Below are 71,979 nucleotides of genomic sequence, written 5' to 3'. Positions count from 1 at the left end.
TTTCTCTCCTTGACATCTCTCCTCTAAGAATCTGTGTTTGATTTTACCACTTTTTGCCAAGGGAGTGTTTATGGAGATGCTGAAAGTAGTTGGAACAGTATCATTAAGCAGTGATAGTCTTTTGGGTTTTCTGATATGCTAATTTATTCTGTATTCTGTACTCTTTTGTTTGTGTTTCATTCGGGGCTCTGTAAATAAATTCCATTTTGTTAAAAACTGATAGGTTTTGACCAGCTGCATCACTTCTGCAATATCCAACGTACCCCTGCTCAAAACGACTTGAAAAGTTAAAGTTAGGGTCTGGGCTACCTTCTTGAAACGTTTTGACGGTATCTAACCTGGCCCATAACGATGTTCTTTCCACATCTATCTGGTCTGGGCACTCGGTTTCAATTAAGTCACCTGTGATTGTTCTAAACTCCAGGTTATAGGTTTTGTCTGTCTCACCTTTCCTCTGAGGTAATTCAAACATTTAAGATACTGTTCTTGGAATACCTCTGTGAAATGCTTCCAACACAATAACATATTTCTGTAAGTACAGTGACCAGTACTATGCATTGTACTCCAGATGTGGTCTTACTCATTCCTACTATAAATGAAAAATAACCTCAATACTCTGGCACTCAATCTCTCTCACACTAAAATAAGACATTGCTTTGGATTTCATAATTACTTACTGCACCCGCTGACCGACATTCTGCAGTTGCTACACTAGGACACCAAGGTCACTCTGCATCTCGAAACTCAACAACTTTCTATAATTTTCATAATGTGTCTCTTCTTTATTCTTTCTGCCTGAATTTGAGTGAATATTGTTATTGTTGGAATAAGGCACCATGAAATTTAATTATTTAATTACGTTGATCCAAATTTCCTAGGCTGTGGAATATTGCCAATTTTTTTTGTTATGAGCATATTCCAGCACTAACAGAAACTAAGGCATGTTGCAGCCTGTTGGTTACAATTAAAAACACCTTACTCCAACAAAGTTGCAATTTCTGACTCTCTGGGGACTTAGCATGGGTACATATTAAATGCACCATTAATGTATCACCTCACAGGTTAATTTTGAGAGATTGTCTCCACTAGGCAAGGACAAATCATTCGAAGTATAAAATGCGTGAATTAATCTACAGATGTAAGAGAATATTCTACATGATCCTTGCTATCATTGGTGTCCCTGGTAAGTGACAGTGCTGGATCAATTTGTGGCCATCTTGCTATTCTACCTCCTTTGTGTTTGATATGAGGATTTTTTTGTCAGTAGTTTCAAGTTAATTTTCCCTTCTTCCTCTTACAGTGAACTTAGTTGCAATTGTGATCCTAGCACGGTGGAAGTGTGGTCTATCTACCTGCACCATCCGCTACATGATAGCCATGTCCATAGCAGACCTAATGTTTATTATCATTGATGTTGTCCTGTATCGGATCAGTTATTATTACTTCCCGGGATCTTTTCTGGATATTACACCTGTGTGTAGCCTCCTCTATGCCTTTACTCATTCAGCAATGGACTGTTCCGTTTGGTTCACCATCACTTTCTCCTTTGATCGATATGTCGCAATTTGCTGCCAGACACTGAAAGCAAAATATTGCAACGAGAGAACAGCAGCTGCAGTTTTAACAACAACTTCCATTCTGCTGTCTTTGAAAAATGTTCCATTCTATTTCACAAAGGAACCTGGGGAGATAATTAATAACGTGCCGTGGCTCTGTTATAAAAAGCCAAGCTATTACATTGTTCCGGCTTGGGTGGGGTTTGACTGGTTTGATAAGATTTTAACGCCATTGCTACCGTTTACTTTAATTCTCTTATTCAATGCCCTGACAGTCCGACATATTCTCGTGGCTAGCCAAATCCGTAAGAGGCTGAAGGGTCAGACTGAGAGAGAAAAGCATAGTGACACAGAGATGGAAAGCAGAAGGAAGTCTGTGATATTACTCTTCACCATATCAGGGAGCTTCATTCTTCTGTGGTTCACATATGTTATAGATTTCTTATATTACAGCATTGCAGGAATAAATCCCCGATATTACAATGACTCTTTGTACACCTTCGGACAAGTTGGATTCATGCTACGGAACTCATGTTGCTGCATAAACACATTTATTTATGGGGTGACTCAGGCCAAGTTCAGGGAGAACTTAAAGAATGTTATGCAATTGCCTGTTCAGTTAGCTATTCAGCTAATCAATAAACTTAACAAAAATATGCAACAGGAACCTAGTGTGTTACACTAGGTTTCTGAGCTCACAAATAGATCCATTCTGTAAATAGATCAATAAAATTAGATGCCATTGAATTGACACAGTGCCCCTGCAGATCTCAATAAACCCACAAGTCCAGAGTAACTACCCATTTCATTGCATGTTATGCTATTTTATTGACAGCTCCATTTTCCCCTTAATGTGGAGATTATATGTCTACTGAATTATGCCGAAGCTATTCTGCAGTAAGTCATTTACCCGTGAATCCGAGAGACTGCAGACGTTCGAGAGCACAGCTCAGGAAGCCATTGTAAACATCTGGCCTTAGACATGAATCATATTCATGGAAAACTGAGAGGAAAAGCTGTTGTCTGCTCCTAAATGGTTAATGCTGATTTGAAAGCAGAATACAAAGTACAAATAGGGACATCAAAGCAAATCTGTAACTTTGTCTGTTCTTAATAAGTGGGTTTTGGGATTGTCCAGACTTTGCCGTAAAATATAAAATAATATTATTATAAAAGTTGGGTAGAACTGTGAAACATGAAGATTAAGCAGAAATCTGAACCAAATGATATCTTAATCCAACGCAGAGAGATGTTTACAAATGAGAAATAAATTCAAGCCGTGGCCGCACAGCTCAGTCAATTGTAAAAATGTGTGACCGGTAACATAGGAAATTTCATACATGCTGCCAGTGTCCTAGATGATCACATGTGCAAGAAGTGCCTCTCGGAAGTGACGACATGAGCTCCCAGGTTCCCAGCTCAAGCGGCAGCTGTACTCGTGCACATCCACAAGATTGAATGTTACACGGATACCTTGTTCAGAAAATCTGCGACCACATCACAATCTATTTGTTGGAAAGGGAATTGTTGACAGCCAGGGAGTTCATACAGGTAGTGCAGGGGTGTTTGAGCGTCCTGGTCACAAATCTGTGTTGTGAAATCTGGTGAGAGCACTGTTAACTGGAGGGAGTTCTGATGTGGTACCTCAAATGGGCTAGGATGTACCAAAGGAAAGGTGGAAGTATTTTGCAAATCAGCAACCAGTCTCTCTATCTTTTTGTTGCATTCAATATCATGAAGGAAACAGCAAACCCCTTCAACCCCATTATCAGCTAAGCCTTTATATGCACAACGCTGTGGAAGAGAACAGTTTACCAAATGGTAAACCGACATACGTACATGGAAATTCATTTGTGTTAATAATAAATAATGGATGGTTCATGCTGTTTAATTCTAGTTTGTTCATACACCTGACAAGTATATCCTGAATTAACACCTTGCCATCAACTACGTTAAATATTTGCTGGCATAAGTCGGGGGTGTTATGGAATACTCCCAAAATGCCCTGGATGGGTGCAGCTCCAACATAACTCAAGAAGTTGACACCATCCAGGGCAAAGCAGCCCACTTGATTGACATTACATCCACAACTATTCACCCCCTCCACCATCAGTACTTAGTAGCAGCTGTGTGTACTGTCTGCAAGACGCAATGCAGAAATTCACCAAAGATTCTCAGCTAGCACCTGCCAAACCCACGGCCACTTTCATCTAGAAGGACAATGGGAACACCACCACCTTCAGGTTCCCCTCCAAGCCACTCACTATCCTGACTTGGACGTTTATCGCCGTTGCTTCACTGTCACTGGGCAAAATTCCTGGAATTCCCTCCCTAATGGCATTGTGGATCAACCTGCAGCAAGTGGACAACAACTGTTCTATAAGGCAGCTGAACACCACCTTTTCAAAGGCAACCATTGGGCAGGCAATAAATGCTGGCCAGCCAGCGATGCCTATATCCCACAAACGAATTTTTTAAAAAGCAATGAAGCATCAGGTTCCATCATTATCACACCTAGTTAATAATCATCTCCACAGAGTTTTCTATACCAAAAAGGGTAGTTAAGTTGGGGCAAAATGTGCACAGGATGAGGGGATTGGTGGTGTGATAACCGAAGGAGTGCAAATATCCATTTCCTGACACTCGCTGCGTTTTCAATGATGTTTCACTGTGGCCCTCAACTGTTTCCAGCCGAATTAAAGAAAGAATTAAGAAACAGGTGGTCCTGTTGATAAAGTGACCAAAAGCTGTTTGGACCTTAACGTTAGAGCATTTTAGTTGATGCAGTAACGATGGTGTAAACATGTTTGACAGAAGGATAATATACACATTTTTGTTTCAAAATTCATTGCATTTGGGTGACCCTGGCATTTATGACCTGTCACTACTTGCTCAGAATGTTGCTGAGTCAGCAATATTAAGGCATGTTTGAAATCACGTGTCGACCAGGCCATGCAAAGATTTCTTTTACCTGAAGACTATATCTAAAGCATTTGTATTTTTATAGTGAAGAACAATGGGCACGCGGTTGTTATCAGACCAGCTTCTTTTTTATTGTTGGTCAACGCAAATTACATCATCTGACTAAGTGAGATTAAAATAAATTACTCAAGAACATTTGTTTGGGCTTCTAGAATATTTATCCATTAGTATTTAGCCCAACCCAGGATATATAATGGCACGGAGTTGCATCCCTCTGTTAATTAAATCAAATTACCAGAAAAATTCACCTTGCCTCATAACCTGTTAAAATATGAGTAACAGCAAAATCCCAGATACCACTATTTAAAGAAAATAACATCAATATTTTTAAGTCTAAAGGTGGGAATTAAACAACAACTATTCGCAACTCTCAGCCCCACTTTCTCTTAACTGCTTATTATCTGCCTCCAATTCTTTAACAATATGCTGTTCCAATAAGAATTATTAAAAGTATATCAACTTAATTTCAAAACTACACCATCACTGTCTTATTTTGTGCCTTTGCACATCTGGCTGCGGATCTCCCTATGTCATCTTTTTTCTTTTTACTGCTAGTATGAAAAGGTATCTTTGGTAGAGAGTGTTTCCTAATTTCTTAGGGCACTCCACCGCATCTCCTCCACCGCATCTCCTCCACTTCCCGCTCCTCCACCACATCTCCTCCACTTCCTGGTCCTCCACCGCATCTCCTCCACTTCCCGCTACTCCACCGCATATCCTCCACTTCCCGCTCCTCCACCACATCTCCTCCTCTTCCTGCTCCTCCACCGCATCTCCTCCACTTCCCGCTCCTCCGCCCTTGAGCCCCGCCCCTTCAACTGCCACCAGGACGGAACCCCACTGGTTCTCACCCACCACCCCACCAACCTCCATATATAGCGTATCATCCGCCGTCATTTCTGCCACCACCAGGGATATATTTCCCTCCCCTCCCCTATCAGCGTTCCGAAAAGACCACTCCCTCCCTCGTCAGGTCCACACCCACCGCCAACCCAACCTCCATTCCCGGCACCTTCCCCTGCAACCGCAAGAAATGCAAAACTTGCGCCCACACCTCCTCCCTTACTTCTCTCCAAGGCCCCAAGGGATCCTTCCATATCCGCCACAAATTCACCTGCACCTCCACACACATCATCTATTGCATCCACTGCACCCAATGTGGCCTCCTCTATATTGGGGAGACAGGCCGCCTACTTGCGGAACGTTTCAGAGAACACCTCTGGGACATCCGGACCAACCAACCCAACCACCCCGTGGCTCAACACTTTAACTCCCCCCTCCCACTCCACCAAGGACATGCAGGTCCTTGGCCTCCTCCATCGCCAGACCATAACAACACAGTGGTTGGAGGAAGAGCGCCTCATCTTCCGCCTGGGAACCCTCCAACCACGAGGGATGAACTCAGATTTCTCCAGTTTCCTCATTTCCCCTCCCCCACCTTGTCTCAGTCGAATCCCTCGAACTCAGCACTGCCTTCCTAACCTGCAATCTTCTTTCTGACCTCTCCGCCCCCACCCCACTCTGGCCTATCACCCTCACCTTGACCTCCTTCCACCTATCACATCTCCATCACCCCTCCCCAAGTCCCTCCTCCCTACCATTTATCTTAGCCTGCTGGACACACTTTCCTCATTCCTGATGAAGGGCTTATGCCTGAAACGTCAAATTTCCTGTTCCTTGGATGCTGCCTGACCTGTTGCACTTTTCCAGCAACACATTTTCAGCTCTGACCTCCAGCATCTGCAGACCTCACTTTCTCCTCGCATAATTTAAACTGATTGGCTAAATTCAAATTGTTGTCAAAAAAGCAACCGAAACTCAGGTATCTACTTTGCAGTCAAATGTTACATTTTCTCAATTTTCCAGTACTCTCTGAGATGTCCATCTAGTCAGAAACATGAGTGCTTGCATGCTCTTAGTTCAGAACAGCATTCTGTCTCTAAATGTAGAGAACACACTTCCAAAATCATACCAGAAACAATTTAAACTTCGATTATAAATATTCTGTTATTGCAACCTTTCGGATTACAGAAAGTGCATCTTCAATTAGGTGAGACTGAGGGGTGGCCCATGGAGGCTGATAAAATCATGAGGGGCCTGGACAAGATGTATAACCAAAGCTTTTTCCGTAGTGTAGAGCGTCCAAAACTAGAGAGCTGATGTTCACGTTGAGAGGGTGGTGAAATGAGCCACCAGAGGAAGTGATGAAGACAGGTACGGTTACAACACTGAAAAGGCATTTGAAAGGGTGCATGGATAGGAAGGGTTTAGACAAATATGGGCCAAATACTGGCAAATAGATTGGATCTGGTCATATCTGGTCTGCATCGACGACTTGGATAAATGGTCTGCTTCTGTCTTGCTCAACGCTATGACTGATTGGCTCTATGACCTTGTTCCTGAAGCTTATATACAAAAATTGGAAAGAGAGGAAAGAAATATTTCCAGACATGTGACAAATTTGCAAGAGGAATGGAACCGCTGACAAACAATTGCTTCGATGACTGAAGTTAAGATTGGAAGGAAACTGATGACCATGGGGCAATAAAATCGTCAGCCACAGTGTCACCCATGAACATATTCAGGTGCACCATTTTGGCGCCACCTAGCGGCAGAGGTAATGCTTTACATATGTCGCAGCTACACTCAGGGACAGGGAAAGGGATATACAGTATATCAGTTACTGGGTCACCCAGCAGTTGGGTTGAGGATATATCTTTTTATATAATATATATCGGTCTTAGCATCTGCCAGCGGAAGGGTTGAGTATCTATCTGTCCTGCAGCGAATGCCGATCCGAGGCTCCGAATCTATCAACAGGAAACTCTCTGCACTCCTGTGATTTTTCCACTCAGTCTACTTTCTTTAAAATTCGTGCAGGCAATATTCACCAAAACGAATAGAGCAAGAATTCTGAATCGAATCCCTCACCTCACACTGGGCACACCCCCTCCACCTCACCATGAGTGACAAACTATCTTGTTGCACTTGGTTTCAGTGTTGGACATACACAGATAGCCCTGTCAGCGACAGCAGAGAGGTGCAGATGCTCTGAAGCCCCTAGCCCTGGCTTAAGTTGGTCAGAGCTGGGCTGAGGAGTGGCAGATGGAGTTCAACCCTGCCAAGTGTGAGGTTGTCCATTTTGGAAGAACAAATAAGAATGCGGAATACAGGGTTAACGGTAGAGTTCTTAGTCAGGTGGAGGAACAGAGGGATCTTGGGGTCTATGTACATAGATCTTTGAAAGTTGCCACTCAGGTGGATAGAGCTTGTAAGAAGGCCTATGGTGTATTAGCGTTCATTAGCAGAGGGATTGAATTCAAGAGTCGTGAAGTGATGTTGCAGCTGTACAGGACTTTGGTTAGGTCACATTTGGAGTACTGTGTGCAGTTCTGGTCGCCTCACTTTAGGAAAGATGTGGAAGCTTTGGAGAAGGTGCAGAGAAGATTTACCAGGATGTTGCCTGGAATGGAGAATAGGTCGTACGAGGACAGGTTGAGAGTTCTCGGCCTTTTCTCGTTGGAACGGTGAAGGATGAGGGGTGACTTGATAGAGGTTTATAAGATGATCAGGGGAATAGATAGAGTAGACAATCAGAAACTTTTTCCCTGGGTACAACAGAGTATTACAAGGGGACATAAATTTAAGGTGAAGGGTGGAAGGTATTGGGGAGATGTCAGGGGTGGGTTCTTTACCCAGAGAGTGGTGGGGGCATGGAATGCGCTGCCCGTGGCAGTGGTAGAGTCAGAATCATTGACGACCTTTAAGCGGCAATTGGATAGATACATGGATGGGTGCTTAATCTAGGATAGATGTTCGGCACAACATCGTGGGCCGAAGGGCCTGTTCTGTGCTGTATTGTTCTATGTTCTATGTTCTAGAATGTCGGCCAGCGAGTTCTACCATTTCACAATCCCCATGCAGAAAGAAGACATAGGTCACAGTCAGTGCAGGGTTTCACTGTCCAGAGATTGCTTCCCGTTTTCTCTGCAGCTTCTTGACACAGGGTAAAACTCAATTGTTCTGCTCCAAGACTGACCTCAACGCTTCATTTCATCATTTCCTTTTTCCACCAATCTATCATTCATGCTGTCTCAGCATTGATTCTGAGTTGATCGAACAATTATCCCAATAGCAGTCGAGTAGGTCTTTGTACTGCTGGATCCAGTCTGCTCGACCATTCAACTAGCTAATGGCTGATCTGACCCATCCTCAACTACACCTTCCTTGTCTCGTTAACGGGGATGGGGAGTTGGAGTTTGCAATACTCATTTTATTCTCTCTGAAAGGAAGGACGGGCCGTTCCGATGCTGCACTGTCATCTGCGCTCAGAAAGGTCTAAATAAAGTTTAGGGGGCTCGTGCTTTGGGAACGCATGGTTGCCCACCGTCCAAACCCAGCAATTTCTGTTGGGGTTGTGCAAGTTTTGCAAGGTTGTCTGGTGTCTGGAGGGAACCTCATAAGATCATAAGGTCTAGAAGCAAGAGGAGACCATTCAGATGCTCCAGCATGTTCCACCATATCATACCGTCATGGTTGATTTCATCTTGGTCCCAACTCCATTTACCTGCCCGCTCTGCATACTCCCATTAATTAAATCTTAGCTAAAATATATGTCCTCACCAAAGTTACACAGTGCCCTAGCATTCATCGCACTCCACAATTTCACAGGGGTGTGTGTGTGTGTGTGTGTGAGAGAGAGAGAGAGAGTGAAAGAGATACTTATTGACATATATAACATGCTGTCCATGTTCCCCGCAGTCTCTGTTCCCATCTGGGAGCAGTGTAGCCTGTTGAGTGTTGCTGATCCCATTTGCCCTGCTGCCTTGCCTCGCTGATCACCCTCCCCCTTTTGACCGGTCCCCTCCGATCCTGTTTATCAATCGCTGGGGCGCGGAGCTGCTCCATGGAGGGATGTGCACATCCTTTTGTCTCCCGTCTCCGATGTGGCTGTCCCGGAGCTTCTGGGACCTGGCGATGGGTGAGAGAGCCAGGAGGGAGAGAGCTGGGGCTGGGTGTCAGTGTGTGTGTGTGCGTGTGTGTGTGTGTATACATGTGCATGCAGATGTGTCTGTGTCAAGCACAGAAAACATAGAAACAATATTTGACCATTTGGCCAATCAGATCTGCTTTTTTATTCAATACAATGTTGGCAAATCTCTATCTTAATTCTATTCTGCCGCTTTCCCCCATACCTCTCAACAGATTTAGCCTTCAGCAAACTATTTCTTTCTACATTATATTCAACTACTTGGCCTCCACAGCCTTCTGTGGTGGAGAATTGCACAGATTCACCACCCTCTGAAGGGTTTTCTCCTCATCTCAATCAAGAATGGCTTGCTCTGTACCCTAAGATGGTGTCCCATGGTACTTGATTCTGGATATGTGTGTTCGAAAGTGAGTGTGTGAAAATAAGACAGTCTGTGACAGCAAGGAAATGGTTGTATAAATGTATATGTCAGGGAGGGGACATTGCATTGACAGTGCATAAAATTTCGAAAGTGTGAGTGTGTGTGCAAGAAACAAAGGGAGTGTGCATGTCAGAGGAAGTGTGTGTCTGCGTGAATTTGTGTGTGTGAGGGTGTGAATGTGTGAAAATGTGAAAGTATATACGATAGCATAAGAGTGTATTCATGAGAGAGACTTAGAGAAGATCTGTGTAAGGTAGAGAGAGGGGGAATTGAGGAGTATGTAAGAGAGAGAAAGCATATGTGTGTGATTTTGTGTATGTGACAGTATGTGAAGGCCTGTGAGTGTGTGCAAAAGTGGAAGTGTGTGTGAGAGTGAGTGAGAGATTTAGACAGGATATGTATAAGAAACAGAGGGGGAGGTCAGAGAGAACATGTAAAAAAAATCAAAAATGTGAATGTAAGAGTGAGAATGAGAGTGAGAGGGTGAAAATAGGAACGTGAGTGCGTGTGTGTGAGAGATATTGAGTATTAAAGAATTAAAGAGAACATGTGTTAGATTGAGAGGTAGTCAGCGTTAGAAAATGTAAGTGATAGCGTATGAAAAGAGAAAGTGTGTGTCTGTGAGAGGCAGTGTTAGAGAGTCAGAAAGATAAAATGTGCTTGGTGAGTGAGTGTGTGTGTGCGAATGTGCGTGTTTGGGAGAGTTAGAGAGAATGTGTGAGAGAGAGAACATGTGAGTATATGTGAATATATACGTGAGTAAAAGAAGGACGGTGTCAGAGAAACTTAAGAGTATATGTAAGAGAGAGTGGCGGAGTTCGAAAGAGTGTGCATGAGATTAAAATTGTGAACGTGCGTGTGAGAGTGTGTAAAAACGAGAAACTGTGTGTATGCGGGAGGGAGACTTAGACAGGATGTATGTAAGAGAGAAAAAGTATGTGGGCGTGAGCAAGAGGGTGAATGTGTGTGAGGGGAAAGTGTGTGTAACAGAAAGGGAAAATGTGGGTGGGCGTGAATGTGTGTGTGAGAAAGGGAGTTTTTATCGATGTGTGTGTGTGAGGGAGTGTGTGTTTAAAAAAAGAGGAAGTGTGTGTATGGGAGAGAAATTGATTTAAGTGTGTGTGCGTGAGAGGAATGGAGTTAAGTGTGTGTAAGAGACGATGAGCGTGTATCTATGTATGTGTACATATATAGTTATAGGGTATATATGTGATGCCATGTGCTAAGAATGAAGCATGTAAATTTTGATGGAGAAAGCCTTTTAGGTATATATTAATAAGAGATCCCATTGCCAGAGAGATTTTCTCAGTCCCATGTTTGCAAACAAACAGCAATTAATCCCTGACATTTGACAGACCTCGCAGGTATGGGGCAGCAGTGGAGGGTTCGACGTGGTGGAGGGGAGCATTAACCGTGGTCCCCAGTTCCACGTGAACACTGATGGTGCACGAAGGAATCCAGGAATTTGCACATGAAAACACAGAGGGTTGTTGTTGTTGGCTGGGACTGTCATTGAAGGAGCGATCTGGCTATCCCACAACTAACACCTCCCCATTGCTTGAAACCCTCTCCACCAAATTCCTACCCACATTTCGAAATTTCCTGTTGAATCTGCTTCTACCTTCCTACATCCTAGATCACAACGTATCACTGCATCAAAATAACTCTTATTTCTGTGTAAACTCCCCTCTTAAATCTGGCTAGCGACCCTCCCTCAAGCAGGAGCAATCTCCCCTGACTGCCTCTGCCTTTATCCTCCACCAGCCTCCACGAGAAACTACGGAGAGCACATTCTGGATGAGATAGGACAAGGACAAAGCTGCATGCCCCCCCCTCAGAAAAAGCCCATTGACCATCATCCAGAAGCTGAGATTAGGGGGTGGGGGTGATGTAGCTGCCAAATTGTTGTTGGTGTGAAGATGATGGTCAGTGGCGTTGGAGAAATGGCACGTGTGCGAATGTGGGCGTGTGTGTGTCTGGGTGCCTGTAATTGTGTGTGTTGGACTGGGAAATGGGACCGAGATAGAGACCTCTCTGTGGGTTTTCTGATTCTGACCCTCAGTGTGCTGGCCCTGACTCAGCGTGTGTTTCACACAGTGCACCTGCTATCTACTCTTGCCATTTAGACCATACTAAAGTATACAGTGCAGGGCACCAAATTCCATCAGAATTACAGAGGCACCCAGACAAGGGTTATGATTAACAAGATCGATGACAGAAGTGGGAGGTGAGACAACCAGTAGAGTGAACAGCCTGAGACACATCTCTTTGAAGAATAGAGAGCTCAAGGCATGAGGTTTGATCGATGCTTTTAAAGGTCTGAGATTTCGATGGTGGGATATTCCATTTCTGTAGCAAACAAAACGGAAGTTGTTCGACATCACTCAATCCTCAGGAAGGGATATTTTGAAACTGGGAAGTGGGGAATGATGGGGCACTCGTTCCCATGGGAGGTGGGGTAGAATGGGGGCCATGGTGCCAGGACACCGGGTGGAGAATGGGGGAGGATGCAGCAAACTTGCCCATGGGAAGTAAGGGAGAATGGAGGACTCGCTACCACGGGAAGTGTGGAAGAATGGTGAACTCACTCCCACGGGGAGTGGGGAGAGAATGGGAGAGTCGCTTCTTCGGGAAGTGGGGGAGATTGGAGGATTTATTGCTGCTGGGAGTGATTGAGTGAATGTTATTAATGTGCGATGCCATGCATCATTTGATGCAGTTTTGTGTAACGTTGTCACAGGTGCATACTATCCACAGCCAAGGCCCTCAGTGCTCCTTTCAGTGTCCAATAACGATAGACAGTCATTTCGTGATACCATTTCATATTTATTCATATCTTCTTTCATGCAAACTTCACAAATACAACATGGCCATTGTCTAGAAGGGGAGATTGCTCGCTGTTCTACCCAAAGTCAAAGGTTACACGCAAAATGTTGGAGGCAATTGTAGCAGGAAATCCCTACTCACCAAATGGAACAATCATTTCACTGATTTCTGACATTCTTCGACATTCAGATTGTTCACCAAATACTGATATTGCTGAGAAATTGCATTGCAAAACAGAAACAAACAACAAAACGCCACATTGCACGATGGGACTGACCCATGACATTGTATACCTTAGAGCTAACATTCGTTGGAGCTGATGGTGTTGAGGAGAGGTGAGTTCAGTGAACCGTGCCTCACACTGCAGGAATATCTGGAGCCTTTCTTCCATTCAGTGGCCGGGACTGTCAGGTAACTGCTCAGACTGTAGCTTTGATCACTGTCCCGGGACACAGGGCTCGTGGCCACCCCACTGTCTGTCTCTTTTCCATCCACGCTCCAGAGGACCTGCACAAAACCTGGCTTAAAGCGATTCACCAGACAGGAAATGGTGGCTGATCCTGTGTCTATTTGTTCTGGCGAAGGAGGGAGCAGCAGGACAGATGGTTTCTGATCATCACTACCTGTGTGAGGGAAGCGAGAGAGAGGGTTATATATATGAATAAAAATCGCTGACCATGTGTGCAAGGGAGAGTTATTTATTTGTATAAAACTTTGAATTGTGCAAGAGACAGAGCATCATTAATATCTTTGCAGATAACACTTTGACGTGTGTATGTAAATGTGCGGATATGTTATGTGTTTGTGTGTAGGACAGAGACAGAAAAAAAAATTTATAATACTCTAACTTTTTAATGTGCTAGTGAAAGAGAGAGAAATATTAATACATAACAACTACCTGTGCATGTACAGGTGTGTGACAGAAAGGGATCGAGAGTGAGTGATTGATTAATGCATGAATAACACTGTGAAGTGTGTGTGTGTGTGTGTGTGAACGATAGAGTTATTAACATAACCATTTGACCTGTGTGTAACAGCGAATAATTGGTTCATACAAGATGGTAACCGCTGTGCGTGTGTGTGAGAGAAATATTAACATAATACTGAGTTGTGCATGTGAGAGATACTCGATCTAAATGGAGTTCAATGCAGTTAAATGTGAGGCGATTCATTTTGGGAAGAATAGCAGGAAGGCAGAAAACTGGGTCAATGGAACAAAGAAGGGCTTATGCCCGATATGTCGAATCTCCTGTTCCTTGCATGCTGCCTGACCTGCTGCGCTTTTCCAGCAACACATTTTCAACTCAATGGAAATAAGCTTGGGAGTGTGGACGTGCAGAGGGATCTTGTTGCCCATGTACATAGATCCGCAAAAGTTGCCACTCAGATTGATGGTGCTGTTAAGAAGGCAGACGGTGTGTTTGGTTTTATTGGGAGAGGGATTGAGTTTTAGAGCTGTGATGTCATGCTGCAACTGTACAAAACGCTAGTGCGGCCTCACTTGGAATACTGTGTGCAGTTCTGATCGTTCCATTACAGGAAGGATGTGGAAGCATTGGAAAAGATGCAGAGGAGATTTGCTAGGATGTTGCCTGGTCTGAAGTGAGCGGGGACTTATGAGGAAAGGCTGGGGGACTTGGGTCTGTTCTCATTGGAGAGAGGAATGCTAAGAAACGATTTAATAGAGACAGACAAGATGATCAGCGGATTAAGTAGGGCGGAGAGTGACAGACCTTTTCCTCGGATGATGACATCTGCTTGTACGAGGGGGGAATAGCTGCAAATTGAGGGGTGATAGATTTAAGACAGATGTTAGAGAGTGGTAAGGGCATGGAATACCCTTCCTGCCAATTTAGTTAACTCAGCCACATTGGGGTCATTTAAACAGTCTTTGGATAAGCATATGGATTATGATGGGATAATGTAGGGTAATGGCTTAGATTAGTTCACAGGTCGGTGCAACATCGAGCGCCGAAAGGCCTGTTTTGTGCTGTCTTGTTCTATGTTCTAATCTCTGACCTGTGCATGTGACAAAGGGAGAGGGAAAGGGATAGAGAGAACTCTTGAGACAATTAACACTCTGTCCTGTGTGTTTCCGTAAAATAGAGAGAATTGTTAATAAAACATTAACCTGTGTGGGAAAATAATTGATATATTCTATCTGATGGTGTGTGTGTATGTGTGTGTGTGTCTGTGTGTGTGTGTGTGTGTCTGTGTGTGTGTGTGTATGTGTCTGTGTATGTGTGTGTGTGTGTCTGTGTGTGTGTGTGTGTGTGTGTGCCTGTCTGTCTGTGTGGGGGATTCGTTTTTGCAGAGAGTGACTATGTGACTGTGGATACATGTTTATGTGAAAGAGACAACATTATTAATATAAACAACTCTCTGCCCTGTGTGCATCTGTGAGAAAATTATTGACGCAATACTTTGCCTTGTGAGGACGAGTGAGAAATGTTGCAAAATGTATTACATCGTGATGTTTTCGACATACAGAGAACAGCATCGACTCTGAAACGATACATATTCAACTTATCTGAAAAAAAGTTTATAGAGAGAAAACAGAACCACTTACTCCGGACGATCAGGGCAGTTCCACCTCCAAAGATGTAACCCCACACTTCACAGTAATAGACGGCAGAGTCACCAGAGACCACGTTTCCGATGGTTAGAATGTAACTGTTGTTAGGAGAGTCTCGTGAAGGTTGGAAACGGTCAGTGAAGCCGGTGCCTCTGTGTATTTCACCATTGATCTTATGCTGGATAACAAACACTGGGGTTTCTCCGAGACTCTGTCGGTACCACCTCACATCGTAGGTATCCACATTATCATCCTGCAGCACACACTTCAACTGGGCGGTCTGGCCAACAGAGACTGGGTCGGAAAATAGACTCTGTTTGAGGACAGGCTCAGCATCAGCCAAGGTACCTACCATAAAGAAACACAGACATGCACACATCCAGTGACTTTGGGAACAATAAAGGAACTGGGGCTGACACAAACATATTTAATGGACGGATGTTTAACTCGAGCAATTTCTGACCTGTCACGTGGAGCAGCAGAACACACAGCAGATGCAGTATCGGAAACATTTCCACTGGAGAATGTGTGGAAACAGCCAGCCACCCGGGTGTAGCTTTCAGTCTAAGTGTTTGTGTAAACCCGTGGGAGCCACTCTGCAACCAGTATCGGTAAACTGGGAGGGTTTCCCAGCTTTATTTATTCACCAGAATGCAAATGAAAAGGCAGAGACCAGGCAAATCGAACCTTTGGGTTTTACCCGATCTATTTCTGGCTTCTCATATCCTTGTCCATCTTATGAACCTTTGCATTTACGAATGTTTAATGTTTGAATGGGCTGTGTTCATTGGAACATAGCAAATAAGGTCAGACATAGGCCATTCAGCCCTTCGATACGAATCTGCCTTCCAATAGGATCACAGTTGATCATTCAACTCAATCAAATCGATTAGATCCTAGTTGATCATTCAACTCAATCAATTCGATTAGATCCTAGTTGATCATTCAACTCAATCCTCGATCCCACTTTAGTCCCAAGAAATGTAAACAATGTCTTCTTCAAAACATACAGTTAAGAAAAAAAGCCTCTTTTCTCTCTCTCTGCTCCCCTTGAGTCATAGAGATACAGAGTTCTAGAGGCATATATAGCAAGGAAACAGGCCCAATGCGTCCATGCTAGCCAGATTTACAGTCATAGAGTCCTACAGCACGGTGACAGGCCCTTTGGCTTAAACTGGTCCAAGCCGGCCAAAATGTCTGTCCACGATAATCCCATTTCCCTGTACTTGGCCAGAACTTTCTAACTTTTTTCTCACCACAAATTTGCCCGAATGCCTTTTAAATGTTGTTAATTTACCCGTCTCAAACGCCTCTGCTAGCAGCTCATTCCATATGCGTGCTATCCTGTATGTAAAAAAGTTGCCCCTCAGTTTGCGTTTATTCTTTCTCTTCTAACCTTAAACTGATGTCTTCTAGTCCTCGATTCCACATCCCTGGAAAAAAGACTGAGTGCATTCACCCTCTCCGTGCCTCTCATAATCATAAGCTTTCCCCTCAGTCTCTTACACTCGAAAGAAAGAAGTCCTAGCTTGTCCAACCTCTCCCTATAACTGAGACCATGGATTCCAGGCAACATTCTAGTAAATTTCTTCTTCACTCTTTCCAGTTTAATGATATCTTTCTTTTAACAAGGTGACTAAAACTGAACACAATACTCCAAGTGCTGTCTCTCTAATGTCCTGTATAATTGCGACATAACTTCCCAACTTCTATCCTCAATGCCCTTACTGATGAAGGCTAGTGTGCCAAAAGCATTCTTACCTGCCCAGTCTACCTGCGACTCCATTTTCAGAGAACTGCAAACCTGAACTCCAAGAGCCTTCTGTCCCACAGACTCCTAAAGTCCCTACAATTCACCATGAAACTCAGACCTTTATTTGACTTTCCAAAATGCAAGACCTCCTAAACTGAATTGTCCCATTTACCTGCATTTGTCCCAGATCCCTTGAGACATTTCTTATGCATGTGCCTGATCAGTTGCCTTTTAAATATTGTAATTACATCCTCCTCTCCCACTTCCTCTGGCATTTAGTTCCCTACACACACTATCGTCTGTGTGAACAAGTTGTCCCTTATGTCAATTGCCCCTTAAATCTTTTTCCTCTCACTTTAAACCTATGTCTTTTACTTTTTGACTCCTCACTTTGGGAGATAGATCTTGGGTTAACTATGCGCCTTATCATTTTATAAATCTCTATAAGATCAACACTTAGCATGCTATGCTCCAGGTAAATAAGGTCCCAGCCTATCCAACTTTTCTCTATAAGTCAAATGATTTCAGTCTTGATAACATGCCTTTTATTTATCCTTTCTAGTTTAACAACATTCTTTTTGTTGCAGTGCGACTTGAATTGTTCTCCAAATGCAGCATTACCAATGTCTTTTACAGCTGTAACATGAAATCCAAACCCCTCTGCTCAGTGATCTGGCCAATGAAGAAAACTGTGTCAAACCCTTTATTGACCATCCTGTCTACCTGAGACATCACATTCAAGGGACGACGGCCCCGTCTCTCTGTTCTACAACACTCCCCATGGCCCTAATATTAACTGCTTATGTCCTACAGTTTGTCAGCTCAGTTGGTATGGTTGTGATATCAACTGACACCAGCAGCGTGGGTTCGATTCCTGCATCAGTTGCGGTTACAATGAAGGACTCCCCTTACCAATGTCTTCCCTCATCTGAGATGTGGTGACCCTCAGGTTAAAGTGTTACCAGTTGCCTCTGTAATGAGGGAGCAACCATCTAAGTTTGTGAGTGTGTTATCTTTATCCCTTTTTAAAATCTTTTCCTCTACATTCATTTGAAACCCTTTAATTTCCCTTTCCTTTTTGTTCCCTAAATCAAGCTTGTTCATTTTCAATCGAATCATAGTTAGTTATACTAATCATAGTTATGGGCGGCTCGGTGGCACAGTGGTTAGCACTGCTGTCTCACAGCGCCTGAGACCCAGGTTCAATTCCCGACTCAGGCGACTGATTGTGGAGTTTGCACGTTCTCCTCCAAGTGCTCCGGTTTCCTCCCACAGTCCCAAAGAATGTGTGGGTCAGGTGAATTGGCCATGCTAAATTGCCCGTAGTGTTAGGCAAGGAGTAATAGTAGGGGTATGGGCGGGTTGCGCTTCAGCGGGTCGGTGTGGACTTGTTGGACCGAAGGGCCTGTTTCCACACTGTAAGTAATCTAATCTAATCTAAAATTAGTCTGAAATTTCCCATCTCAAGTCACAATTTCCCTTCTTCAGATCCTGGAATCTTTAACAGTCACTTCGAGCATTTCACTTTCACAGGAGACAGGTTTTGTTTGCACTTTCAACTTATCTGACAACCTTCTCAGTTCAGCCTTCGTTAAAGATTTCAAATAATCTAAAGAAAAAGCCTTTTCCTCCCCAAAGCATCCAAAATCATTCAAACCAGTCAGGAAACCTTGGCATGAACCGCCTCTTGCAGTCTATAATATTCAGGTAGACAATTTATTTTCAGAAAATATACCAATTCATCTTATGCTCATATATACCGGACAATCCCTCATATTTTTTATATATGATCCCGACTGATGGTATGGCTGGACAAACCAGATTACAGAATGATCCCGAGGGTCCATAGATTAAGAGCAGGGAGGTACTGCTTGAACTGTACAAAATGTGTGTTAGGCTGCATCTATAGGATTGTGTGTAGCATTCCAGAAACCACATGATAGGAGGATTGTGACAGCACTGTAGAGGATGTGAAGGAGGTTTACCAGGATGTTGCCTGGGCTGTAGAGTCGAAGCTATAAAGTTAGATTGGATAAATATATTTTTTTGCCTTGGAGCAGAGAAAATTGTGAAAGACCATACGCTATGGAGCAGTACAGTACAGGAATAGGCTATTTGGTCTACTCTATCAGAGCTGACCATGGTGCCGTTATAAACTAATTCTATCTGTCTGCACATGGTTGTATACCTCTATTCTTTGCTTGTACATCTGTATGTCTGAATGCCTCTTAAACATTGCTATTGTATCTGATTCTACCATCTTCGATGAGATCAGGTTTAACGCTTGGGGGCATTTCAGATTGTATCCTGGATCAGTCGCGACCTGGCAGCTTCTCCAGGCTTGTAGGCCATTCTGACTGAGATGACTGTTCGTTGGCAGAAGTGTTGTGGAATCCATAACATTACGAGGGGCATAAATAGGGTAGGCAGCAAGGATCCTCTCCCGTTGCAAGAAGGATGAATGACCGGAGGCATAGATTTAAATTAAGTGGCAGGAGGTTTAGAGAACATATCACAAAAATTGCTGTCACCCAGAGGGAGGTGGAAATCTGGAACACACTGCTTGGGAAGATGGTAGAGGGAGAAATTTGAATAGGTATTTGGATGTGCATTTGTGATGATAAGGCTATGGGCCAAGTGCTGGAAAGTAAGATTAGAACATTTAGGGGATCATTTTTGACAAGCTGATGTGATGGGTTGATGACCAATTTGCCTGGGCAAACGTGAGGACCACAGATGCTGGAAAACTGGGTTTAGATCAGAGTGGTGCTGGAAAAGCACAGCAGGTCAGGCAGAATCCGAGGAGCAGGAAAATTGACGTTTCGGGCAAAAACCCTTCATCAGGAATAGAGGCAGGGAGCCTCCAGAGCCTATACTGGAGATCTTATATGACTTTTCTTTTTGATTGACATCCCCAATATTAAACATGCTCCGTTCTAAAGCCTATTCACAGCACTTCCTTGAGTCAGAACCATTGACATATGGGATGACCTGCTGGCTTCGGTCTTGTCATGACTTTAAACCAGCAATGGTGAGTCCATCAGTGCAAAGAACATGGCCGAAGGAGGAGATGAAGAGGAAGAGTCGGCTTTAAATTGGATATCAAGGCTGAAAAGGAAAAGAAACTATATTAGTAATTGGACAAGCCAGTGGTAGATGGACATTGATGTGGGAAAATGAGGAATTGTTCGGAGGGCTTTTGTCAGAGGAAAGGAAAAAGCAGGGTATTTCTGAAAGGACTGAAATGTTTTGGTTTTCAGAAGAATTGCAGATACAGGGAAGTGAGAAAGTTAACAAATAAAACCACACACAGATTAGGACAACAAGTGATATTTTTTGATTCACCTGTGAGGTATGGGGTTCCTCGTTTCCCCTTGAGAAGGTGTCAATGAGATGCCTTCTTGAATTGCTGTAGTCTCTTAGGAGCACCCACAATACCATGAGAGAGAAAAGATTGACCTAGCAACACTGAAGGAACAGCTGATGCATTTCCAGGTCAGGACGATGAGTGGCTTGAAGGAGAGCTTGCGGGGATACTGTTCCCATGCATCTGCTGCCCTTGCCCTTCTGGATGGAATTGGCCATGGGTTTGGAAAGTGCTAAGGATCTTTGGTGAATTTCTACGATGTATCTTGTAGATGGCACACGCCGCCACAACTGAGTGTCCATGCTGTATGGAGTGAGTGTTTGTGGAAAAAGCATGTAAGGATTTATTGTGAGGGGGCAAGAGTACATAAGAAAGACCCTTGTGGTGCAGGGGCAATTTCCTTACCTTTGAGCAAGGGAATTTGGGTTCAAGTCTCTCTGACTTCAGAGATATGTGATGACATACTTGAGTACGTGTTCTAAAGTACCAAGCAGTAAAGGTTTTACTGCAGTTATGCAGTGATTTGGTGAGCCTGCTCCAGCAGTAATGCGTCTCCTCATCTATGGAATGATAGGCTTATCCTTGAGGGAACACAGTGAAGTTTCACCAAGAGGAAAGGCTGTACTACGATGAGAGTGGGCCTACAACCTCTTGCAATTAAAAGAATTAGAGATAATCTCACTGAAAGATATCGGAATTTGAGAGGTTTTAGTAGGTCCATGCGGACAGACTGTACTCCTCTGCCCTCCAGGAACCACACAAACCCACACCCTCGCCATATCAACCGCACTCAGTCGAGTGTCTAGTCCACATTCTAGCTTAAGGGATCAACCAATTCGGATTGAGATGAAAGGAAATTCTTTAGCTCCGTGAATGCTGAATCTGTGGCATTCTGTATGCATGTTAAGGCCATAAGACATAGGAATGGAAGTAAGGCCATTCGGGCCCATCGAGTCCACTCCACCATTCAATCATGGCTGATGGGCATTTCAATCCCACTTACCAGCGTTCTCCCCATAGCCCTTAATTCCTCGTGACATCAAGAATCTATCAATCTCTGCCTTGAAGACATTTAGCGTCCCGGCCTCCACTGCACTCTGCGGCAATGAATTCCACAGGCCCACCACCCTCTGGCTGAAGAAATGTCTCCGCATTTCTGTTCTGAATTGACCCCTCTAATTCTAAGGCTGTGTCCACGGGTCCTAGTCTCCCCGCCTAACGGAAACAATTTCCTAGCGTCCACCCTTTCCAAGCCATGTATTATCTTGTAAGTTTCTATTAAATCTCCCCTTAATCTTCTAAACTCCAATGAATGCAATCCCAGGATCCTCAGCCGTTCCTTGTATGGTAGCATGTTGAAGACTCTGAGGGGTAGAATATCCCACCAAAGTGATTCGAGGGATATGTGATAGGAAAATGGAGTTGTGCAAACAGCCACAATAGTACACGGTACTGAACGGCTGCTCATGATTGAGGGTCTGACTGGCGTCCTCTTTCTTAGGTGGTATGTTTACTTATATTGTAGGCTTGTTGGTTTGTTCTGGAGACACGGTGGCTCAGTGGTTATCACTGCTGCCTCACAGCGCCAGGGCCACGAGTTCCATGGAATTTACACATTGTCCCTGTGTCTGTGCGGGTTTCGTCCAGTTGACTGGCTTCCTTCCAACAGTCCAACAATGTGCAGTTTAGGTGGGTCGGCCATGCAAAAGTTTCCCCGCAGTATCCAGGAAAGTGAAGGCTGGCTGAGTTAGACAGGGGAAAGAGTAGGTGTTACAGGAATTGGGTGGGTCTAGGTAAAATGCCCTCCAGAGGGTAGATGGACCGAATGGCCTGCTTCCCTGCTAAAGGGATTCAATGAAAGCTGCTGTACAACAATGATCATTTTACCAGAGTCTGACTGCACAGTGTGACTGAACCCAGCTCAATAATGATTCATACAATCCAAGAGCAGGATCCGAGACCGCCTTTGCATCTGCTTTCAATGCAACGGTATTGTTCGACCTCAGAGGACCTGGGGCGGTGGGAGGGTGGTGGGGGGGAGGGTAGGTGCGGGGAAAGGGTGCGTTTCATGTGCCTCATTTTAGCTCCCGAGAGCCCAAGCCATATTATTTTTGGGCTGTTTGTGAAGGGGCTGCAGGTGGTGCGGTCACTGGCTCCAGATGGAGGGGAAGGGGAGGGTCACGTCGGCAGAGGAACTGAAACCTCTCTGGTCACTGAGCGATTCGAAATGGCAGCACCCCGTGACACCATCAGTCCTCAGCCCCAAACCATCACACAGGCGGTTGTAGCTTCACCCATGCGCAGGAGGGAAAATGCAGAGGCTCCATCAAACCCTTACCTTCTCAGGCATGTCACACATTTACACAAACAGACCCATCGAAATAACCTAATTGGATTCCTGCTGTGTACTCTCTGAGCTCTCTTATTCCTTGTTTCATGCCTCCTTGTCTCTGTAACCACCTCTATCCCGTACACCCCTCTCAATCTCTGTCACCTCTTCCAGCCCCTACATTCCCTCCCTATCTCTGTAACTTTCTCCATCTCATACACCCCTGCCTACGTTTGTATATATCCTCCTGATCCTGCACCTCTCCCAAGCACAGTAACTTTACCAGCCTGTATACAGCTCCCAACCTCTGAAACATCCTTCAGCTCTTATGCCCCTATTTATCTCTGCAACCTCCCCCATCTCTGTAACCACATCCAGCCCCTAAATACTTCCCTATTTCTGCAATTGCCACCAGCGCCTATACTCTGCCCTACTTCAAATGTCCTCCATTCCCTCTACACCTCCCGATTTTTATAACCTCCTGCGGCTGTACATCCTTTCATACTTGTTTCTTTCTCCAGCCCCTACATTCCTTCTCCCTGTAACTTCCTCGGGCCTTTTAACCCCTCCTGACTCTGTAAAGTTCTACAACTCCTATATGCATTCTCTATCTCTTTGAAGTCCACCTATGCATGCGACCCTCCATATCTCAGTAATGTCCTGTAGCTCCTATATCCCATCCTATGATCATACCCTCCTCCAGTTCTTACACCGCTCCCTATTTCTGTCATATCCTCCACACCCTATACACACCTTTATATGACTCTGCCAAATACCTTCCTACAATTCTTACAGGCTTCCCTGCCTCTTCCACTTCCTCCAGCCCCTTGTTTCATCCGCATTTCTGTCAACCCCTCCAGAGCCTACACCATTGCATATCTCCATGCACTCCACATTTCCCAAACATTGCAACATCCTCCAGACACTGCAACATGCCCTACTTCTGTTACTTCCTACTGCCCCAACAACCTTCCCTATTTCTATAACTGCCTCTAGCTCCTACATCTTCCACTAACTCTGTAACCTCCTCCACTTTCTACAAGCCGCCCTCTCACTGTAACATTCTGCAGACTCCTCATGCCATCCTAACTCCTGCACTCCTGCAGCCTCGACATCCTCTCCCAATCTTGTTAAACACTCCAGCCCCTACACCTCTCTCTACCTGTTTAACCTCCTCCAACCGCTTGACCCCTTGCTAAACCTGTAACCAATCCGGGTGTAGCACTCCACCCTCTTTTTGAAACGACCACCAGTCCATATCCATCTGCTTATTCTGCCACTCCATCCAGCTCCTGCACTCCTCCGTCTCTCTCTGTAATCTCCACCAACTCCTACACAACTCCCTACCTCTGCAACCTTCTCCATCCCATACATCCCTCTTGTCTCTGTTACCCCCCCCCCCCCCCCCCACCATCACTGGAGCCTCATCTGGCCTCTAATCTCGTTGCTATCTCTGTCACCTACCTCAGTCCTACGCTTCTCCCAAATTCTCCTCCAGAACCAACACTACTTCTGATCTCGGTCTCCTCCTGCAGCGGCAACTCTCTCCCTCTCTCTATAACCTCCTTCAGCCTCTCCACCTCAATAAAGTGTCACATTTTGTGAAACCAAAGCAGGACAGGACTTGCAAATTTATTGCATGGCTCTGTGGAACAGAGTGACCAAGGGGTGGAGGTGCAGAGTTCCTTGAAAGTGGAGTTAAAGGTAGTCACGGTGTTGAAAAGGGCCTATGGTGTGTCATGACTGTGCAGGGCATTGTTTGATCTACTTTCATAATACTTTCTTCAGTTCTGTTCTCCTTTCCATAGGAAAGATGTTGTTAAACTTGAAAGGATGCAGAAGAGAATTGCAGGGATGATGCTGGGATTTGAGGCTTATGGAGAGCCTAAGTAGGCCATGTTTTCTTTCCCCTGGAATGTAGGCCTGTCTTTTCTGTAAATGTCGCTGACAACAAAAGATGTCTAGCAGAGACTAATTACGTTGTTGTTCAACCCTGTTTTGCCAAAGTTCATATATTGTCAATAAGAACTAAATCTTTTATTAAAGGTGCAAGCTGGTATCGAGAATTGAGTATTCATCATGGTTGAGATTGATGTTCAAAAATATCTAGTTAGAATCCATTAGGGTCAATTTTGAGAGTCATTGAAGTTTTAAATGTTGCTGTGGTTGCAATACAGAGATGCAAAGGTTTAACTTTCTGTCTCCATGATGTAACATATCAGCGAGCTAAGTTGAAGGAAATCCTGGACAAATTATGGCCATTTAATGTAGTAGAACTTATAATTATTGAGTTGAGTCACTTGGCAGTGCAGAACCTCAGTGCGGTTGGAAAAAGGAGACATGTTTCACTTACCAATCCAAATGGAATAAACCCAAATTTCAAAGGGAAAAACAATTAATTTACGTATGTCATTGTATTTAAGTTACCTATATATATGACTGGCTAAAATGAACTCTCCAGTCTGGCTACAAGGTTGCCAGTTAAGAAACAGTCAGGGTTGAAGAGCTGGGTGACCAACTGATTCATCCTCTACATGCTGATTTCATTGGCCTGGATTTGAGAGTGCTTTTGTTCTTGGGTTGAATCATTGGATCCTTGGTCCCTAACAGAAGTGTTATAAATCCAAGGATCGATGGTGAGTCCGTCCTGGACAGCCTATTGGGGATGCTAAGTCCACTGAGTTGGTGTATGGGGAACAAGCGTGGGACAGGGAATGTAGTCCTTTGGCAGAGCAACTCCCTCAACTTTTGCCAACGGCTGAATGAACAAGGACACAACCTCCCCCTGCTATTCACCCGACTGTGAAATAGTGGAATCAGGCTGTTGTTGACAGCTCCCAAAGTCGATTTTTCTGCTCCCACCGTCTCAGCCTCACAGACCCCTTATTGAACAATTAAGGTGCAGACCTTCAGTAGACTCTCATCCAGCACCTACACCCATGCCATCTCCGTAACCTCCTCCAACCTCTCAATCCCTCTTTACTCTTTAATCCTCTCCATCCCCCTGCACACATCTTTGTAACCTCTCCAGCCCCAACACCCCTCCCCAAGTCTGTAACCTAGTCCGCCCCTGAACTCCACCCTGTCGGTGTGGTCCCATCCAGTCCCTGCAGTGCTGTCTGTCTCTGTAGCCTCCTCTAGTCGCTACATCTTTCCCTACTTCTGGCACGTCCTTCAGCCCTACACGCCTCCTTATCTCTGTCACCGCCTCAAGCCCAACAGCCTGCTCTCTCTGTCACCTACTTTAGCGCCCTCATCCTCCCCACTCCACCTCCCCCTCCAGTCCCTGTATCTGTCCCTACCCCATTACCTTTTCCCACCCTTACATCCCTCTCAGTCTGTGTCACCTCCTCCAGCCACTGTAACCTCTTTCTCTCTCTGTATACTCCTCCATTCCATCCACCCCAGTAAAATGTTACATTTTGCTGAGGGAATCTCAGAACAGGCCTTATAGACAATATACAAGAAGTGCAGGACTAGGCCATTCTGCCCTTCGAACCAGCACCCCATTCATTATGGCTGATCATCTTCAATCAGTATCCTGTTCCTGCCTTATCCCCATAACCCTTGATTCCACTATCCTTAAGAGCTCTATCCAATTCTTTCTTGCAAGTATCCAGAGACTTGGCCTCCACTGCCTTCTGGGGCAGAGCATTCCATACACCCACCACTCTCTGGGTGAAGAAGTTTCTCCTCAACTCTGTTTTAAGTGGCCTACCCCTTATGTTTAAACTGTGTCCTCTAGTTCGGGACTCACCCATCAGTGGAAACATGCTTCCTGCCTTCAGAGTGTCCATTCCTTTCATGATCTTATACATCTCAATCAGATCCCCTCTCAGCCTTCTAAACTCAAGCGTATACAAGCCCAGTCGTTCCAATATTTCAGCGTAAGATAGTCTCACCATTCCAGGAATTGACCTCGTGAAATTATAGAATTAATGGCCGGGCCCTGGGTTGTGTTGCCAGAACAGAAAAATCTAGAGGTGCAGAGTTCCCTGAAAGTGGAGTAAAAAGTGAGGTCTGCAGATGCTGGAGATCAGAGCTGAAAATGTGTTGCTGGCTAAAGCGCAGCAGGTCAGGCAGCATCCAAGGAACAGGAAATTCGACGCTTCGGGCACAAGCCCTTCATCAGGAATGAGGAAAGTGTGTCCAGCAGGCTAAGATAAAAGTGGAGTCATGTTTAGGAAGGTTGAAGAAGATGCTTGGCTTACACCTTCATTGGTCAGTGCACTAAGTATAGCAATTGTGAGGTCATGTTGCGACTGTCCAGGGCATTGGTTGAGTCATTTTTCGAATACTGCGCCCAATTTTGCTCCCTGCCACAGGAAAGGTGTTGTTCAACTTGAAAGGTTCATAAAACATTGACAAAGATGTTGCTGGGATTTGTTGGGTTTGAGATTTAGGAAGAAGCTAAATAGGCTGGGTATTTTATTCATCCTGGAGCGCTGGAGGTTGAGGGGTGACCTTATAGAGAATTACACATTCATGACCGGCACGGATGAGATGAGTTCAGAAGTCATATGATACCAGGCTATAATCTAACAGGTTTGTTTAAAATTACAAGCTTTCATAGCGCTGCTCCTTCGTCAGGCTCTTACCACAATCTCTCAAATTAGTCCCATAATTTTTCATGCACGCCTCCTGCAAATGTTCCTCCTTCCAGTATGTCTGTGGGTGCGCCCCCCTCCCTACATTTTTGAAACTTGCTGTTGTGTCTGCTTCCTTTCAGACAGTGCATCCCAGACTACAGCAACTCGCCGCATTGATAATACAGTGCCCAGGTTTCAACTTCATTCTCGGGGCCAGCCTGACAGTGTTTCACTTTCCCAGTACCACATGGTCCTGCCAGCTGCAATTCTAGAACTCACACCATGAGGGCAGCGACTTGAGTCTGATGGCGAGGCTAAGCACAATATGCCTCAGTTTCAATGCGTGCCGAAGAAAGAGGTTAAGAAGGCGGCATCGGGCAATGGAATGTCAGGGAGGCGCAGTCAGGGAGGCGTGGTCAAGCAGAAGAGAGGGAGGGTTCGACAGTAAGGTCGTGGAGGCTGAGGGAGAGAGAAGAGAGAGAGAGACTGTGTGAGAGAGAATAACACTATGGGGAATGGGGGTGGGGAAGGAGTGGCCAGGAGAGGGGAGAGTGAGGCAGCTAGAAAACAAGAGATGGGGAGAGAGAGGTAGTGAGGAGAGCATGTGTGAGACTGACACAGTTAGAAACAAAGAAGGTGAGAGAAAGGACGAGCGAGAGGATATGTTTGGGAGACAGTGTAAGAGAGAAGGTGAAAGAAAGAGAGACAGAGAGTGAGAGGAAGAAGAGATTCTAAGAGATTGGGATGGAGGGATGTCAGAGAGAGAGAGACAGCGACAGTGAGTGAGTGAGAAGAGCTAGGAGTGTGGAAAAAGGGGGCTGAAGGAGAGGTACAGAGGGATGGAGGGAGAAGGAGAGGAAGAGAGGGAAGAGAGTGAGGGACAGTAAGAGAGTGTGTATTGTGGTAGGGGTGAGACAGAGATAAAGAGAGGAACGGGGTGAAGAGAGAGGCGAGGGAAAGAGACAGTAAAGTAGGGAGGGAAGACAGAGAGAGAGCAAGTGAGAGAGCGAGATGTGAGTGAGAGTGAGAGAGCACAGGAGTGAGAGGAGGATTGAAGTGAAGGGGGGGGGACAGAGAAAGAGAGATCGTCAGGGAGCAAGGGAAGGGTGTGACAGAAGGTCCATGAAAGAGACGTTCCAGCGGGAGGGATGATAAGAGGCAGAGAAAGAGCTGGAGAAGGAGAGGGAGAAAAATAATGAGGCGGTAGCGTGAGTGATAGCGAGAGGGAGAGAAACAGACTGAAGTTTAGTGCCAATATTGTTGCAGCAGAACAGAGATCCGAGCTGCAGTTTGGAAAACTCTGGTAATCTGCACGTTCTGGTGACCTAGGAGCTCCACCTAATGGCAGACGGTCGCAGCTGCAAGTGTCAGAGCCAAGCTGCTCTGAACGGTCGTGGGCAAGTGCGTATCAAAGTGCCACCTAGTGGTACCAGAGAGCAGCAATAAGGAGTGACAGGATGCAAACAATTTCCTTGGTAATTCAAAAGGAATGAATCTGGGAAAGAAGTGCATTATTTCAGTTAGGTTCCCTACATTATGGAAACAGGCCCATCCACCCAGTAAGTCCACACTGACCCTCCCAATAGTAACCCAGCCATACCCATCTGCCAACCCTGCATTCACACCTGACTAATGCACCTAACAACATGGGCAATTTAGCAATGCCAATTCACCTGACCTGTACATTTTTGGACTGTGGGAGGAAACCGGAGTGCCCGGAGGAAACCCACAAAGACACGGGGAGAGTATGCAAACTCCACACAGACACGCAATGCAGAAATTGAACCCAAGTCCCTGGTGCTGTGAGGCAGCAGTGCTAAGCACCGAGCCACCTTGCCTCCGTAGTGCATGGGAGCACAGAGATTTTCCACCACACAAACCAATAATTGCTCAGTGTAGGAGAAATTGATGTCTTTATCAAAATTGTTGACGTAATTTGTGCAACTGCAGTTGATGATCCCTCTTTGCCTTAGAGACAAAATTCCAGATTCACTCTTTTGTATTGTTTTTGAACTAGCTGGATATGGAAGAAAAGTTGCAATGATTATAATTTAAGGTTACACAGGCATGGAAGAGCTGACTTAGGGGAACGTGAAAGGAAAGTGATGAGTGTGGGGGGAGAAATCGTCAGTCACAGCAACATGAAGCGGTTGATGTGATGTTTATAGGTTTCAGTAAGGCGTTTGATAAGGTTCCCCACAGTAGGCTACTGCACAAAATAAGGAAGCATGGGATTGAGGGCAATTTAATGGTTTGGATCAGAAATTGGCTAGCTGAAAGAAGATAGAGGGTGGTGGTTGATGGGGAATGTTCATCCTGGAGTTTAGTTACTTGTGGTGTACCGCAAGGATCTGTTTGGGCCCACTGTTGTTTGTCATCTTTATAAACAAGCTGGATGAGGACGTAAAAGGTTGGGTTAGTAAATTTGTGGATGACACAGGTCAGTGGAATTGTGGAGAGTGCCAAAGGATGTTGTAGGTTCTAGGGGGACATTAATAAGTTGCAGAGCTGGACTGAGAGGCGGCACATGGAATTTAATGCGGAAAAGTTTGAGGTGATTGACTTTGGAAGGAGTAACAGGAATGCAGAGTGCTAGGCTAGTGGTAAGATTCTTGGCAGTGTAGATGAGCAGAGAGATCTCGGTGTCCATGTACATAGATACCTGAAAGCTACCACCCAGGGTAATAGGGCTGGTATGAAGGCATATTATGTGTTACCTTTTATTAGTAGAGGGATTGAGTTTCAGAACCATGAAGTCATGCTGCAGCTGTATAAACCTTTGGTGCGGTCACACTTGGAATATCGCATACAGTTCTGGTCACCACATTATAGGACGGATGCGAAACATTGGAAAGGGTTCAGAGGAGATTTACTCGGATATTGCCTGTATGGAAGGAAGGTCTTCTGAGGAAAGGCTGAGGGACTTGAGGCTATTTCCGTTAGAGAGAGGAAGGTTGCAAGGTGATTTAACTGAGCCATATAAGATAATCAGAAGGTTAGAGAGGTTAGACATGAGGGGACACAGCTTTAAATTGAGGGTGACAGATGTAGGACAGATATCAGACGTAGTTTCTTTACTCAGAGAGTAGTAAGGGTGTGGAACGCACTTCCTGCAACAGTTGTAGACTCGTCAACTTTAAGGGCATTTAAATGGTCATTTGATAAACATTTGGACGAAAATAGTTAGATGGTCTTCGGATTGGCTTCACAGGTCAGTGCAATGTTGAGGGCTGGAGGGCCTCTAATGCGCTGTAATGTTCTATGTACGTCATTCATAGCGCCGCCTAGTTGTTGGGATGAGGATATATATAAGTCAGTAGAGCACCCAGCGTTTTGATGGAGGTATATAGCGGTTATAGCTACAGCAACAGTAATCTGGATAAATATAAGTTACTGTGTAAAACGCGGCGCGAATCAGTGCTTATATATTTTTAAAAACATCACACATCGCCACCTAACGGCAGCGATGACTGAGTCGCTCTAATGTACAGGAATACAGTATTACTTACAGCATCATGCTGCATCAGATGTATATCAGTTAGAGTGCCAAAGATCATTGTCCCGAGAATATGTATCGCTCATATTGTGTTAACAGGGATAAATTGTGGACATGCAAGGACTGTGGAGTTGGGATTTAGATCCCTGTCTGAGCTGCAAACACTAGACAAGGCAGGTAATCGATTAAGGCAGTGCTCAGCAGTCATCAGCTGTGGTGATGATGGTGTCTGGTGCAGGGACACTTGGTCACAGTGGTGGAGGCAATGCCCAGTGCGGATACAATTGGCTTTGGTCTGTTTTAAGCTGAACTCTTCATGATATCATCTGTGTGTCTGGAACGGGGTGTCCCCGAGGCCCAGAGAATTTTGCGAAAACCTTTCAGAAGCTCTGGAGCTGTGTTTGAACACCCTTTGTAGAGAGGATGAACTCTGTTCATGTAACTTATTTTTATCCGTTTTGTAACTCCGATTGATGCTAGAATGTGGTGATGAAACACTTTTCACTTATCCTTCCACGTTAGTGATGCTGATTTGGCGATCGTTCAGAGCGTCAAGTTCTGAGGAATGGTGGTCACCAACAATCTGCCCTCGTCCACTCATGTTGACGTCACAGTCAAGCAAACCCAAGAACACCTCTACTTCCTCAGGAGGCTAAGAAAATTTGGCATGCCCATAATCGTTCTTCACAATATTTGCAGAAGCACCGGGCAATGCATTCTATCCAAATGCACCAGGGCAACTGTTCTGCTGAGGACCAGAAGTAATTACAGAGAATTTCAAACACAGCCCTGCCCATCATGCAAACCAACCTTTAATCTATCGACTCCATCCAGACTTCTCAATGCCTCGGGAAGGCAGCCAATATAATCAAAAACTCCTCCCACCTCTGTTGTAATCTCTTCCAACCTCCTCTGTCAGGCAGAAGATACGAAAGTTTAAATACACACACGAATAGTTTCAGGAAAGGTTTCTGCTCCGCTTTCATTAGGTTTCTGACTGGACCTCACAATTTGTACTTTCCATGTTAGTCTCGTTTTTTTTTGTGTGCCTTCTCTGCAGCCATAATATTATATTCTTCACTCTGCTTTGTTATCCTTTGCTGTATTTTGCAACATATAATCTGCCTCTCCAGCTCGCAAAACAGAAACGTTTCACTGCACCTAGCTGCATGTGACAATAATAAATCAAATTTTTAAAAAACTGTGACAATAAATCATTCAAACAATTCATCGCCACCTAGTGGCAAGGTTGAGTGTTCGGGTGTACAATAGATGCATGAGCTATAACATCACTCAGCGGCAGGGATGAGAATAGATCTCAGTCACAGAGCCAATTAGTGGTTGTATTATGGATATACATCAGTCACCATGCCACCATGTGGCAGGGATGCTGATGCTGCTCACCTCCAGTAAATGCTTAGCCTGGACTTCAAATCCATCGAGAGAAAATAATAACATTGAGATCATTTCTGTATTAACTCTACTTTCTTTCAAACTCGGACCAGGAAATAGCTGGAGAACTGATTAGATCAAACATTCTGAATCGAATCTCTGATTCTGTTCTGCTTATGGACACCCAGACTTTTCAAGGGTGCCCAGTCTCTGCAGGGAGACAGAAACGTAAGGTATAGAAGTGGAGGAATTCAGCCCTTCCAGTCTGTTCCACCTTACAATGCCATCATGGCTGACCTCATTTCAGCCTCAACATCACTTTCTTGCCCAGTCCCCATTGTCCCGCTAACCCATTCTTATATTAAAATCTATCTTCACCTCAAAGTTACTCAGTGGCCTGGCAGCCATCACACTCCACAGATTCACAATCCATTGAGAGAAATCTGTCCTCCCCATCTCTGTTGTACATCGACTAGCTCTTACCATAAAATCATGACCTCTCCGACTAGATAGCCCCACATGAGTCACGTCTACTTTATCAACCTGATTCAGCACCCTCAATTAGCTCTCCTTTCATTCTCCTAAATAGTAGTGAGTACAGGTTTTAGCTGCTCATAGAACAAGTCTCGCACCTTACCAGTGGGGTTCTCTTATTAATCATTCAGCCCCACGATTATTATGCTCATGTAATTGTAGAATGAGCAAAGAACAAAGAAGAAAGAAAATTTACAGCCTAAGGACAGGCCTTTTGGCTCTCCAAGGCTGAACTGATCCAAATCCACGTCTAAACCTGTCACCCAATTTCTAAGCATCTGTATCCCTCTGCTCCCCACCTACTCATGCAACTGTCCAGACGCATCTCAAACGAATCTACCTTGCCTGCCTCTACAACCTCTGCTGCCAACGTATTTCAGGCCCCTACCACCATTTGCATGCATCCACCTTAGACTTTTCACATCTCTGTTTGAAAGTGTGACCTCTCGTTATTGAATCCATCACCTTGGGAAAAAGCTTGTCTCTATCTATCTCGTCTATATCTTTCATGATTTTGTAGACTCAGTCAGGTTCCCCCACAATCTCTTTTTTCTGATGAAAACAATCTTAACCTACTCAAACTCTCTTCATAGCTAGCACATTCCATACATTATAAACCTTCTCTGCACCCTCTCCAAAGCGTCCACACCCTCTTGGTAATGTGGCGACTTTAACTATGTTCAAATTTGGTCCCCACCTTCGATCAGTAATGAAGGTGTGTGTGTGTGTGCGTGTGTGTGTGTGTGTGTGTGTGTGTCTGCAATAAATACAAACAAAGCAATAGTATGAGACTCATTCACCCATTAAGTCTGTTCCGCCATTCAATATAATCATGTCTTCAGCTGAATCTCAATACCATTATTCAGTTCTCCTCCACATCCTTCAACAGCTTTCGCCTCCTGAAAACTACTTCCTTGGATATATTCAATGCTTTTGCCACCACAGCATTCTGTGGTGGAGAATTCCATGTTTTCACCATCCCCCGAGTGAAGAAATTTCTCCTCATCTCAGTCACAAATGGTCTATGCGGTATCCCGAGAGATTTTCCCTCTTGTGCTGGATTCTGAATATGTATGTGCGAGAGTGTGTGAAAAAGTGAAAGTCTGTGATGGAACATGATAATTTGTGTGATAAAGAAGATGGTATCAGCAATAACATTAGCAAATTTGCTCATGATACTAAGCTGGGTGACAGGGTGAAATGTGATGAGGATGTTAGGAGATTACAGGGTGACCTGGACAAGTTAGGTGAGTGGGCAGATGCAGTTTAATGTGGATAAATGTATGGTTATCCTCTTTGGTGGCAAGAACAGGAAGGCAGATTACTACCTCAATGGAATTAATTTAGGTAAAGGGGCAGTACAGAGAGATCTGGGTGTTCTTGTACACCAGTCAATGAAGGCAAGCTTGCAGGTACAGCAGGTCGTGAAGAAGGCTAATAGCATGCTGGCCTTCATAACAAGAGGGATTGAGTATAGAAGCAAAGAGATGCATCTGCAGCTGTACAGGGCCCTGGTGAGATCACACCTGGAGTACTGTGTGCAGTTCTGGTCGCCAAATTTGAGGAAAGACATTCTGGCTATTGAGGGAGTGCAGCGTAGGTTCACGAGGTCAATTCCTGGAATGGAGGGATTACCTTACACTGAAAGACTGAAGCGACTGGGCTTGTATACCCTTGAGTTTATAAGACTGAGAGGGGATCTGATTGAGACATATAAGATTATGAAAGGATTGGACACTCTGGCAGCAGGAAACATGTTTCCGCTGATGGGTGAGTGCTGAACCAGAGAACACAGCTTAAAAATACGGGGTAGACCATTTAGGACAGAGATGAGGAGAAACTTCTGCACCCAGAGAGTGGTGGCTGTGTGGAATGCTCTGCCCCAGAGGGCAGTGGAGGCCCAGTCTCTGGATTCATTTAAGAAAGAGTTGGATAGAGCTCTTAAAGATAGTGGAATCAAGGGTTATGGAGATAAGGCAGGAAGCGGATACTGATTAGGAATGATCAGCCATGACCATATTGAATGGCAGTGCAGACTCGAAGGGTTGAATGGCCTACTCCTGCACCTATTGTATATTGTCTATTGTGACTTAAAATGTGAGGGTGGTGAAGTTATTACAAGCGTGTGTGTAAAAGCGAGAAAATGTGGCTGAGTATATGAGACAGTGAGTTAGAGAGACTGTGTATAAGAGAGAGAAAGCATCTTCGTGTAGAACACGTGAAGGAGAGGAGAGTGTGAAAAATTATAAGTATGTGTGAGAGACAGAGGGTATGTGTGAGAGATAATTAGAGACTGTACATGTCAGTGTGAGTTAGAGGGAATGTGTAACATATAGAAAATGTATGGGTATCCAAGTGTGAGGGTGTGACAAGGAGAAAGTATGAGTGTGAGAGAGTTAGTGTGTGGGAAACAGAGGGAGAGTTAGAGAAAGTATGCAAGAGATAAAATGTGCGACTGTGTGAAAAAAGTAAGTGTGTGCACGTGAGAGAGGAGTGCAGGTATGTGTAAGAAAGTGTGCGTGTATGAGCAGGAGGGTGTATGTGCATGAGAAGAAGGAATTAAAGAGATTGAATGTAAGAGAGAGAGAACACGCGAGTGTATGTGAATCTGTGCTTGAGAGGGAAGGAGTGGATGTGTGTGCAGGTGAGAAAACGTGTCAGAAGTCACAGGAAGCCAGGTTATATTCTAATAGATTTGTTAGGAATCACAAGCTTTTGGAGCGCTGCTCCTTCGTCTGGTGAAGGAGCACCTGACATGTAAAAGGAGTAGTGCTCTGAAAGCTTGTGATTTCAAGTAAACCGGTTGGACTATAAACTGGTGCCATGTCACTTCTGACTTAGTCCACCGCAATCCAACACCGGCTTTTCCACGTCATAAGCGAGGGTGTGTGTAAAAGAGAGAAATTGTGCATGCAAGAGAAAGGAATAGTTAAGTGTGTAAAAAAAGGCAATGTGTTTCTGTCTACGTATGTGTGTATATGTCGATGTGCAGTGTGTGCATGCGATTCCATGTGCTTAGAATGAAGCTTGTAGCTTTTGATTTGGAAAATCTTTTTAAATATGTTAGCAAGTTACTCTATTGCCAGCGAACTTTTCTCAGGCCCATGTCAGCCAACAACCAGCGATTAATCCTTGGCAGTTCACAGAACTTAGTGGGTGGCCTCAGCTAAATGGTGCCCGGGGGAATCTAAAGTTTTGAACATGAAAACACAGAAAAGAGACATATTGTTATGCTGCTATTCTGTGAATGAAGGAGCGATTCGGTTATCCCACACTCCACACTTCCCTATCACTCATCCTCCCCAAACCGTGCCATTGACCCTACTCACTTGTTGAAAGTTTCTTTTCAATCTGCTTCCACTTTCCGAAGTTCCTAATCACAATGACTCAGTGGGTCAGAAAACATAACACTTGCAATTTTTGAGAAGGTTTGTACATCAAGTTGAGGTTCAGGTTGTAAGTTTGCTCGCTGAGCTGGCAGGTTAACTTGCAGACGTTTCGCCAATATGCCTGGCAACAACATCGGTGAGCCTTTCGCGAAGTACCGGTGTTCTGTCCTACTTTCTATTTATGTGTCTTGGGCTCTTCAGGTTTTTGATATCATTTCCGGTTCTTTTTCTCAGAGGTTGGTAAATGGGGTCGAAATCAATGTGTATATGGATGAAGTTCTGGTTTGAATGCCAGGTCTGTAAGAGTTCCCTTGCATGTCTCTGTTTAGCCTATCCAAGGATGGATGTGTTGTACCAATCGAAGTGGTGTTCTTCTTCATCTGTATGTAAGGACACTAGCGATAGTGGGTCATGTCTTTTGGTGGCTAGTTGGCGTTAATGTAATCTGGTAGCTTGTTTTCTCCCTGTCTGTTCGATGTAGTGTTTGTTACAAATTTTGCATGATATTTTATATTTCAGTTTTCAGTGGAATTCCTTTGCTCATCCCTCTGTCGGTGTGCCAGGGAGTGAGAGTATGGGTCTGAGCATACGGACTAGCAAAGGAACGCCACCAGAAACTGAAATACCTAGTGGAAGACTCATGTCACTCCATCCACTTTTCCCAAGAATTCCTGAGCTAATCAAAAACATAAGATAGAAGAGGACGAAATAATGCTCTTCCTTGATGGAACAGCCCTATTCATATCAATTAAAATCAGTCTGGCCAATGACACACTGACCACGCTACTAGAAGGACACAACCACCAGCCAGCACCAACTTCATCAGCAAGAAAAGCATCATCAAGCTCGTAAAGCTGTGGCTTTCTACCCACTTCACCTTTAATGACAAGACCTACAAACGAATCAACGGAACACCCATGGGATCAGGCTTCTGAGCAGAAGCAGTAATGCAGAGACTTGAACAAACGATCCACGATCCAACCCAAACTTTGGGTCCACTACTGGGATGACACCTTTGTCATCACAAAACGGAACAAATCAGAGGAAACCCATAAAATCATCAACAATATTTTTACTGGTATAAATTTCACAAAAGAGGAGGAGAACAACAATAGACTCCCCTTCCTAGATGTCACAGTGGAACGGACAGTTACTGGAGAATTGCAGACCAGCGTCTACAGGAAACCAACAGACACAGACCAGATACTTAACTACAGATGCAATAATTGCAACACCCACAAATGGAGCTGCATCCAGATATTATTTAAACGAATCACAACACACTGCAGCACCCAGGAAATACGAGCAGCAGAAGAAAAATACCTATGCATGTATTGAAGAAGTACAGGTACCTGACAAACACAGTCGCCAACTCTTAAACAACAAGCTGAAATAAGTAGACACAACACACTCAGAAACTCGAGCCGCACTACCATGCATCAAAGGCATCTTGGAGATGACTACCACACTACTACGAACCCTTGGTATCATGGCAGCCCACAAACCAATCTACACACTGAAACAGCTACTGATGAACCTAAAGGACAATATACGAACAAACAGCAAAACGAATGTCATTTACAAAATAGAATGCAAGGACTGCAAGAAACTGCATCGGACAGACAGGCAAAAATCTAGCCACCAGGATACGCGATCATCAAGTAGCCACCAAAAGGCATGAGCCACTTTCCCTAGTATCCTTTCATACAGAAAGATGAAGGACACCACTCGACTGGGACAACACCCATCCTGGGACAGGCTAAACAGAGACAAGCTCGGTAATTCCTAGAGGCATGGCATTCAAACCAGAATTCCATCAATAACCACATTGATCCCATTTACCAATCTTTGAGAAAAAGAATTGGAAATAATATCACCCACCTTAAGAGACCAAGACATATAAATAGAAAGCAGGACAGAACACCAGAGGCTCACTAATGATGTTACCCAGCAGGTAATGAAACGTCTAAAAACAAACCTGCCAGCTCAGCGAGCAAACTTACAACCTGAACAAAACAGTCATTTCTGAATTCCCTTCCTCTACCCAAACCTTGTTATCGACCCTCTCTCCAATGGGAACAATATTCCCTCACTGCCTTTAGTAAAACCTGCACGAGTTTCTCTGTGGAATTAGGGATAACTCACTTTGGATGAGATGAGAGGGAACGAGTGCCCCACTTCTAGGGCGAGCTCATTATCCATCACCAAGGGGCTGAGCTTAAGTTGGGCTTGTATGCTTGCATCTGCGCGCGCGCGTGTGTGTGAATAGGACTGGTGTGGGAAACAGAACTGAGATAGAGATCTTTCTGTGGGTTGCCGGTTTATGACCCTCAGCTTGCAGCTCCTGACTCGGCGCATGTTTTACCCACAATCAACTCTTGTTAGTTAGACTGTATGAAGATACAGAGTCCAGAGTACATCTGTCAAAATTACAGAGGCACCCTGAAAGGGGCTATCATTGACAAGATCAGTGACAGAATTGGGAGGTTAGACTAATCAGGAGAGATTGACCTGCGTGGGACACTTCCTAAAAGAAAATAGCGAGCTGTGGGCTATTACCTGATTCAAGTTTTAAAATTGTGAAGTTCAATACATTAGAATGTTTTGTTCCTGTTGCAAACAAAACTAAAGTTGACCAACACCTCCCTCCCCTCTCCCACTCCACACCCCCCCCCCCCCGCCCCCCCCCCCCCAAGGTTGGAAATCGTCTGTGAAACCGGTGCCTCTAAAAATGTTATTGTCACTTGCATGATCACCCACACCGGGGCTTCTCCGGGAGTCTGACTGTACCAATGCACCTGGCAGCTGCCCACATCACCGTTCTGTATAGCACACTTGAATTGGGCCGTCTGACCGGCGGAGAGTGGGTCGGACACCGGACTCTGACTGAGAACCGGAACAGCCAAAGTACCTACAATTGAGGAAATGCATGCGTGCGTTGAATTATTTTGCCAGCTGGTGTGAAACAAAACCGACCAGTGTTTCACAAATATACGTTAACCCAGAGCAATTCCTGACCTGTCACACGGAGCAGCAGAGCCCACAGCAGGTGCGGCGTCGGAAACATTTCCACTGGAGGATGCACTGAAACAGCCAATTTTGCGGGTGCTGCCCTCAGTGGAAACGTTTGCTGTAAACCCCTGGGAGCCCCTCCTCACCTAGTGTCGGGAAAATGGAGAGGGCTCTCCCAGCTCTATTTATTGACCAAAATGCAACTGAAGGGGCAGAAACCAGGCAAATCAACACCTTGGGCTTCCGTCGATCTCTTACTGGCTTCTTATATGGTTGTCCATAATCTGAACTTTCGGGTTTACAAATGTTCAATGTGCCATTGGACTTTCTAATCATAAGAAGATAGCAAATAGGTGCAAATGTAAACTTTTTGACCTTTCAACACCTGCTCTGCCACGCAATAGGATCATGGCTGATCCTCCAACTCTATCCCCAGTTCTCTGTCTCCCAATGCCCTTCCAACTCTTTAGACCTAAGAACTATTTCCAACTCCTCTTGAAAACATGCATTTGAGAAAATGCACTAATCTTTTCTTTCTCTGTGCTTCCTTGGTGTCATAGAGTCAAGAAGTCATATAGGCCCATAACGCGGCCCAATCCGTCCATATTGACCAGAGGACGTAGATTTGAGGTAAGGCGCAGGAGATTTCAAGGACATATGAGGCCTGAGCGTGGTGGGTATCTGGAACTCACAGCTTGTAAGGATGGTAGAGACAGAAGTCTCATCACATTGAAGTAGAATTTAGTTATGCACTAGTCCTGTTCAGTACCATAAAATGGAACGAGAATAGATTATTTTCAGTGTGGAAACAGGCCTTTCGGCCCAACAAGCCCAACAAGTCCTCCCCCATTCCACTAACACTACAGGCAATTCAGCATGGCCAATTCACCTGACCTGCGCATCTTTGGACTGTGGGAGGAAACCGGAGCACCCAGAGGAAACCCACGCAGACACGGGGAGAATGTGCAAACTCCACACAGTCAGTCGCCTGAGGCGGGAATTGAACCCGGGTATCTAGCACTGTAAGGCAGCAGTGCTAACCACTGACTTGCGTGGTGCTGACTTGATTGGTCAAAGGGCAAATGTCTATCTTGGAGACCTTTATGACTTTGTGGCTTCAATTTTTGATTAACTCTTAATTATTTTCAAAATATTTATCATGTCTTTTTCAGAAAACAGGTCACAGCTGTGTGTTGAGTCAGAACTGTTGTTGTACACAATGCACTGCTGCCCTCTAAATTACAATGATTTTAAATTAGCAATGATGCAACTATCAGTGAAGAGAACTCGACGGAAGGAGGAAATAAAGATCCAAATCTCTGGGGGAGAGTAGGCTTTAAGGTGGAACAGCAAGGCTGGAAAAGGATATAGACTCCATTACCAATTGCGTAAGGAAGTCGTAGGCGGACTTGGATATGGGTAAATGTGGAATTATCCACTTTAGTTAGAGGAATACAAAAACAGATTATTTCGGTAAGGGTTGGGACTTGGGGAGAAAGGGGTGTCCCAAGAGAAGAGTGGGCCTATAACTTCTCACTAGTAGAGGAAAGAGAGAACATCCCATTGAAAGACAACAAACTTTGAGAGGTTTAACTTAGTCGATGTGAACAGATTGTGCTTCCCCACCTCCCAAATTAGCAACACCCAACCATATCCCAACTACTGACTGGAAAAGCGAGAAGCTGTTCCAGCATAAGAGAGCAGCCAATTTGGTTTGAGATGAAAGAAATTCTTTATTTCAGAGCCTGGTGAACTTGTAGTATTCTCTTTGTCTATAGAAGATTCTAATGGGTAGAATTTTGCACACTCAGTGAGTCGAGGGACGTGGACTAGGAAGGTGGAGTTGCGATGCAATCAATCATGATTAAACTGAATGCCAGGTTGATAGACTGCACGGCCGCCGCTTTCTTAGATGGAATCATCGGTTGCATTATAAGCTTTGTTGAGTTGAAAGCAACTGTACCACAACACCAGCCATTTAGCAGTCCTTAATGGCCACCCACTGATGATTCACATGGTCGAACAGCTGACCCCCAGGCTGCTTCTGAGCTTCACGCAGCGCAGACACTCATCTCTGGTGACTTGGATGGCATTTCGAATGCTTTAGTTTCGCTTCCAAGAGCCAAAGCGATGCTGTTTTTGCCCTGTTTGTGAAGGAGCTGCTGGTGGCACGTTTACTCATTCCAGATGGAAGGGCAGAAGGGGGTCATGTCGGCGGAGGAACTGAAACCTCTTATCACAGCAGCAGCAACAACAGCACAGGCATCAGTCGTCAGGTCCAATACATCACATAGGTGGCTGTAGCTTCCCCATGAACAAGATGGAAAGTGCAGAACCTCTTGTCAGACATGTCACACACTTACACAAGCACACACGTGATAGATTGGTCCCTCAAAATAATCGAAGAGGGCTCCTAATGTTTGTCCTTTGTACTCTCTTATTCTGCATTTCACTCCTGTTCCCAATCACTCAAGCCCCACATTGGATCTCACTCCAGCTTTCGCTCATTCATTCTGACAACCTTCGCTATCTCTGTAACATTCTACAGCCATTTAATGCTCCATATTTGTGTTACACCTTACATTCCCTCCCTCTCTCTCCATTTCTGTTACTCCATCCAGCTTCAGCACACCTCCTATCTCTGTAATATTCTACTCCAACGCTTACACCCCTTCCAATAACACTCCATAGATCCTAAAGCACACAATGTCTGTGATACACCCTCCATTCCCGAAACACCTCCCTATGTCTTTAACACGCTCTGGCTCCAACACTCCTTCCTAACTCTGTCACCTCAACAAGCCCCTACACCCGTTCGTCTTTCAGTAACCACCTCAAGCATGTACAATTCTCGCAATCTCCTCCAACCACTACATCATTCCTTATTCCAATCACCTCCTTGGTCACTCAGTACTTCTGTTATCTCTTCCAGACTCTATCTCTATAACCACCTCAGGTCCCAATATTGTTCCCCAGATATCGCCAATCACTGCTGAACCCCTACCCACCTCTATAACATATCCTCAAGACACTTAACTAATCCCTATCTCTGTAATCTCCTTCATTCGCTGAACCCAATATTTCACAGTGTAAATCTCCAGTCCCTGAAACTCTCCCTATCACCTCCTCCAGCACCTAGGCCCCGTTCAATCGCTGTAAAATCTTCCAGCTCCTAATCCCCTCTATACCATGGTCACCTCGTGCAGCCCCTATGTCTCATCCAATATCCATATCCTTCGCCAGTCCCTACACCCTTCCCTAGCTCTGCTACTTCCTGCCAAACTTAGATTCTTCCCTATTTCTGTGATTGCCTCCAGTACCTACACCCTTTCCGTAGCTCTGTAACCACCTGAGGTCTTATATAGCTTCTTTGTACTCTCCATGAGACCCTACATGTCTCAATGTCTATCCAATCATCTCCATCCACAACAATCCGCCCTATCTCTTTAAGCATCAGCAGCCATACAACCCCTCCCAATCTCTGTCACCTCCTACAGCATCCAAAGCATTCACAGTCTTTGTAACCTCCTCCAATGCTTACACCGCTCCCTATTACTTTAATCCCACCCAACCCTATATCCGTCCTTACCTCTGTGACGTTCATCAGCCACTACACTTCTCACCTGTCTCTGTCACCAACATCTGCCCCATACCTATCTCCATCTCTGTGAACACCTCCAGCCACATATCACTCTCAATATCGGTGCTCCACCAGCACACACGACTGTGCCTATCTCTTAATGTAATTGAGCCCCGACAGCTTCTCGGAACTCTGCAACTTCCTCAGGAATACATACCCATCACTATTTCTGTATTCCCTCCAGACCGGAATCTCTCCTTATCACTCTGATTTCCTCCATTTACCAAACCCCTCCCTTTCTCTGTAAACTCCTTCATCTCCTAGACCCCATTTTAACTCCATAACCCCATCTACCACTATAGCCCTCCTCATTTCCGTCACTTCCGCCAGCCCCTACTTGAGTCTATATCTCTGTTACATCTTCCAGCCCCTACAGACCATTTCCATCCCTATCAAACCCTTAAGTCCCTATACCACTCCCTAGCTCTGCTAACCCCTGCAGGCCGTAGCCAACTCAATTTCACTGCAAGCTTCTTGCGATCTGATGTCCATCCCTATCTCTGTAACCACCTCCAGACCTGGAACTTCTCCAAGTCTCTGTTGCCTCCTCTAATTCCTACTCTCCACCCTATCAACAGGTCCTCCTCCAGTTCCTGAGCCCCTCCCTATCTCCTTTAGCCTTGGATCCCAAGCCTATCTCTGCCACCTTCTCCAACCCATTATCCCAAACAATCTCCATCCCCTAATACAATTCCCACATCCTCCTCTATCTCTTTCACTTCTGCCAGACTCTAGGTTCCTTGTAATTTCTGAAAATATCTCCAGTGCCTGCACCCTCTCCTAATCATATAACTACCGCTAGTCACAATATGATTCTGCAGAAATATCGAATCGCCCTTATTCCCCGCTTATTGCTGTAACCTTCTACAGCCTCTTCACCACTCCCTATCTCTTTCTCCTTCCCCAGTTGGTACACCCGTCTCTATCTTCAGTCACCCCTCCAATCCCTACGCCACTGTAAACTTCTTCAGCCACTAAACCCCTCCCTAACTCTGTCATCTCCTCCAACCTTAAAAATTCTCCATATCCTGCAATCTACTCCTAACCATGCTCTCCCATATTTGTAACAATTTTCAGCCCCTAAACCCATCTTCACCACTGTCACCTCCTCCAGTCCCAATATCCCACCCTTTCTCCAGACCCATCTCCAGATCCTCTATACTTCCCTATCTCTGCGATTTCCTGCAGACCCCATATTCCTCCCTATTTCTTTTAATGCCTCCAGCACCTGCAGCTCTCAATGTCTCTGTACCCACTAGAGGTCCCCATATCCTTCCCTTGTGATCTCCATCAGACCTGACACCTCTCCATATCTATGCAACCCTCTCCACTTCTAACAATATTTTTCATCCACAACAATCCTCCAAATCGCTATTACCAACTCCAGCCAATCTCTGTCATCTCTTCCAGCATCTACAACATTGGCAATATTTGCAATCTCTTCCAACATTATATCACTCCCTATTACTGTAACGCCTTCTATCCCTACATGGAGATACTCCAAGTCTCTGTGCTCTCCTCCAACCACTACACTATTGAGCTGTCTCTATCACTAACTCCAGTCCCTACATGCATCCTAACTCTTTCAGCAACTCTAACCTACTCCGCTCCCTATACCGTAGCCTCCGCCATCACATTGAAAAATGCTTATCACTTTAATCTACTCCAAACTCTGCAATCTCTCACTAAATCTGTGAGCTCCTCAAGAACCTATACCCCTCACTATATCTTTCACTCATTCCAGCCCCTAAATATCTACCTATCACTCTGACTTCCACCAACCCTCAAACCCATCCCCGTCTCAGTAATCTCCTCCATCTCCTACACGCCTCCTTACGTCTGTAACTCCATCATCCCTCCAGCCTCCTTATTTCTGTTACTTCCTCCAGACCTTACATCTGTCAACTCCATCGGCTCCTCTATGCCCACCCATTCCTTGTTACCTCCTATAGCTCCAACACCCCTCTCTATCTCTATCACCTCGTCTAGGCCCTATACCTTTCCCTATCTCTGTCACATCCCTTTATATAACCTCCCTTTATGTGTAAATTCGTCCAACCTCCACAGACCGCCCATGTCAATTGCCTCCACCAGCACCTACAGCCTTTCATACCTCTGAAGTCGCTCCAGCTCCTATATCACTCCCTGGCTCTTAAATCTCCTGCAGATCCTACATCCTTCCCTATCTCTGAAGCCTTTTCCAAATATAAATGCCTACCTATCTCGTTTTCTAGTGGTTACGCTACTCCCTGTACCTGCAACCTCCTCCAAACTCTCAAACCTTCCCAATCTGTTCCATCCTCTAGCCCATTCGTCCCTCACTACCTCTTTCACCTCCATCAGCCCCTTCACCCCTCCCCATCTCTGTACCGTCCACCAGTTTTGAAAAGTTCTTGAATTGATACAAAGTCCTTTAAAAAACCCAGGAAAGGGTCTGGAGAAATCATATGTATTTTTTCTTCTGAGAATTAATGGCCTGTTGCTAAAGGACAGGGCAAACATCTGTGTCTTGAAGGAGATTGACATGTGCAAATTTACATTCATGAAGGGTTTCATGAGCAAGGAGGAAGAGGGCGAAATTTAAACTGAAGACCCTCATCCCTTGTCCCTTTCTAGTAAATTCCCCGCCACGCCGTCGCCAAGGGCTGCATTTATCAATCCTAATTGAACTTTTATAGTATTTTTGCTTTAGAGAAAATGAAGCACTTCTAAAATCAGTGTTGGTCAAAGGCTGTCAGTAGCACTTCCTTTGTTCCCTTCGATTTTCAGTTCAACTTATTGTCCTTCACAATGTCATGTCTGATGTATTGCTGCTCAGTTAGATCAAGGGGGAGAACTTGCATTGGGATAGCACCGTTCAGAACTTTGGCATGCCCCAACGTGCTTTACAGCCAATGAATCACTTTTTAGTCGTGTTGTCATTTTAAGGTGACACCGACATGGCAACCAATCTGTGTTCAGCAAGCTTCCACATGTTTATTTTTACTTTGCAATTTCAGGGGAAGTGGGCGTTCCTGGCTGTGCAAACGGTTATTACCTAATGCTAGCTTCCCCTTGAGCCAGAGATGATGAGCCACCTTCTAGAACCCTCACAGTACCTGTGTAGTACGGAGCGACATCCATGGTGCTTTTAGGGAGTGCTTGCTGGAATTTTGACAAGGTGACATTGAAGGAATGGTGGATATATATTGAAGTTAGAATGTGTGGCTTCGAGGGGATCTTGCAGGTGGTTGTGTTCCCATGTTTCCTCTGCCTTTTGCTGACAACATTTTTTATAGAATCTCCTTGGATTTCCTTAAACTTATCTGCCAAGAAAGAATACTTCTGTTCCCTTATTCTCTTCAAGAGGTTCACAAGCCCAGTTGTCTGTACCTGACATATGCTTCCTTCTTATTCTTGACCAACATCTATTGATCTATTGTTCCCTCCTCCTACCAGCCTTATTCATCACTCTAACAGGACCACATTTCCTGTATATCAGTTTCAGAATCGCCCAGCAGCAGGAATGTAGACATGTTTCAGTCAAAGGACCGACCCGCGGCAGAGGTGAGGACATATATCAGTCACAGCGACATCCAGCGGTGAGCATAAAGCTATATATCAGTCGCAGAGAGACCCAGCGATGTGGATCAGGATGTACGCCAGTGACTGCGCCGCCCAGCAGCAGAATAAGGATATGTATCAATCACAGCGTCAGCCAGATGCAGGATGAAAATATATATCAGGCTACAGAGATATCCAGCAAATGTCGATTCTGACCTCTGAATCCATTAACAGGAAACTCTCTGCTTAATCTTTGCAGCGTGCTGATTTTCTCGAGAGTCTACCAGTCACGGAGTCATAACCTCGACTAAGATTAAAATGAATAAACAAATGCATTTATGGCGTGCCATGCTCGTCTGGAACTTCATCCACAATACTCCCTGTGAGAATGGAGAAAACATGAACCAAGCGATTGTAGGGTTTCCCAAGCAACAGGTACGGAATGTATGGAAGTTAATTTGGCAGTCACGTCATTAACTTATTGGTATAATGCATGCATAGGATGATATTGCAGGACTCAGGTATGATAGGCTATTTAAATCACGTTATAGATGAACTAATGCTAAGACGATGGTGGTGTAATGTGATAGGTTAACTGTAAGCGTTAGACCAGTGTGGCCCAAGGTGATTAGTTTAGAAAGACAAAACAAGCTGGTATGATTGGTTATCCTAATGCTACCAGGTAAGAGAGGAAATGAGAAAAGACAGGAAAGACGTTTTCTGATTTTCTGATGCAGCTTGTATTTGCAAATGAAAGTTTAACTTGGTGAAGGGTTTTCTGCGTGTCCTGGTCATTTTCTCAGAGTATTGGGTGATCTTTCTGCAACACAGATCAGCCCGATGATCACCCACCCTTAGCTTTTTACTGTGTTTATGTCTATCCTGTTCTATTTCCTGTTTTTAGACAAGACTGTGGCTGGTCTATTTCCTGTTTTCAGACAAGACTGTGGCTGGTAGAACTCTTTCAGGAAGCATTGTAGAATCAGCAGCTTTTGCAGTTGTATTAGAAATTGAGCAAACATTTTAATGCCAGAGGATTATCGTATTTTACCAATACAGAGATAATTTGCTCTGTTTTAAAAAGGGTATGCATAATTTTATTTTATTTTTGTGACCATTAGATGTGATTGAAGCTAGCATTTTGATGCGATTGACTGGTGTGAAGATTTCCCTTCTAAATTATTCCACTAGCAAGGCACCTTGTACAATAAAATCAACTCGGCTCTCAAAGTGGTGAATTAAAAAATGCATGGAGTCAAATTACTCAAATGTACCCAGGCGTGACAACAGCATCTTTTTCCAAAATTCACCTTAACCCAGATCTCAGATCTGAGGGACTTTTTGCAAAGCCCTATTTTGTTTCAATCACATTTGCAAATCATGTCTCGGAGCTTGCTTTTATGTTAGTTTTTGCTCAGGTTGTTACAGATATAACTCAAAGAAACCGGTCCACTCTTACCTTAGCGTAAAATTTTTCAGTTGTGGGGTTTGGTGTGCGTTGAGATCGGAAGTGGGGGGTGGAGATGCAAGAGCTATGACGCCAATGATCCCAATGGGAAAACTGGGAGAATTTCACCCTGACAGTTGTGTGAAGTAGGGAACTCATTCTGATGGAGAGTGGGCATGGTATGGGTCTCACTGCCACCGTGAGTGGGTAACTCGCTCCCAAAGGGAGTGGGCGAAATGGGTGAATGGAGGATTAACTCCGATGGGCAGTGGGCTAGAATGTGGGACTCCCCAGTGTGGAGAGAATGGGGGACTTGTTCCCACGAGGACTGGGGAGAACTGGGGACTCTTTCCCATGGGGATGGGGTACTAGTTGGCAAAGGGAGCGAGCAGGAAATGAGAATCATTCTGCAGGGGAGACAACAAAGTGAATAGGCAAAAATAGTTTTATAGTGGACGCTGTATAATTGCATGAGGAAGAGAGGAAGAGTCGGGCATGGTCATTGACAAGAGTTTCTAAGGAGCAAAGAAACTAGAGGAAAGGGAGGGGCCGAATGACCTGTGTTTCATGATAATTACCGAAAGAATATTTCAACCTGCTTACTCTCTCCGTTTTTCTCTAATTTCTGGTGTTGATTTTATCAATTCTTTCATCTTTCCAGGTGCCTCAGCCACCTTCTTACAACGTTAAGCCAACGGCTGTGTCTGCTGAAGAGAGAAGACGAGATAGCAGGTGCACTGTGCAAAGCACACGCTGAGTCAGGGGCAGCACACTGATTGTAGTAAACAGGAAACCGCAGAGAGCAGTCTCTCTGGGCCCAGTTTTACTGCTTAGACATGTATTTGCACCACATGCACACAGAGCACCATTCATTCAGTAATGTTCACAACTTCTCTCACAGCAACAGCAGAATCCCAGTGAGATTTGGAGTCCCCAGCTTTGGCGCCTGGATGAGGGACAATGAGCTTCTGAGGATGGTGTGGTGGGAGTGAGGTGGTTCTTTGTCCTGTCCCACCTCATCCAGGATAAGATATTAACAGGAAAGGATGGGGTAGATAAAGTTACATTATTTCCACTGGTTAGGGATTCTAGAAGTGGGGTGGGGGGCGTGTTAGTTTGAGAATTAGGGGCATACCAGTCGGGTGGGATTTTACCAAGTACTTCAACACATAAAAGGTGTTGGAGGTTGGGAACAATCTTTCATACTCGGCATTGCACGTTGGATTGGTTGCTAATTTTAAATTTGTGAGATTTTTTTTGTTAAACAACGACAATAAGAAGTAAACGTCAAAAGCAGGTACTTGGAGTGGTCAGATTACATGGAAAGAGCGGTGGTGAATGGAATGAAACCGCTGGTTCAGACAGTGAACACCATGTCAGAAATGACCTCCATGTCTAAATCACGCATCTCAAGGCTGTCAGTTCAGTCCAATTTTTCTCCACTCTTCAGATAAGCGCTCTTGGAGTTTATATTTGCATTCTGCAGCTCTTCGTATTTTAGGAGCAAGATATCAATCCAATAAACGTCACAGTTTATTTTATCTGAATTACTTGGAAATTACAGCTTGAATTAAGTCCACAGTAGTCCAGTCAGTTACATGCAACAAAATGACTTCACAAAGTCAAAAGTGAAGTTAAAACCACAGCCTCAGTGTTTGCAAGGCTCCAACTGATTGCAACAGAGCTGTGAGATCTCTTGCAGATCCGGTTTCCTCCATAAATCCTCTTGGATCGAATTCCATCTGGATTTTCACGTGAGACCTGCTTTCTTTTTTTCTTCCTTTACCTCGAAATCCTGACTCCAAGGAGACTTTTGGGGAATTGCTCCCAGTCTGGGAAAATATGTTAAAATTTATAGTGAAGTACAAGTCAAATTTCCTCTTATTTCCCACTCCCTCACCCTCTAGCACGTTTCATACATTCTTAGGCCAATGCAGCATAGAAGGTATCATTTGGACACCTATGGCTGTGTCAGCACCTTGAATGGTCGATTCCACGATTCTACAAGAAGCCCCTGCCCTTGTACAAATATTTATTTAATTCATCGATTGAAATGTCTTGTTGAATTTGCTTCTTTCACCCTTTTTACCAACTCGATAATCTGTTGTCCTCATTCAATCCACGCAACAGTGGCCAGGCCTATTGTGTCGGCTGTGCGTCACTGTCACGATAAGCAAAAAAAATTGTATCAAAAAGCTAGCAGTTGAAAATGTAAATGGATACATCTGGAAATCCCCCTCTTAGTCGGACAGAGGTATTTTACCTGGAATTTACCTCTCCTTTCAATTATCAAATGGAAAAATTGCTTAACAGGTGTGTTGTGAATCCAGTCTCAGTCACCAGAGGGATGTGACACAAAATTCAGATGCACTGCTCTCTGTCAATCGGGTGCAATTTCTGGGAAATGTAACCTGCACATGATTCCATCATTCAACACCTGACTTCGAATTCCAAATATTCACGTGAGCAACTCTATTATATTCGAGGAGAAAGTGAGGTCTGCAGATGCTGGAGATCAGAGCTGAAAATGTGTCGCTGGAAAAGCGCAGCAGGTCAGGCAGCATCCAAGGAACAGGAGATTCGACGTTTCGGGCATAAGCCTGATGAAGGGCTTATGCCCAATACGTCGAATTTCCTGTTCCTTAGATGCTGCCTGACCTGCTGCGCTTTTCCAGCAACACATTTTCAACTCTATTATATTGCCAGGTAATCAAGACTGGCTACCTGACAGAAAACTGAATTAACTTAAGTTCACCCGTGTGATGTTGGTGCAACTGGGAGAATTTATTGCACATACTCAGTGCATTTGCAATTGTGATGTTGTGATGTCTGTTCAACCTGCTGCAGACTCGTGTAGTGTATGGACACATGCACCATTGATAGCGAGGGAACTGCAGGATTTTTAGACAGCGAGATTTAAGGAAAGGCTGGTGTAGTTGCAGTCAAGATGGCAAATAGGTTGGAAGGGCATTTTCAGGTGATAGCATTCCCACATGTCTACTGCCCTTGTCTTTCCATGTGGTTGTGGTCATATATTTGGAAAGTGCTATCTGATGATCTTAGCTTTTTTTAGTGGTTTGAAAACATAATGAAAGCATGCTACAAGGTTCGGTGCTGGAGACTCATCCGTTTACTTTTTTTAAAATAATGGCTGGGATGGAGGAACCATTGTTGCAGCGGCAAAATTAGCTCATGACGTAAAGATAGATAGTTACAGAAATTGTGAAGAGTAGATAATATGGTTATTGAGGCATACAGCTAAGCTAAGTGAGCAGTCAAAAATATCTGACAAATGGAGTTCAATGTGGGAAAATGTATATATTTTGATGGAGGAACAGACAAGAGATAATGGTCGATATATTGCGAGATTGCAAATTTCAGTGATGCAGATGGATCTGGGTATCCTGTTCATGGTTTCCTGAAGGCAAAGATGCAGGTACAGCAAGCAATTAGGAAAGCTGCATTTTCTCTTTTGGTTTCAGATTCCAGCATCCGCAGTAATTTGCTTTTAGCCAGTGTTTAACCCACTGCCACCTCACTTCCAGGGATGCCTACCCTGAAGAAGTACTGCTCTTCTCTCCAACAGGATTTTCGTTTGTCTCTTCTCTCAGCCTAATATAAATACCTCCCTATTTCTCCCTTTTTATAAGCTTTGATAAAGGGTCAGTTAGCCTCAAAACGTCAGCTCTTTTCTCTCCTTACAGATGCTGCCAGACCTGCTGAGATTTTCCAGCATTTTCTATTTTGGTTTCAGATTCCAGCATGCACAGTGATTTGCTTTTATCCTACCAGAACACCATTGTCTTACTAATGCACCACTGACGAACCAACGCATTATTATCTTAACAATTCTCCATTGTCCTACCAAGGCACTAAAATCTTCTGAATGCATCATTGTTCCTACCAATGCATCACTATTCTCCACTGAGCTGAAAATGTGTTGCTGGAAAATAGCAGCAAGTCAGGCAGCATCCAAGGAGCGGGAGAATCGATGTTTCGGGCATGAGCCCTTCATCAGCCCTAATTCCTGAAGAAGGGCTCATGCCCGAAACGTCGATTCTCCTACTCCTTGGATGCTGCCTGATCTGCTGGCATTTTCCAGCAACACATTTTCAGCTCTGATCTCGAGCATCTGCAGTCCTCACTTTCTCCATCACTATGCTCCAACTTGGTGACATCACCTAATTTACTATTGTCCCCTGCCTTACAAGAAAATATTATGCCCATGCAACTGTTTTTCACTCTCCGCTCTACTCATTTCCCTCATGATTTTAAAGAATTCTATGGACTCCCCTCTCACCATTCCCTTCACCAAGGAGAAAGGTGTACTTCCTTTGATCTATCCCGATCAATGAACTCCCTCTTCCTTGGAAAAGAAATCGTGAATCACTTGAGGACTCTGTCTTTCTCTTTAACTCAAGATTTCATGACCTTTCTATGGTGTGTGGCAGAGGACGGAGTTTAACTGATATACAATTTGGGGCAAACACAATGTTTTAAGCAGGGTAAGATGCATTTCTCGCTATTGTAATCCATTCCCCTGATTTGTTAAGTCCACGACACTGTGAGTATTAAATGTTCTTGTCACGGCACTTACCACCTTCCATGATACAAATAAATCTACATCTAGATCACTCTTTTTCAGCATCCAGTTGTAAATACTCTCTCTATTTTGTCTGAACCCCTGCTTTTTGAGCCAACCAAAATAAATCATATCACAACTCCCTTGCATCAAATGTATCTGCTCTTTCAATCAAACTGTCAACATTCTTCTGAAATCTGTAGATTCCCTCACAGACCGTATGTCTTCCAAGTTTCCTGTCCACCATACCTATTGAAATAGTGTCCCCAATATGCTGAAGTTTAAACATTAATTTATATTAGGGCCATCAGAGATCTTAACACCTGAACTCTGCACAATCCAGTTGCGAAACATGCCCACAGCCTAAATTTGCAAGCCATAATGAGACAATAGGAGTCAGCAGACAGGAACATAATATTTCTGCTGGAATTCATAAACAAATAAAATGTTCCTGCTCATATTTATAAATAAATACGATATTATCAGTAAACATAATATTACTGCTGGCATTTATAAAAAGATGATATGTTACTGCTGGTATTTACAAACAAATACAATGTTACTGTTGGCATTTATAAAAAAAATACAATGCTATTGCTGGCGTTTAAAATGAGTATAATGTAACTGCAGACATTTAAACTTAACGCAATGTTACTGCTGATATTTGTAAATAAATGTAATATTACTCTTGGTATTTAGAATTGTAAATAATATAACTGCTGGCATTTATAAGTAAATGCAATATTGCTACTGATATTTATAAACAGTTACATTTAGTGTCTGAAAATGAGTCTAATGTTATTTGCTGGTATTTATAAATAACTGCAACCTTTTTATTTACAATTATTTCAGAGGATAACTAATACAGAAACAGACCTAATATTATGCTAACATGAGGGCTAATGAGTTCTCAGGGAACGACAGGCGTCAGAGTGGAGAACAGATTCACAGGGAGGAATCCACTCATGACTCTCGTGAATTTCCCCATTGGGTTTTTAATCTGTCAATCCCACTTACCTAATTGCAACTGGTCTCATTCGCCTCTTTGTGTTCTCTCTCTCAATCGAAAGCTGGGTGCAGACAAAACCAAAAAGTTGCATGTTACATTTCGCTCTTGTACATCCGCACCTGGTTGCCAGAAAGAGTTGAACAAGGAGTTGTTGAGCGGCCTCACAATCAGTCTGGGAAGGTAGTGCAAGACATAAACGGGCAGGAATCAATGCCTGGATTCAAAAATGTAGAGGATGCTGGGAATAGAGTGTCCAGAAAACAGTCATACTGGACTCGTGCTTCTCTTATATTCTCTACATTTGTCTGAAATTTCCCTGAACCATAGCATTTCGTTTTCCCCCCTGATATTTGAATAACTGGAGAGTTTTTTTTAAAAAAAAACATTTATGGGATGCCACCATCGTTGGCCAAGCGAGCATTTGGAGTCCCAGTGATGCACTTCACAAATGGTTTAGATACTCACGTTTCATTGTGGGGTCTCCTGCCTGTCGCTGTTGGAGCAAGAAACAGCAATTATCAACTGGGAATGGGAAAAAGAATTCTTGTCAATGGATCACTGGGAAATGGTAATTCCTTACCTGATCGACTGCCTTTGTCTAACCAGACCATAATTAGAATCATGATTAGGAGGAGGATTGCCGAGATGATTCTCAAAACGTTATTGACTGGATTGCACCCTTCTGGAGAGAGAAAGAGAGGGAGAATAAAAAAAAAATCACTACTCAGTCAAATCATTCTTATTGTCTGGGATTGTCGAATGGGAATCTTGACTCTATCTGAGCATCAAACTCCGAAGTGAAATCAGAACAAAATCGGATTTGAAGCGGACTCAGGATTCAGGAAGCAACAAAATCTTTGTCAGTTCAGATAAATGGACTGACGGTACAGGTATTGCAACTCAACAATTACAAAAACGGAAGAAAAATATACAGAATCCCAGACTGATGACGCATAGAATGAGGCGATTCTTCCCATTCTATCCGTGCCAGCTCCTCAGCAGGTGTGTCTCATGTGTTGCATTTACCGCAGCCGTGTGATTGTGATTTTCTCAAATATTTCCTATCTTCATTTCAGGCCGCACATCCCCAGACCACAGCAATTGGATTGACGAAAGAATCAAATTCTTCTCACTTTGCCCCAAACAGTTCTTTTTCTGATTCTTTTCAATTCGTGTCTCCCTTTGTTACCTGACCCTCTGCTGGTAGGAACGGTCTGGCCCTCATGGATTCGATGGAACCTAGCACCTACCGCCCTTACTGTTCCACTCTCATAATTTTGGTCAACTTGATTCACTCTATCCCCTTAGCCTTTCGTGATCTGAGGAGAATGACCCCCCCCCTCCCTAACTCTCTACAGAAACTAAATTCACTTGTTGCCGAGTCCCACCCTGGGAAATCAGCCTCTGCACTGTCTCCAATGATCTTTCTCAAGATCTGTGTTGCAGAGTTGGGCACGCCATTGCGGTTCTGACCAGGGAATTATGAAGAGTAAGATAGCATTTTGTTGCAACTGAGTTCTGCGTTAATGAAGGGGAAGTTTCCACATGTTCATCAGTCCCACTCCCTTCACATATTAATGAACGGTCGCCAGTCTGCTTCAACAGGGTTAAGCCGGAACTGCTCTTAACGAATCAACTGCAACAAACGTTCATAAATTAACGCTAGCCTGAGATTCAATTGCTGATACCTGAAATGAACTTAATATTGAGCTTGAGTTTGTCTGTCAGCCAGGGACTGAAAGTGAAGCTCCCAGTAAATTATAAAGGGAGTCAAGCTGAAGCTGACTGGCGGGAAAGTAGTACAGTATTCTGAATGCAACCCCCACCCTTTTAATGGACGGCAAAACAGGCATAAGAGGCTGAGTGGCCTAGTCCTTTGGTAAAAACAATGACTGCAGATGCTGGAAACCAGATTCTGGATTGTTGGTGCTGGAAGAGCACAGCAGTTCAGGCAGCATCCAAAGTACAGCGAAATCGCTAGTCCTTTCCCTACACTCCATTGTCCAATGTTCCTATCAGTTGAGTAGAAGTGAGCGAGTGTGAAACCCCTGCAGGAGCATTCCCCTCATTAGGAAATTCATTACCTCATTAGATTAGATTACTTACAGATTAGATTAGATTACAGCGTGGAAACACGCCCTTTCGGCCCAACAAGTCCACACCGACCCGCCGAAGCGCAACCCACCCATACCCCTACATTTACCCCTTACCTAACACTACGGGCAATTTTAGCTTGGCCAATTCACCTGACCCGCACATCTTTGGACTGTGGGAGGAAACCGGAGCACCCGGAGGAAACCCACGCAGACACGGGGAGAACGTGCAAACTCCACACAGTCAGTTGCCTGAGTCGGGATTTGAACCCGGGTCCCAGGCGCTGTGAGGCAGCAGTGCTAACCACTGTGCCACCGCTCATTGTGTACTTGGATTTATTACAAACCATTTTCCAAGATCTGCTGCCTGAGAATACAACTCTAAAAAGTGAATTGTTATGCTGCACACACATAGATACACACACAGGCGCAAATACACACACTCACTCAAATATACACAAACACACACAGACACTTACACGATCACATGCGCACATATGTGCATATGCAGGCTCAAACTCACAACCTGCACATGCATATAGCACAATATATACTAAGGCATAAATACACACAGAGACACACATGCACCCATATAACAAAGTCAAATAATCCCACACACATACACATACATAATTATGTATGTACACACACAACCACATATTGATACTCGGACTGAAGCATGCACACACTCTCACACAGGTGAAAGCACACTCAGACTCATACAGGCATTCAGAAACTCATACGCACACACATATGCAGACACAGGGACACACATTAGTACACACACGGAGACACACATTTATACACGTTGAAAAGCAAAAAGACACAATCTTATACAGACAGACACAAGCTCAGATACACACATATATAACAGAGATGCATATTCAGATAGACACAGTGACGCAGTCATACATGCTCACATAGGTGCAAGTGCATTCACATATACAGACAAACAAATATATATGCACAGAAACACACGCATGCACACTAACGCAGGCGCACACAAGTTAAATAAGCACTCACACATATGTATACCTTCACACATATATGCAACCCTATTTCTCACAAGCAGTTTTTCATACATAGACACAGGAACGTACATAATCACATCCGAAAACACACGTATGTATGTGTGCAGTCATGCAGCCATGCATTGAAACATGCAAATATACACACACCCATATAAAACACACACACACACGTGCCCAGTCATACACTTTAAAACTATACCCATTTGGTTATTCTTTTATTTGATGGAGGTACTTAATTGATGGACTGAGGTTTATTTTAGAAAATGGGCCACTATAAAGTTGAATCTATACCCACACTGTGCATCTCAATAACTCACCTGCCTTTGCTGCTGCCGGTTCAGTGAAGGACACACTCTTTGTCAGGACTTTCTCTCCCAGTTGAACGACACAAGAACACAGAGCGCCGCTTGTCCACAGTTCCCTGGTCACCATGACCTGACTCGTGATGTTCCAGTTGCCGTCTGGCTCCCGCTTCCCGACATCGCTCGCCCCCTGGGTCACCTCGCCGGATATATTCCAGAAAATGACAATCTCGTTGGAAGAGACCCCGCTGACTAGACACACCAAGGGGACGACGTCCATCTGGGCAGATACAGACGGCGGGAGGAAGACGAGGACGGACGTCTTGTCAGTGGAACTGTCTGGGCAGAGATTGGGACAGAGTTAACGAAAAATGAACGGAAAATCAAAATGGGGTGGACGGTTCGGATTGATTTTGGTGTGTCTCTTACCTCCAACAAGCAGTCTGGGTCCCCGCTGGAGAGGAGCATAGCCATCCCTATCAGCACAGTAGTAGGTCCCAGAGTCATTGACCTGGACATTACGGATTTCCAATAGCAGCACACGCTCGCTGTCACCTTGTTTTGAAATAAATTTACAATCGGACCCCTTACAGTTGGTGGTGTCTATTGCTACCGGGGCTTCACCCACAGTCTGTTTGTACCAGAAATAGCTAGTAACCAACTCCACAGGATAGCTGACATGGCACTCCAACTTGACCGTCTCTCCTACTTTTGCCGTCTTGGCGAAGGGTCCCTGAGGCCCGGCGAGCTGAGAATCTGCAACTGAAGAGATAAAAGTGACATTAAAAGTGATTATTGAGAGACGAGAGTGGAGCCCATTTATCCCCCTCATTTGAGAGTTGCTCCATTATCCTATACAATGGTTCCGGGTATCCTTTTCCATACTATTGTCTACGACAATCCTGCATTTTGGCCATTTTTCCAATTAGACATGACCACAAGTGAATGTATTCACTGCATGAGGCCAGGTCCTTGTTCCTTGGGCGTAGTGAGGGCAGACTTCCACTTTCTGTCCGACTTTGCGGGCGGGGGGGGGGGGAGATGGCAGTACTGTTGTGGTTTGAGAATCCCATCCGCCTCTCACTCACCGTAAAGAGCCAACCATTGCCCTAGAAGCATCAGGAAAAGGGTGTTCTTGATCATTTTTGGGATGTGAGGAATTTGCCGTCTGCTCCCTCCGCTGGCTCTGGGATGGATTGCGGGGGAATGGGTTGTGGTGTTGCATGCGCGTCTAGAGTGCGGGGTGGAGGGATGGGTGGGAGGGCAGCTGAGCTGAGCCCAGGGCGGGAAAGCTTCGCTCCTTTCAGATTGCACTGGTTAATACTATGCGCTTGCCCTTGGGGCTGCATTTTGTCATTGGTTCTCACCTTCCGCTGCTCCCACCCCCACCCCCAACACCTTCCATTCCACACACTTGTGGTCACAACATGTGACATAATCCATGCCAAATAAAAATGTCAAGGAGTAAAGCACTGCGCAGAAGGCGGCCATTGTGCCCATTTCTGAAGACCTTGGAATTTGGGTGACGTCCAGACAGGGTGAGACAAGTTAGGATCTGCCCTGGTCGCTCTTCTGTATATCTCTTAAAATTGACCAGTTTTTATTTTCAATTAAGTCACGAGCTGTGGGTGTCTATGGCTGGGACAGCATTTATCACCTGTCCAAAAGGTGTTCCTTGAGAAGGTGGCAGTGAGCTACCATCTTGAAGTGCTGCAGTGGTCGATGTGAGTATTTATTTGTTGTCCTTCTAGGTAGTGGGCTGGATGGATTAGTGTAGCATGGTGTAATAATATAGAGTACAATTTGTTCTGAGTAAAAAATTTGTACATTATTCATTGTGCAACGTACTAAACACAGACTGGAAGATGATGAACTGTGTGTGTGGAGGGATGTGAGTTTTACTGAGTAATTTGTGAATCTCTGCAACATCAGAGACAAAGAGAATTTCAACATTCGTCCCTGGCGCTTCATCAGACTTTGAGGCCGCAATTCCTTCAGAAATCAAATGAAAACAAAACGTTTAGGATGCTGGAAATCTGAAAGCAAGGCAGAAAGAACTGGAGACACTCACTAGATCTGGCAGCATCTGGGAGAGACGATGAGAGAGAAAGAGAGAGAGAGAGATTTAATGCTTGAAATTCAACGCAATTTTGATTCATTGTTTGACCAGCACTTTGCTTTGTGATTTTTATTACTGTTTGAACTATTTCCTGTCTCTGCCTTCCGCTCCAGGCTCATTCCGTCGGATACTCTCTGACTGAACCTAGGGCATTGATGAGGACTGCTGACGACCTTACGTTTGGTGAACAGCTCTCACTGTATCAGTCTAGAGATACAGGATTGACTTGAGACGGGAAAGGCAGTTCCACTCAATGGCTCATGTTTCTCCTTGTATTTTAACCGAGGAATGTAACCTGCAGCCCTCTGGAAAATTCACTACGCACTTATGTCTCTTTGTAATAGACGCACAGCCTCCTCATCAGGCAGGTTATTGAATTTGCAGCAGAGGTATACAGCCATTCGGCCCTTCTCCGCCATACGGTGCCTTCCTGCTCCTTCTCTGTCTCCTTATCTTTCTATCCCTTTCTCTGTAGAGTGAAACCGTGCACAACAGAGAACAGCCAGGACCTGTGGCCTCTCTGCACACGGAATTATACTCTGGCCCTGAACAGAGGTCAAAACGAGAAAGGAGTCAGCTCACAGTGCGTAGTAGCAGAACCAGGTCATTCAGTCCACCGACACTGTGGCACCAGTCAATGAGGTCGTGGCTGATTAAATCATCCTCTACTTAACTTGCCTACCTGAATCTCATAAAACCTTGATTCCGTTGCTGATATAACATATTTCATCTCAGGCTTGAATAAACTGAATGACCCAGCCTCCATAGCCCTCTGTGGTGAAGAAATCCACAGATTCATTCCCTGATGAGAGAAGAAATTCCTTCCTATCGCCATTTTGAATTGGCGACCCCTCATTCTGACATTATATCATCCAGTCCCATACTCTCCCTGACTAACTGAGGCGCAGTCTTCTCTATGTCAGCGTGACTGTGAGAAGTGGGGGGTCGACTTTGTGAAATTCCCCTGAAATTCTGTTTTCAATACCGTGTTTCCTGCATATTTCACTCAGGAGTGCCGCTCTGCTACACCAACAACAATGGTGTGACTTCATAGAGCACCACAATAAGGGAGTGTCTTGGAACAGAGATTTGTGAGAGGAATTTCAACCAACCCTTCGAATCCTAGGACATGGGAGCATGGGGTGAGAATGGGAGGGGAGAGAGTGAGATGGTTCCTTTGTGGTTGTTGATATTGTTGGTGGGGAAGACAGATTCCTTCAGAGCAGTGGGAGAGATTTTTGTTTTGTTTCTGAATGAGGTGCGTTCTGAAATTAATTCTAAAATATAAATTTTCAGTGGCACGCGCCACTGAAATATAAAGATTGGAGCAGGAGGGAGCCGATTCGACTATTGAGAGTCTCCTGCCGGTCAATTAGATAATGAGGGGCTGGTTGTGGTGACCAATATATTAGCCAGTCTCTCCTTTCTAAGTCCCAAACCGCGGGGACTTTATTGGGATTTCGATGTCACGCAAAACCCCCTTTTCTAAGCCCTTCAACGATTTAGTGGCTCAGTCTCATTGCTGTGAGGAGACAGAATGGCATCCTCTCACAGAAGAAATTCTTCCCCATCTCAGTTTTAAATGGAACCTACAATTCTGAAACCCTGCCTCCAACTCGAGGTATCTGAATCCGGCAAATAACCTTACTATCTTTGAATCTTGCTTGTCTCAAAAACTTCATCTTTCTAGCAATCTGTTCGACTGCCCGTTTGAGGGGTTCTTGCATACAGCCAGCAGCTTAACAACGGGCCAAAGTCCGGCACCAGCGCTCTGAGCATTCTGAATTGACCTCTCCAACCCCACCCCTCCCCCATTACAGAACTCTGTCAAACAGACTTGAGCGTGTGGTTTCAGTGTTGGGCAGAAATTGACAGGCGTGTCGGTGAGAGCAGGGAGGTGTGAAACTACACAGACGCTGTGACCTCCCACCCAATAGCCCCAGCCTCAGCTCGAGGTGGTCAGAATCTCGGCCAGCGAGTTCCACCGCTTCACAGTCCGCCAGTAGAATGTAGATAGTCACAGGCGCAGTTAGTGTGCTCCTTTGATGTCGAGATATCGCCTCCGATATTCTCTGCAGTTGCCGGATACAGAATGAAACCTGGTCCACCTCCAACATCGACTCCAAAAATTCAGTTCATTCTTTTTGAATCGTGTGTGTGTGTGTGTGTGTGTGTGTGTGAGAGAGAGAGAGAGATCCAATGTTGTTAGAATGTTCCTTTTAAGTAGGAACACATTTTTAAAATATATTAAATCATTAGATTCATAAATATATTGAATTTAAGCTTTCCACCCTTTGACTCCGTTTATAGTTTCTGCTGTTCCCTGAATCAGCATATGTTTACACAGTGCGTTCTTGTCAGTTTTACTGCAAAAAGGTACAGAATCCAGGGCATACAATTCCATCAAAAGTATAAAGACATTTGGAAAGGGGCTATCATTGACAAGATCAGCGACACAACTGAGATTTTGTACTCGTCCAGAGACAGCAAGCAGCCTCGAATACTTCTTTCAAGAAAACAGAGAGCTGAGGGACATTGCTTTATTATGGCTCTTAAAATTCCAAGTGTTCAATAAAGTACAGTCTTTTGCTTATGCAACAAACAATGAAAAAGTTGGTTAACATCGCCCAACTTTAGAGGGTGGCAAGGTGGCACAGTGGTTAGCACTGCTGCCTCACAGCGCTAGAGACCCGGGTTCAATTCCCGCCTCAGGCGATTGACTGTGTGGAGTTTGCACATTCTCCCCGTGTCTGCGTGGGTTTGCTCCGGTTTCCTCCCACAATCCAAAGATGTGCAGGTCAGGTGAATTGGCCATGCTAAATTGCCCGTAGTGTTAGGTAAGGGGTAAATGTGTGGGTGGGTTGCGCTTCGGCGGGTCGGTGTGGACTTGTTGGGCCGAAGGGCCTGTTTCCACACTGTAAGTAATCTAATCTAATTTAGTTGAGCCTGCAGGGAGATAAATTGATTCCCTCCCAAGGTGAGGCGAATAATATCGATGGATGTTCCCATGCCATCATTTGATATAATTCCGTGTAATTATGTTGCACCGGCAAACTGTTCTCTGCCAAGTAACTGAGTGTCCCTTTTCAATATTCAGCAATGATAGAGCTGTGTTTATAGAGTTGACAAATACAGCATGGCTATTGTTGGAAGAGGTGTGATTGCTCCCCATTGTACCCAGAATGAGAGTTTGCACACAAAATGCTGGAGACAATTGCAGTAGGAAATCCCCACTCATTGATTGGAGCAATCATTTCACCCGTTCCTGACATCTTTCAATATTCACCCAGTATTGATCACCAAATACTGACATTGCTGAAGAAGTTGCATTGCAAACCGCAAACAAACAGCAAACCACCGCATGACACACAGTGACTGACCCGTGACATTGTTTGTCTCAGAGTTAACAGTCGCTGGAGCTGATGGCGTTGAGGAGAGTAAAGTTCAGTGAACCCGTGCTCATACTGCAGGACTATGTGAAGTCTTTCGTCCAGTCAGTGGCCGGGACTGTCAGGTAACTGCTCAAGCTGTAGCTATGATCACTGTCCGGCGACTCCGCGCTTGAGGTCACCTCGTTGTCTGTCTCTTTCTCATCCACGCTCCAGATCACCTGCAGATAGCCCGGCGTAAAACGACTCACCAGACAGGACAGAGTGGCTCACCCCATGTCTATTTGTTCCGGCGAAGGAGGGAGCAGAAGGACAGAAGATTTCCAATCATCACTACCTGTGTGTGGGCAAAGAGAGAGAGAGAGAGAGAGAGCGGATGATAACATGGAATAAAAACAATTCTTTGACTTACGCATGTGAGGGAGAAATACTCATATATATGATTCTGAACTGTTGTGTGTTTGAGGGATAGAGACAGGAAATTATTAATCTATGAAATATAAGTGTGTGAGAATTATTGGTATGTCTAAAAGTCTAATCTATGCGTGTCTGAGAGTCAATTAGTGAATGAAGTATTAATGTAACTATCCAACTTGTGTGTGTGTGAGACAGACAGAGACGGGACTTAATTATATAACTTTCTGAACCTGCTTGTTGGAGATAAATATTTATATATATTTATACATAGCAGTTTGAGCTGTGTAAGAAAAGAATTAAAATGAACTAACCGACTTGCGTGCATGAGAAAAATGTTGCTATGAACTCTATTTGAAGGGAATTATTGACATAATTGTTTTACCTATGTATGGTTCCATGTGAAAGAGAATTGTTAATATAAATAATTGACCGACATTTGTGTTTGAGAAGAGGGAGAGAGAGAGGATGGGGATTAGAGAAGTATTAATATAAGCAGCACTCGGATCCTGACTATGTATGTTTGAGAGAGAATTATTCATGTAACTCTGACCTGTGTGTGTGAGAGAGAATTATTGATGTAATCTCTGACTTGTGTGTGTTTTGCGCGTGATCTAAACAGGGAGAGAGAATTAATATAATTAACACCATAACTCGTTTGCTATTTAAGAGAGAATTATTAATATCCCACTGGACCGTGAGTGGGTGTGAGGAAATTGTTCTTACAATCACTGTCCTATGAATCTTTGTAAGTAAGATAAATATGGATGTAATACTGACCAGTTTATTAATATAACCTCTGACATGTGTGTATGTGAGTGTGCGTGTGTGTATAAGTGCGTGTGGAAGAGACAGAGAGAGATAGAGAGATGGTGATTGGGTGAGGGTATTATTATTGGCGCGGTGGCACAGTGGTTAGCACTGTTGCCTCACAGCGCCAGAGACCCGGGTTCAATTCCCGCCTCAGGCGACTGACTGTGTGGAGTTTGCACGTTCTCCCCGTGTCTGCGTGGGTTTCCTCCGTGTGCTCCGGTTTCCTCCCACAGTCCAAAGATGTGCAGGTCAGGTGAATTGGCCATGCTAAATTGCCCGTAGTGTTAGGTAAGGGGTAAATGTAGGGGTATGGGTGGGTTTCGCTTCGGCGGATCGGTGTGGACTTGTTGGGCTGAAGGGCCTGTTTCCACACTGTAAGCAATCTTAATGTTGTTACAATCGCTGACCAGTTTTGTTTGTAAGAGAGAAAATCATCAATATCAAGCTACACTAATGTGTGTGTGTGTGTGTGTGTGTGTGAGAGAGAGAGAGAGAGAGAGACTATTAATAGAAATAATGCCCTGACTACTCTCTGTGTGAGACAGAATTGTCCCTGCAACTCTGAACTATCTATGAGAGAGAATAATCGATTTCATCTCTGAATGGACTTTCTGCGGTGGGGTGGAGGGGGGAGCGTAGAGAGATGCTCATTAATATTAATAGCACATTACCCCATATGTGAGAGATTGTTACTGATGTAAGGTCTGATCAGTATACTTTTGTGATGGAGACATATCAATATAAAGAAAAAGAGAATTATTAATATAACACTGACAAGTATATGTGAGAGCGAATTAGTGACATAATCTCTTAACTGTTTGTGTGATAGAGATTGTGTGAGAGAGATAGCTGTGTGTGTCTGGGTGAGAGGGAATTGTTGAAGTGTACCTGAGAGTGAATTATTGATATAATCTCTGACGTGTGTGCATTTGCGTGTGATTGTGTGTGTGAGAGAGTGAGAATTATTAATATAAGTAACAAACTAATCTCTGTCTACGAAAGAGAGAGTCATTGATATAAGCTCTGACCTGTGTGCGTTGGGTATGTGAGCATCAGAGAATAATTAATCTAATTAACATTCAGATCTGTGTGTTTTTGTGCAACAGAGAATTATTCATGTAATTAACATTCAGTCCGTGCGTGAGAGAATTATTTATATATCACAGACCTGTGTGTTTGTGAGAGGGGCAGAGTGAAGACAGAGAATTATCAATATTACTAAGCCTCTGACCTATGTGTGTCTGTGTCAGAGAACAGCAATGTAACACTGACCTGTGAACGTCCGTGAGAGAATTATTGATGCGATCTCTGATCTGGGTGCTTGTGTGAGTGACAATATTGTTAATGCAAGAACGAGCTGCGTGTGTGAGAGAGAACTGCTGTTAGAATCTCTGAACTGTGTGTGTTTGTGAGGGAGAACTATCAATGTAACACAGACAGATTATTGTGAGAGAGAATTATTGATGCAATGGCTGTCCTGTGTGTTTCTGCGCCTATGTATTTGTGTCAGAGAGTGAGGGAGGCAGAATGACAAAGAATTATTAATATAACTAACACTCTGAACAGCATGTGTGACAGAGAATTATTGATGTAAGTCTGGCCTCTGTTTGTTTTTTGCGAGAGGGAGAGGAGTGAATTATTAATATAATGAACACCATAACTTGTTTCTTTGTGTGGGAGAGAATTATTAATTTGCTATTGACCTGTGAGTGCGTGAGAAAGAAATATTGATGGAATCTCGGACGTGTGCTCGTTTTTGAGAATGGGAAAGGAAAACAGAGATTTAATAATGTAAATGACATGCTGATCTGTGCATGTCTGAGAGAGAGAAGTAATAATGTGTGTGACAGAGAAGTATTTATATAATCTCCGAACTGTTTGTGTTTGAATGATGTGTGTGTTGTGTCTGAGTCTGTGTGTCTGTGTTAGAGAAAGAGAGCGTGATTAGTAACATAAATAAGATTCAGACTGCAAGGTGTTTGCGTGCGAGGAAGAATTACGAATGTAACACTGATCTTTGTGTTTGAAAGGGAATTATTGATATAATCTCTGATCTCTGTGTGCTTATGAGAGAGGGAGAGTGAGAGTGAAAAGGGCGAATTATAAGTACAAGCAACGACCTATATGTGCCAGAGAAAATTAGAAATGTAACACTGATCAGTGAGAGTCTGAAAGAGAGGGAGAGAGGAGGAATCATTAATACAAATAAAGCTCTGACCTGCATGTGAGAGAGAATTATTGATTTAATGCCTGACTTGTATGTGTTTTTTAATGGTCCAGAAAAAAGGGAGAGAGAGAATGATTAATATAATCAACACTGACGTGTGTTTTTGTGAGAGGTAGAATTATTAATATGTTACTAACCTGTTACTGCGTACGAGAGAGAATAATTGGTATAATGTCCGACCTATGAGTATTTGTGTGAGGGAGGGAATTAGTGATGTAAAAAACACAATGCCCTGTGCGTGTGCGGGGAGGGAGAGGGAGAGGATGAAGGGGAATTATTAATACAAATAAAACTCTGTCCTGTGTATGTCGGTGTGAGCAAAAAATCATTAATGTAATACTTACATGGATGTGTGAGTGAACTTTTCATATGAGCTCAAATCTGTCTATGTTTGTGTGTGAGCGAAAATTATTAATGGAAAAAACACATTGAGCTATGTTTTGTGAGAGTGTGGGTAGGAGAGAACTATTAAAATAAATAAATGACGTGTGTCTGAGAGGGAGAGAATCATTAATATGTCGACCTGTGTGTGTGAGAGAGAGGGAGAGGAAGAGGCAGAATGGTTGATATAAGTAACCCTCTGACTTTTGTGTGTCAGTGAGAGAAACAGGATTATTATTTGCGAGAGGGAAATATTGATATAATCTATCTGACGAGTGCGTGTGTGTGTGTAAGTGTGTGTGTGACAGACAGCGAGAGAATAATTAATACATGAAGCACACTGACCTGTCCGAGTGTGTGAATTATGAATATAAATCATAACCTGACCTGTATGAGAGAGAGTGAGTGATTGATTGCGTGAGTGATGAACTAATTATTAATGTTAAAATTGTGGCTTGCGTACGTGAGTTAGATTTGTTGAGAAATTTGTTAAATCTTTATTTGGTGAAGTCCAGAGAACTGGATCGACCGTGAATGGGTTAAAAAATGAACGACTCTGAATGATACAAGAGAGAGATAGAGAAAGAGAAACAAAATCACTTACTCCAAATGTTCAGGGTAGTTCCACTTCTGAAGGTAATTCTCAGAGAAATCTTACAATGGTACAACTCATCAAAAAACAGTCATACGGCTGGAGGGAGGGGAGGAGGAAAGAATTTTTAAATCTGACTTTTTCACATTCTGCTTTTCTCGGATGGAGAAGGGTGTGGGGTCAGACCGATACACAATCGAGAGAGAGATTTCCAAATCCCTCTAATCTCTGAGAGCGCTGAAAGCGCAGGGTGGAACAGCTGTGGAGATCTGACAGAATCACCTCAAATTTCAGTTGGTCTCTGTGGGAAATTGCACTGAAGGGTATTGTTGGAGGTAATGACATGCAAGTCAGTGATGCTGTTGTAAGCTTGAGCACACTGAGTTATTGTATTGTCCTGTCTCACTGTGATAACCAGCTGAGGTAGCCAACATAGCACGGTAATAGACGACAGAGGCACTGGAGACCACATTTCTGATGGTGTGGATATGACAATTACTGGCGGAGTTTCGAATATATTGGAAGCGATAAGTGATGTTGCTGCCCCTGTATATTTTATCATCGGTAGTATGCGTGAGCACGGACATTGAGGCTTCTCGAAACTTTGTCAATACAATAATACATGGTAGCTCACACGATCATTCTGCATCATACACTACAACTGGGCTCTCTGACTGGCGGACACTGGGTCGGCTATTGATCTCTGATTGAGGACACGCACAGGTAGGGCACCGAAAATAAAAGAAACACACAGACACGTTGAGTATCTTTGGGATCAGTTGTGAAAAAAAAGCAAGTCTTGTTTCACTGACAAACGTAAATCCAAAGTGGAAACGTATGGTGCTGAAAAAGCAGAGTTCATTAGGCAGCATCTGAGCAGCAGGGAATCGACGTTTCAGGCATAAGCCCTTCGTGAGGAATGTCATTTCTGATATAGAACTTATGCTCCAAACATTGACACTCCTGTTCCTTGGATGCTGCCTGATCTGCTGTGCTTTTCCAGCGCTATACTTTTCAACTTTGACTATACAGCATCAGAAATCCTCACTTTCTTCTAGATAGTGATCCAGAGCAATTTCTGACCTTTTGCACGGAGCAGCAAAGCCCATAGAAGATGCAGTTTCGGAAACGTGTCCACTGGAGAATGTACAGAAACAGCCAATTGTCCAGGTCAATCAAAAGTACTGGAAAAAGAGATTAGAACAGTTACAGGATCGTCTTTGACCCGGTCTGACATGGTGAGCAGTAGGGTATTTTTCTGTGATGGAGATCTTTATAATTCGATGGCTTCAAATTTTGATTGATTTCTTCAAGCATTTTCAAAACATTAATCATATGCCTTTCTGAAAACATTTGAGTTTTGAATCAGAAATGGTGGCACGGGAAATACACTGCTGGCCACTGCCTTGAAATGATTTTAAATCAGCAATCATGCAACCATCAGCGAAGAGAACACGGCAGAAGAAGGAGATAAAGATCCAAATCTTTGTGTGACAGAAGATTTTGATGTGGAAGATAACGGCTGACAAAGGATAGAGACTGAATTAGTAGTTAGGTAAGGAAGTGGTAGACAGACATCAATATCCGTAAATGTGGAATTGTCTACTTTGGTTAGAGAAATAGATACAAAAAACATCAGCCAGGATTGGGACTTAAATGGAAGGGGCTAACTTTGAGGAGAGTGAGTGTAAAACCTCTCATAACTAGAAAAATGAGAGGGCTGCTATTGAAAGGTAGTAAAATTTGAGAGGGATTTACAGGGTTTATATGGAGAGACAATGCTTCCCTCCATCCCAATACCGCAACGTACAACACCCATATACCAACAACACCAGTTGGAGAACACGGTGCACGTTCCATTCTTCAGGAACAGCCAATTGAGACTGAGATGAAGAGGAATTCTTCAGCTCAGATCCTCGTGACTCTATGACATTCTCTATGCTCATGGAAGCCTGTAATGGGTAGAACGTTTTGCACTAAGTGAGTCGAGGGATCTGCGAGAGGAAAATTGAGTTGTGAAACAACGACCTCTGATTATACTCAATGGTGTATCAAGATTGAGAGTCTGCATGATCTCCTTTATCTGAGATGGAACCCTCGGTTGCATTATAGGTTTGTTGGTTTGGAGGTAGCTGTACAACAACAACTCTTTAGCAGTCCATTAAAACACACCCCAATGATGATTCACTTGGTCGAAAGGCTTCCTCTGTGTATGAGCTGAATGCAACGCAGTCCCTCGGTCTTGGGGAACCTAGTGGCGTTTCGAGTGACTCATTCAGCTCCCAAGAGCCGAAGTTATACTGTTTTTGGCGTGTTTGTGAAGGGGCTGAAGTTAACGTTATCGATCACGCTCGATGGAGTAGACTGGCAGGGACATGTCAGTAGAGGAACTGAAATCTCTCTGATCACTGAGCAATTAGCAGCAGCAGTAGCAGCAGCAGCAGCACCCCGTGGCACCATCAGTCGTCAGCTCCAAAACATCACACGGGCGGCTGTGGCTTCACCCACGAGCTGGAGAGAAAATGCAGAAGTTCCATCAAACCCTCACCTTCTCAGAAACGTCACACATTTACACAAACAGACCTTGATAGACTGAGTCACTCGAAACAACCAAATTGGATTATTGCTATTTGACTTCTGGACTCTCTCATTTCCCCATTTTACTCATGTTCCCAAGCATTCAAGGCCCACACCAAATCTCACACCAGTTTTCATCATCCAGCTCATATTGCCCTGCCAATCTGTAACATTCTCCAGCCCCTACACCACTCCAACACTGTATAATAGTTTCAATCCCTATACCCCTCTTTATTTCTTTAACTCTATCTCTTGCATACGTCTCTAGCCCCTACAGGACTCCATGTGTCAGTTAAATCCTCCATTATGCATACCCATCCCTATTGTTAATGCTGTCCAGCTCTTATACACCTCCCTAAATCTGTAACGTTATCACTTACTCCACGCCTGCCTGTCTCACTCACATCAACAATCCCCTACACCTGTTCATCTTTCTGTAATCTCCTAAAGCCATTACATTCTGCACTATCTATATAACCTCCTCCACCCACTGCATCCCTCCTTATCCCTATCACCTCCTCAAGTTCCCATAGAACTCTTATCTCTGTTACCTATTCCAGGATCCTCAAAACTCAACAGTTCCCTTTCAGACCCTATGCCTGACCCTATTTTTGTAGCCAGCTCCAGCCCCAGAACCCCTCTCAATCTCTGTAACTCCTCCAGACAAGTCACCACTTCCCAACTTTGCAACCTCTTTAACTCCCTGTAGTTAACCTATTTACCATATATTCCTCCAGCTCCTGAACACCGCCCTGTCTCCGTCGCCTTCTTCAGCACATCCACCCTAATTTATTGTCATACCTTCCTCCAGTTCCAACACCCTTCTCTATCTCTGCCACTTCATCCAGACCCTAGGTACTTCCCGATTTCTGACAATGTCTCCAATGCCCCTATCTCTATAAATACCTCAGGTCACAGTCCAATTTCCCAGGTATCGCCAAATGCCCTTGAACCCCCTACCAATCTCTGCAACCTCTCCTCACCGCTGTTATCTCTGTTATCTCCTTATCTCTGTTGCCTCTTTCAGTCACTACATTGTCCCTGTTTTCTGTTAACCACTCTAATCCCGATACTCATCCCTATCTCTCTGACTTCCTTCAGCTACATCCCTCCTAACCTCTGTCACCTCCTCCAGCCCTAATTCGTCCGTCTACCTCTTTAACATCCACCAACTACTAAACTCCTCCCTATATCAGTAGAGGCGTGGAATTCACGACTTGCCAACTTTAAGGGGATTAAAATATTCATTGGATAGGCATATGGATGAGAATGGAATAGGGTAGGTTAGATGAGCTTCAGACTGGTTCCACAAGTCGGTGCAGCATCCACGGCCAAAGGGTATGTACTGCACTTTAATGCTGTATGTTGTATGTTCCATCTGTAACATTTCCCAGCCCCTATACCTTTCCCTATTCCTGTAACCTGCTCCAACCCCTATATCCGTCCTTAATTCTAGAACCAATTCCAGCCCAACCCCTCCCTATTTCAGCCACCTCCTCCTGACGCTACACACCTTCCTATCTAAATGACTACCTCCAGTTCTGGTAACCCTCAGTTTCGCCATATTCTCCTTTAAGGACAGAACCTCTCCTTATGTGTGGAACCTCCTCCAGTCCCTATACTACTTCCCATTCCCTGAACTACTCTTCATCTTTGTCATCTCCTCCAGCCTCCATTTCCCACCCTTTCTCCATTGCCTCCTCCAGCTCCTAAACTCTTTCCTTTCTCTGCCAATTCTTGCAGGACCAAGCTTCCTCCATGTTTTCCCGAATGTCTCCAGTGCCTATACCTCATCATATCTCCGTACCCACATCAGATTCCGATAACCTCCCGTGTTATCTCTGCTCGACCACTCACATCCCTATATCTATGCAATCCCCTCTACTCGGAATACTCCTTTATATCTCTGTAACCATAAATGCCCTCCCACCATAAATGCCGTCCCAATGATTTTAACGCCATCCATTTCTACACTCCTCCTTATCTCTGTCACCTCGTCCATCCTCTGCATTACTGCCCATCGCTGACATTCACTCCTATCCCTGTACCTCTCCCTATGACTATGACCAACTACAGCCCAATACCCGTCTCTATTTCTGTGATTTCTTCCAGCGCATGGACCCCTTCCACATCTCTGTAATCTCCTTCAGCCCATCCACCATTCTGTATTTCTGTCACTCCCTCCAGTTCCTTACATTACACCAATCTCTGTAGGGCCCTGCAAACCCTATACACCTCCCCACCTCTATACCCGCATGTAGACACTGTACTAATCTCTACTTTTCGAGTAAAAAGTGAGGTCTGCAGATGCTGGAGATCAGAGCTGAAAATGTGTTGCTGATAGGGCTCTGGCCCGAAACATCAAATTTCCTGTTCCTTGGATGCTGCCTAACATGCTGTGCTTTAACCAGCAACACATTTTCAGCTATTCTCTACTTTTGACCATCTCCCCTATCCCCTACACTCCTCCCTATGTCTCTGAATTCATCCAGTCCCTGAATCTCTTCCTATCTCTGTCACCTTTTTCGGCCCTGCACCCCTCTCTACCTCGGAACGCTCCTCCCTACTCCCTGTCTTTGTGACTTGTGCCAGCCCCTAATCCCCTCCTC

General features: G+C 44.3%; 2 protein-coding genes and 1 gene segment (V, D, J or C); all 3 read right to left on the bottom strand.

The window, feature by feature from the left end:
* Positions 1 to 13,075: 13,075 nt before the first annotated feature.
* LOC132805599 (immunoglobulin lambda-1 light chain-like) lies at positions 13,076 to 15,868 on the bottom strand. Its single transcript, XM_060820736.1, has 3 exons — positions 15,814 to 15,868; positions 15,345 to 15,698; positions 13,076 to 13,398 (listed from the first exon to the last, which is right to left on the bottom strand). Exons 1-3 carry the CDS (start codon positions 15,860 to 15,862, stop codon positions 13,076 to 13,078), a joined length of 726 nt encoding a protein of 241 aa, XP_060676719.1. The 5' UTR covers positions 15,863 to 15,868.
* Positions 15,869 to 31,389: 15,521 nt separating this feature from the next.
* On the bottom strand, positions 31,390 to 39,266 carry LOC132805527 (immunoglobulin lambda variable 1-51-like). The segment is given in 4 exon segments: positions 31,390 to 31,536; positions 36,979 to 37,091; positions 38,881 to 39,110; positions 39,218 to 39,266. Coding segments are annotated over 4 exon segments (539 nt in total).
* Positions 39,267 to 49,426: 10,160 nt separating this feature from the next.
* On the bottom strand, positions 49,427 to 58,113 carry LOC132805605 (uncharacterized). The gene is made up of 7 exons (XM_060820747.1): positions 57,947 to 58,113; positions 57,288 to 57,620; positions 56,874 to 57,197; positions 54,013 to 54,114; positions 53,898 to 53,925; positions 53,441 to 53,493; positions 49,427 to 49,673 (listed from the first exon to the last, which is right to left on the bottom strand). Exons 1-6 carry the CDS (start codon positions 57,999 to 58,001, stop codon positions 53,457 to 53,459), a joined length of 879 nt encoding a protein of 292 aa, XP_060676730.1. The 5' UTR covers positions 58,002 to 58,113; the 3' UTR covers positions 49,427 to 49,673; positions 53,441 to 53,456.
* Between the last annotated feature and the right edge of the window lie 13,866 nt (positions 58,114 to 71,979).

This window comes from Hemiscyllium ocellatum, chromosome 50 (genome assembly GCF_020745735.1).
Source record: "Hemiscyllium ocellatum isolate sHemOce1 chromosome 50, sHemOce1.pat.X.cur, whole genome shotgun sequence".
NCBI classification, from domain to species: Eukaryota; Metazoa; Chordata; class Chondrichthyes; order Orectolobiformes; family Hemiscylliidae; genus Hemiscyllium; species Hemiscyllium ocellatum.
Note: the sequence above shows the minus strand (reverse complement) of the source record. Positions and strands in the feature narration are given on the sequence as shown.

Bases quoted from the DNA above. Each gene is read 5' to 3' on its own strand.
- LOC132805605 (XM_060820747.1), bottom strand. From the start codon at position 58,001: ATGATCAAGAACACCCTTTTCCTGATGCTTCTAGGGCAATGGTTGGCT. The intron at 57,198-57,287 runs GTAAGAGACACA...ATCTCTGCCCAG, and splicing joins ACCCAGACTGCTTGTTGGAG to ACAGTTCCACTGACAAGACG. The intron at 53,494-53,897 runs GTGAGTATCTAA...GTCTGCACCCAG, and splicing joins AGGAGACCCCACAATGAAAC to CTTTCGATTGAGAGAGAGAA.
- LOC132805599 (XM_060820736.1), bottom strand. From the start codon at position 15,862: ATGTTTCCGATACTGCATCTGCTGTGTGTTCTGCTGCTCCACGTGACA. The intron at 15,699-15,813 runs GTCAGAAATTGC...TCTTTATGGTAG, and splicing joins TCTGCTGCTCCACGTGACAG to GTACCTTGGCTGATGCTGAG. The intron at 13,399-15,344 runs GTAAGTGGTTCT...TCCCTCACACAG, and splicing joins AACTGCCCTGATCGTCCGGA to GTAGTGATGATCAGAAACCA.